General features: G+C 38.0%; 1 long non-coding RNA gene across 1 annotated transcript; it reads right to left on the reverse strand.

Moving 5' to 3' along the window:
- Nucleotides 1-7020: 7020 nt before the first annotated feature.
- LOC121665328 lies at nt 7021-34730 on the reverse strand. The gene is made up of 3 exons (XR_006016336.1): nt 34619-34730; nt 24749-24837; nt 7021-7159 (listed from the first exon to the last, which is right to left on the reverse strand). It is a non-coding gene; the product is annotated as an uncharacterized LOC121665328 (long non-coding RNA).
- Between the last annotated feature and the right edge of the window lie 37359 nt (nt 34731-72089).

Raw genomic sequence — 72089 nt, forward strand, 5'->3', positions numbered from 1 at the left:
TAGCCTGATGCCTGTTTAACATATGGCCCTGTACCTCTGAGGGAGGATGAGCCAAAGAAGAGGCTGGAAGAATTAAGCCAAAAGATCTGAAGCTGATTGATTGTGTACAAATAAACCACCCAAAAACCTATAACCTGGCTATTGAGAAAGTTACAGATTCTGGTAATAGTACAAAAATCTGAAAGAGGTGAAATATCTCTGTTCCTTTTGAAAATAAATCTTGGTCTAACGTGTTCAGTGTGGTAGTGCCAAGCTGAAATTCGCTCTTATTCTCCCATTTCCAGAACCATAATTACCAACATACCTCCTAGTAAAGCATGTTCCAGCCTTCTACTGCAGCACAACTTCCCTGAAATCACTTTCTCATTTCATTACTGCCCCTACCATTCATTTCTAATGGTTTGTGGCCTCTTTCTCCACATATATCCTTAGCCCTGCCTTTATTTTCTGCCTTAAAAATATCACTTTCGTTTCTACTGAAGGGCTGAGATTATACTTGGCTGTTGTAAACAGTCAGTTTAGAAGAGAGTAAAGCTTGTTTGCTCAAATATTTTCCCATATTTCACTGTATCCCATGGATTTTAGGATGAACAGATTGTATAACAACCCACATCTGCTCAACAGGTCTGCCAGCCTAAAGCTGAACAGCTCCTAACCCCTCAAACCATCCTGTCCCTGTCTCCCTTCCTATTTTTAGACTGAGCTAAGAAGGCTTTGTTTATCTCTTGTCACTTCGACTGGATCATCTGAAGATGATTCTGCTTAGTCTAATTAGGCCTTTTCTCCTTCTCCCCATAAAGGGGGGAGTGAGAGCAAAGGGGGGTGACTCAAAAGGGCAGAACCCTTCAGCCATCACAGAGATATCCAGGTGACACAAGGCAGGGACTTCCACTGAGAGTCACATGTGAAGAGGTTTGTCAGCTGAAGGCACTCGGGATCTGTCACCCCATCCGTGCCCTGTCCTTGAGAAAACACACTGTGGGGACAAGCTGGACTGAATTTCTTATTGATCATTAATAGGTAGCAAGAATTATTGCAGGTTAAAGAGAGTAGGGAGATATGAGATAAAATGGAAAGTGAAGCAAAACCAGAAAAACTTAACATCTGTTCAAAGGTGTGGGGATATTTACAGATCTTAATGTAAATATGCACTCTAAAGCCAGCTTTCATTGTCATAAATTGTCGTATTTTCCCCAGAGATGCTGCACTACTGAAGAAGGAAGCAGCAGATCTTTATGAAGCTGGATGACATAGCAACAGCTAGCTCCCAATTAAGAGTGGAAGGGAATCTCTCCATCAGGCGCTCCAGCCATTAAGATGCAGTTCACACCATGCACGTCTCTGAGAAGTTTGCAGTCTGTGAAAGCGAAGGTGAAGGTCAAGGAGTAAACCACAGAAACCTTGGCTACCTGCAGAGTCTGCAATCAAGATGTGTGCAGTTGATACATTCTCATATTATTCCCTGAAATGATGTCTTTTCTTCCCATAAATGTGGTCACTGCATTGCTGATCACCAAGGCTTTGTAGTACAGCGTTGTGAGGTGATTTATAAAACTCATGTTTTCAAGGCAGCTCATCAGGGAATTGAAGCAGCTAAGATGTTGATAATCACTAGACCTGAAGCAGATCTGACAGCCAAAATTCCAGTCTTTCTCAAAAAACCTTTTGCTCAGAGGTATTTGCTGTAAACAACTTTGGTTCATCTGTAGTCAAAAGCAGTGCTGGGTATTTCTTGTCTGGATATCACCTTCCCTTGCAAAGCCCCCTGCCCATCATGCCCTTCTGTCTTTCAGGCAGGGCTAGAAATAATTCTTTCCTGCCCAATAAATTACCAACAATATTTCCCATTTAAAAATGAGTCAGTCACAACATGATTTTCATGAACATTGAGCAGAAAATTCTTTTTTCTGCTAGAAGTTTTTTCCTTATACAACGCCTTGTTTTGGCACATAGACATCCTCACTCCCATTAAATATCAAACATTTCAAATAATCATCTGAGCACTATTCTTTATTTGAACGGAGCTTTGATCTTGAAGAACTAAATAACTCAGATGACTCGTATGAGACTGCTAATTCCAGCCACACAATAACAAGGAAACCTTTTCTGGTGAGGGCAGCTCACACAAAGTTTTGAGAGAGCAGCTTCCCCCACTGGAGGTCACAGACACACAGAGTGGATCATTGACAGAAGAGGGGCAAACAAAACTGCCTCCCAGGAAAGACCAAGCAATAGGCAAAACTAAAGGAATGCATGCAGGAATAAATAAAACAAACTGTCTTCATGCCTGGGGTCAGACTGGGACTGGCAGGAGAAGTGCAGCAGCTCCAGGTGTGCTCAGGAGGTGAACACAGGCTTGAAGTCCACAACCAACCACATTCAATCAAACCCTAAGCATTTCTTTTCTCTCAAACCGTCTTATTTTTCAGAAGGACTCAGCTTTTCATTCACTGGAGCTGCTGGGTGGTATTCCCTTCCAGGACCTGGACATCTGGTTTCTACTCAGAAGCTTTTTGCTAAATAATTCCACTGATTTCAGCAAGCCCGAGGCAAAGCAGGAGTAAACAAACCAGAAAATCACCATGTAGAGAGTCTGGTTCTACAGCACTTCAGTCACAGCAAAAACATTCCTGTCCTGGACCTCTGCACAGAGGGAAATCAGCTCCCATTATCACTGCCTTTGTTTGTTGGCTTATGCCACTGGTTTGCAATTCTGCAAGTCAGACTGGTTTTGATACTGGTCCAGCTCCTTTCACAATCTTCATTTTCAACCTGTCTCTTCACAGAAGGGCTGGGAGGGAGGGCAGGAGGTTCTTTTTATTCTTCGTGCTGCCTTGCTTCTGCCTGTCTTGTTACCACTAATGATCTTAAACACTTTTCCCAGCATTTCATCAGTATAGCATTTAATTGGGTAATCACCTGCTGAAGTAAAAATAATGTTTCTAGGCAGTCCATCTGCCTTTGCAACACAGGGAAAAACAGGTTTGAGCAGGTAGGTGCAAATGCAGGCCTTGTATTTTGATGATCAACTGGTTTGAATGGGACTTGAGGGAAGAGATTCGCTTCAAAATAAACCTTCCCTCTCTGCTACCTGTTCTGTTATAGATCAGAGAGGAATTTGGGGGCTACATCCTGAGTAACAGATTAAAAACCTTTCTTTATGTTTCCATTCTTTTGTTCCAGCAAGCACCAATGTCCAATGCAGACTGGGAACATTTGGTGACTCTGTACAGCCCTTTCTCATCTTCAGCTGAACATGGCAACTTGGAATCACTTGGTATCACAGCAAAGGCAGCCTAAACAAAACAGGCAAAAAATCATTCTGGATTTTTGCAGCCAGACAGAGGGCCTTTAAAACCTAAAAGAATTTTTCAAAAACCTTAAATAAGGTTTGTGCACATGACAACATCTGAATTCCCAAAATAACTACTTTATACTAGACTATAAATACAGGTTTAGCACGAGGTGAAAGAGAAGCTTCCCTTGTGTGCCACTAAACTGGTAAAAAGAAAGGACAAACCAATTAGGGGGATTAAAAATTGACGGAGAAACTCTGTAACATTCCACAGGAGCCCCTGGTATTTGATAAATTCATAAGCTCCTTGAAAAGAATGAAGAATAAGGTGACAAAATTTGCTTAAAGCAGAAAACAGCAGAGACTTCTTCAGCATGGGTAAGAACAGAGTTGAGGGGACATAGGATGACTGACTATAGACTGATAATTCACCATGCCTTGCAGCATAAGATCCATAGGGATGAGAGCATGTGGCAGCAGCTTGAACATAAAGAGCAAAGATGTAAATCAAACTTGTCCTTCAAAATTCAGAATTAAAATGATGGAATACCTTCCAAAAGGACAGGTTGGATGTTAATATGCAGAGAGATTAAAAACCTCTTAGACAAATGGAAGAGAACTCCCTCAAGTGCTATTAAGCAAAATGGTGTGAATATAATATTCTGGTGAAGAACACCACAGACAGAAATATGAAGAGCCATACCTAGAGAAATATCTCTATGTTTGCTCTGCTCTAACACTTTTTTCTGCAAGCATTTGCTACTGCCTGTTGTGTCTGTTGATTTCTCCAGGGTCATCTGGACTCTTGGACTGAGCTGTTGCAGACAGCACTTTGGTCTCAGAGCCCTCTGCCCTGTGCATGCAGTTAAAAGAGTTTCACCTTGGAGCACACAGACGTCGAACGGAGCAGTTTTCCATCTTCCCTTGCAGCCACTCTACTCAAAGAGGGACCCTAAAGCTACTGATCTTCTGTTGTGCATGGAATGAAAATCAGACAAGAGAGAAGAAAGGAGAAATCTAATGATAGTCAAGGGATACTGTGTAAGCCTTTCCAAAGGTGGAGAAAAAGCAACAAGCATCACATAAATAAAGAAAATAAAGACCTGAAGCCATAAAATGAACAAAAGAACAAACCCTCCATCCAACCAACCAAAAAACAAGCTAGCCTTTCCCCAAAACACTTATCTGTTGGGTATAAAGAAACCTATTTCTTAAAGAAGGATTTTAAAAGCAGCCTAAGTCTGGGCTGTATTTCCACCATTCCTTGATTAAGAGCAGCACTTAAGGATAACAAGCAGGCTTGTGTTGTACATGGCCTTGTAAATAAAGTATGAGGGAGATAAACGAACTTTTACAACTTTTCTGGGAAAGCTGGGAAATTAATGGAAACCACCTTAGCCCTAAGATAGTTTCTCCCAAATAACAGAGAAAATCAATTTACATAAAAGCCCCGACTGCTATTGTTAGCCTACTTCCAGAGCTCCTGCTTCCTTGTTTAAAGTTAGCCTGCACCTCCAAACCACACTGCAATTTCTATAGATGGATTCTTTCCTCACTTTCCAGCACCATTAAGACCCTCCAGGATGTGTTTTACCATCCTGCTCATCCAAACCTCCCACAGCAGCCTCATACATCACCCCACACCTCGAGGCGTGTGTTAATTGACCAATAAAACACACCTGTAGCATATCAATGTTCTAATAAAACACTCCACATATTCTGTAAATTTTGTGCTATCAGTTCTCCATCAATTATTTATTAAGAGCCAGCATAATAATTATCTGCTGGGCAAGGTGCAATAACATGAGGACAAAACAGTGCAAAATACATTTTATCACCTCCTCACTACAGTTCCAGTCTTTGTGGCACACTGCATATTTATAAGTGCTTGAAGTGAGGTAAGATTGAACTCTTCAGCTCTAAATCTTCATACTTGATTCACCAAGAGATTGCTTTGTTGAAATTAACAAAATACAGGGCTTCTTATAGTATTTACTTGCATCAGGTTCTCTTAGTCCTAACATTAGTGATCCCCTTCTGCATAGAATCCATAGCTTCATCCTTTGTGAGTCCTCCTTAGCTGACTCTGTATTAGTGTTAGTGAACAGAAATATTTCCACGAAAAAGACGCTGTAAGGTCCTTTCAGGACTAAATTTTTTTTAAACTTTCAGTAGAGAATATTTAGAGTATCTCCAGATACAATTAGCACATATCTAAAATGAGGGTGCAGAATTAAGAGCCAGCGTGGACTTCAGTGACCTTGTCAGTTTTCAAGAGGTGCCCTATTTAGGTTGAAAATACTTTGGATTTTTTAATAAATATTATGGTTAAATCCAGATATGGCGACAGCCAAATAGAAAACAGATAAAGGCTTGAAATAATCACTAAAACATAACTCTTAAACAATTCCTGATTCTTTTCTCCAAGGGGAAGTTAAAATTCATACTGCTACAGTTTGCAGACTTAGATGATTAAAACACAGCAGATCCCTTTCTTTCCTCCGTGTTCTTATTTATTGCTGCCTTTACAAGATAAATGTTTCATGAAGTTGAAAAGAATTAAAATCAAGACTTACAGAAGTGACTGAAATGAAAGGAGAATCAGCAAATGCATGAGTATAAGTTTAAAGATTATTCTGTTGCCTCTTGCTCAAGAGACAGTTCTTATGTTGATGACAAATGAAGGATACAGGAAAAAAGAAAGAGCTTAAGGTAAGTAGAAGTTAAATGGGAGAAAATGATCATCACTGTTACTCTCAATTCTTTGTAGACATCCACCTGAAAGCTCTCACTAGCTCTAAGAACAGGTGAAAATCCTGGTATACATAGCTCTTCATGGAAAAGAGAACGCTCATCTCCATCACCTTCAATCTGCCACACATTGTTTGTGCCACTAAAGTGTGTCTTAAAACAAAATACAGGAATGGCAGCAGTGCAAATATAAGACAAATAAAAGCTTTTATTTTCTACTGACTATTCAGATGTACCTTTAGGGTCACGTTTCTGCCTGTAATTTACTCAATGCTTCGGTTCTGTGTAATGGTGTCCTGGGGTGGCTGTAGGATACTGTATCCCCATCGTCTGCCCTATTGCAGACATGAATCCTGTGCCTTTCTGTGTCATTAGGCTGGGTCTGAGAGAAAGGGAGAAAAAAAAAGCTGAGTGGTTTGTGCTCAAGGGCACACACACTGCCCTGTGTTCCTGGCTGCTGCAGAGCAGAGGAAAGCACCTTCCTGCTTCTCCCAGCTCTCGATTCCTTTCCTCAGGAGAGAGACGGAGAATTCAACTCCTTTGCTTTTCAGCTAGTCCATGAGCTGAGGTAAGAAAGTTTTTTTCCTGTGACTTTGGCTTGTTTTTCTTTTTTTCTGGACTGTTCAGCACCACCAGAACATCACTGGGAGGCCCTACACCTTTCCCTGGAGGGGCCCACACCAAACTCCAGCTCTGGAGAGGAGAGAGCCACGTCCACAAGGGCTTTGAATTTTACCAGGTTCCCTCCACAGCGAGAGGTTTTATTATTTAACATTATTCTTTTTTTTCCCCGTGCCTGCATGCACTCTGCTTGTTAAATAAATAACTTTTCTTTTTCACTTTCTTCCAAGGAAAAATTCTTTCCGAACCTGGTGGGGGAGGGGGGGCTGAAATCTGCCTTCTATCAGAGGAAGTTCATTTCGGACGTTCCTCTGAATTTGTCTCAAACTGGGACAGATGGAAATTACCTTTGTTGAAATTTTGCATCTGCAAACATTTACCCTGCTCACGTGGATCACTCAGAGCCGAGAAACTTCAAGTGAAGGGAGAAAGTTACACTCAGCACCGCACACAAGGTTCAGCCTTGGCCTCTTCAGATATATCTGTAAGAGACTGAGAGAATTTATCCCACAGCAGAAATTGTATTATGTCATGAAGTACTAAACAAACTGTTTCTTCTTGTACAAGAGAGGTTATAAACCATACTCTCTGCCTAAATATTAATCAGTTTGGGGTTGCACATGTAAATTATCCCCCCAGATGTCTCCAGGAAGCAGAGATGCTCGAGAAGGCAAAGCTTCCTCACGTACAAATAAGAAGGAGCAGGACGATCTGCAAAACCTCATAGATATTTTAATTTGGTGTTGGTGCAGAATGCTCAAATAGGCAGGAAAAACCTTCCACGATGACAATATTCAGAGTGTTTTCTGAAATGTCAGAAACAAACATTAAATATATCAACAATATTTCAATGTAACTATGCAAAACTGGCAGAGCATTCAAAGAATGCCTCGAGAGGAAGGAAACCAAATGTTCTACTTTCATCAAAACAAGACAATAACTCATTTCAAAAGTGTAATTTCGAGGAGATGCAACAAATGCTCAGAAAACAGTATTATGGGTTTAGTAAAATATGTGAGATATTTTCTGCAAAATCTAAAAATTATAATTTCCTCAGTAAGGGATCAAATTACCATTCTCATTCAGAGTAATAACAAAGAGCTTCAATATTACATGTCAAAACAAACTTACTTTGCACATTCAACCTAATTTTATTTCCCTGTTTGTTTGGATTTTTCCCTTGAATATTGAAAATGCACCTTGGAAACTTGTCACTTTTTATACTGAGTACAAAATAAAGAATTCAAAACAAACCCAGTCCCACTGTGAGTTTTGGCATTACACACTGGGTCTAAAATTATTAAAGAGGTAACAATAGTGTAATTATTAGTTATATTTTGGAATAATATTTTAATAATATCATTCAGCAGGTTATAGGTTAGAGCTTTATTGTGAGAAATAATCCTGAAGAGCAGATTATGGCTGCTAATTTGAGTGTCACCTGAAATGGAAAAAAAATATTTCCTCATATCTTCCTGATTTGCTATTTTTCTATGTCTTTAGGTCAAACTGGAAAAAAACCCTAACTTTTCATTAATTTTGTAGCTTGTAAGTAATGAAGGTTTATATGGAAATGGAAACTGAGCAGACCAGAACTGCCTCTTTTGTGGCATTTCAATCTGGCCTGAAAATAAAGATTTTAGGTGTGAAGCTCTTCAGAGAACTTGCCCATTACAGCATTTATTTTCATATTAATATTTTTAACTTCATACTTTCAATGTGCCAAGAATAGCCATTTTAACTGAAAATAAATATTGACCTAAATCATAAGATATGGGTTTCCAGATCCACAGTCCTATTTACCCTATCAAACAGAGAGCAATCACTCTGCAAATTAATTTATAGGTAAAATAATTATGCTGCCCTATATCTTTCATAAAGGTCCTAATTCAAAGAATTTTGCATTTTCCTTCTATTTAAGAAGTTATTTGTGAACAACAGTTAATTATTAACAAGGAACGGTTATATTTACTTAAAAAGCCTCTCAGCAAGCATCTAAACCAGGATCAAAGTGAGGTGAGGAAATAGAACTCTTAAATCAACAACTGCAAAATAATTTGTTCATTTTCATGTTATGTGAAAGAAGAAGCGTGGAAGTGCAAGATTTGAGTCAGTTTTCTGGTGTCCAAAGTTCAGCAAGTATGGCCTATTTACAGACATTTTTGTCTCTCTCAAATGTAGGTTTTTCTCTTTTTTCCCCTTTTTTTTTAATATTATATCTGTGCAAGGTCCTCATATTGTTTGAATCAAATACTTGTTTCCCCCCTCACACCTTAGTTTTGTTTTGTTTTTTTTTTTTTTTTTTTTTTCTTTTGCCTTATAATGAAGTGTTTTGATCCATCAGAAACAAAAATCCCAGGACAGATTATAATGGAACAAGATATTTATTTGCTCTGACTTGGCATTAAGTGAAGCATGTGAAATTAAATCCTGCATTAACATGAGAGCAATACACGCCTCAGCATGGATTTAAACACAGTGGATCTTGTATTTCTTTTGTTGCCAAATCCTTTTAAAATGGTATTTTAGGACAGCAAATATTTAATAGGATAAAATGCTACAAAAGAAACAACATTTAAAATAAGAATAATGAAACTCTAGGGAAAAATCTCTGCACCACACAAAGCTATTTGACTTCTGGCTAATATTTATCTATTATTTCCATGGGCTGTAGAAAGAACCAAGTTATGAATTAGTAACAAGATGATTATTTCCACATAAAACACGTCTAGGAAGCTGGAAAAGCACAAAACCTTTTCTGCATTCTGCCTGAGTCAATATTCCTTTTTTTCACACATTTCAAGAGCATTTCAATGGTAATGGACATAAGTACAACACTGGACTGAGCACCAAAACCAACAACGAGCAAACTCCTAGGAAAAAATGCACAGCAATACCCATTCAAATTCATCAGCACTTCTGTTCCTATCGAAAACTTCTGAAATATTGATTAATTCTTTCTGTTTGCTCTTTCATATCCCAAAAACAGAGCTCTTTCCCCTTGACAACTGACCATGCTTTAGTGCTGAGTTGCCACGCTCTGGAGGGGAAGAGCTTTGCCTCTGGCAAGAACCCTTCAAAGAGTATTTGACCCCCACCTGAGTAACCCCTGTGGGCAGGATGACAAGGAGCTCCCATTTCACACAGCTCTCTTGACGTACATACATACATACATGTACAAGCACAAAATGCGTCTATAAATCTGAATTAACACTGGGAAGAGCAGCTATGAGTGCTGACATCTGACTGGAGCTATCTGGATGTTAAGAATCTGCTCTGAGTTAGTCGTGATCAGAGGAGAGAAAAAAGCACGTGGAAATAATGTCTGAGGTAAAATGAACCCCGCCAGGAGGCAGGTGGAGCTCATGTGGTGCCATGGGGAAGTCCAGATGATTAACTCAGACAGACACCTCACCTTGAGATGGGCTAAGAACCCAGCTGAAATGAAAGCCAAAGCTGCTACCCCCAATATCATTCTAAAATTAACATGTATCTTCTGATTAAACTCAAGATTAACTTGTATTTTTCATTTAAAATTCAATTTAAAACTCAACAGCTTTATTATTCTAGAATGATAAATCAGTTATTTTAGTTATTCAGTTTGATGCCAATTCTACTTCCTATCCAGCAAGAAATTGTGGAATATATGTTATTAGTACTTGTATTGCTCTGCTGCAATCCTGCTGGCTGTAACCTTAAAAGGATAGTTCTGTGCAGGACATGGCCTCAGTAGGAGCTGGGAATGACAAATTAAATATCATGCTTTAGGAAGCCAGAGGTAGGATTCACATTTGTAGAAAGACTAAAATAGATTAAAACAGTGCAGTTAAAAGTGAGAAGTGCACTAATAATCAGCTACTCATTTTTCAGAGGAAAAACAAATAGGAAAGAAACACCTCAGCTGTTAAACAGCAAATAAGACTGTGTGGAGAAAAAGCAAAAATTGAGTGCAGGGGCAGTGGTTACGGTACAGTCACAGTTCTGACTCCATCACCTGGTCCCTGGGTTCAGCCAGGCAGAGCTGTATGAGGTCCAGCCCCCAGTGCTGGAAGGAGCAGAGAGGGGACAGGCAGCACTTGGCCTTACCAAGGCAGCACAGCCTCAGAACGCAGCAAACTCTTCATGCATGTCAGTGGAACAGACAAAATGATGAGTTTTGTCTCTGAATCAATTCGTATGTGCAACAAACCACACACAATCTCAGAGAAAATAATCTGGTTTCAGATGCCTCCACAAAAGCTGAATCTGCCAGAAGAGTGCTGTGCTGGAGGTCTGTTGGTGGCTTCACTAAGCTGTGTTTATGTTGACAGGTCACAGTCTATTGCTTGATATTTTTTCCTGATTAAAAATGTTTTGTCATGAAAACATCTCTATGAATTATATTCTCTCAGTCACAAAGTTAAAAACCCCCTCTTAAATAGCATTCCCATTGTCTTTCCTGGACGGGATGCAATGCCACCCTACCAAACATAGGCACAGGTGTAAGGAGGGACTTTAATCCATGGCTCTTCTGTCTGGTCTTGCCAGGAAGCTTTGGAATCAAATTCCAACTTTCCTCTATTAAAGCTCAAAGGAGAAAATACAACTAAAAACACTAAACCAGTATGATGGAGTGAATAAGGCACATTTTCCTGAGCTGGCACAGTGGCACACTCCTTCAGAGCAGGCTGTGGAATTCTGGAATCCCCTCACTGCCTCCCGAGAAAGAACCCAGAGTTGTAAGAATCAGCTGTGCCTTAATCTTTCCTTTTCTTATATTTCCTTCCTGTGAGCAAACGGAGAGTGGGATTTTCTTTCTGCATTCATGTATTGGTAAAACCTATATTTAAAACGGATTTTGAGGATTTCTGCTCAGTGCAATTGGCTATAATTCAGCACACCCTTAAATCTGAGACAACTTCTCCAGAGTTCAGTCAATAAAACAGCTCCTGGCGAGCAGCAGAAAGCTGCATTCCCAGCTCAGTGAGCTGTCAGTAAGAAATGGAGGTTATTAGATGCCTGTGTTATTAGAGATTACACAAGTGGCAGAGAAAATGACATCCAATTCATGTTGCTCCTCAACTCTGATATTCCCCTCTCTGCAGTCCTTGTGAACACGTACAGATAAAAATTCAGTTGGCTTGGAAGACAAAATAAGGATTGTATGTGACCAATATTAATGAAACCTAAGAAAATTATGAGACCAGAAACCTATTTCCCAAGACTTCAATATGATTCTTTAATATCGCATTTCATTTTTAATATAGCACTTACATTATTCTGAATGAGATTACTGCATCATATCTGCTTTTAAGGCTTCCAAAAGCAAAAAGACAGAAAAGCCATTTTTCCCGTGTGCTCTGCTTTTGGGATGTAGAAACACTTACTGAGAAAAAAAAAAAAAAAAGAGATTTCTTTGTCTTCCCGTGTGGTGAGACCTCCATAGTCACCTAGATTCCTTTTTGAAGACAGTAGGTAGATGGACTATTCACAAAATTTAATGAAAACACATGGTTAAAAAGGAAAATCAGGAATTCCTGAGCCGCCTTCTGGCCAGTGCCCTTCTCCCATCTTATTTCTCTGAAGTATCATTCCTTGGAAACCTCATCAAAACTTTATATACTATATATACCTCTTGCAGAAAGAGGCAAAAACCAATCCAAACCCCACCTAAAACACACACAACCTTTTTGTGTGTGCATTTTATTCATTAATTTGTGGGATCCACTGCTGCAGTGTTCTAGGCCACGTGGTAAGTGGATTTTTAAAAGCAAACATTTACACTGAGGGCAGGCGTGATGCTGAAAGTTAGAAAGAACAATTCCAGGAATGTTTTCTTTGGGAACTTCTAAATTCAAAACCTGAAGCTCTAACTGAGCTTCCTGATGCAAGAACTTGCACCCAGGTGTAAACCTGAATGTTGTTTTCCAAGTTACGAGCTAAATTCAAGTGTGGGGAGGAGAGGAAAGGGAATTTTCTCTTCAAATGTAGTACCTGCTACATAACTCCAGCATTTCCTTCATCTGAAACAGATGAGTTTGATAATGATAAAGTAAACTGAACTGAATGTGCTATGGAATTAATAACACCTGATCTCTAAAAAAAGGGGGTTTACGGGATTATGATTCCTAGATGTAAATATCTGTTAAAAAAAACCAAACATACAAAAAAACCCCTAAAACAAACAAACAAACAAAAACCCAGCAGATGCTGCTATCAAAAAAGAATAATTTGGCTGTTTCACGTGACATCAATCAAAGCACTTTTTTAAACATGCCCAAAGTAACCAGTGCTCATACATTACAAGCTGATACCAGGGGAGTGCACGGTGAATGTGTAAAAGATGATAAACTGTGAAGGAAAGGTTCAGTTCTGGCCTTTCCTGCATGCCTTTGGAAACGAACAAAACACCAGAAATAATTGATATACTCCCTTCTATGAGTGTAGTGGGGGCTGGGGCACTACTCTTGTTTTTGCCTCGCTCCCCCAGCCTGTGGCTTTGACAAAACTGTGAACACTTTGATATTAGAAAACCAGGTAGACATAAAACATCATAGAGGAAAAATAAAAATCTGATGAAAAGGAAATAAAATAAGTAACTCAATCTGCCTAGGGAAAATTATTGAATTAACATACATATATAAAGAATTCAAATCATGAGTAACTGTGTTTTTGCTTATTTTTGGAACCTTTCATCCTATTATAAATATGGCTATGCTTAATTAAGTTTGAAAGCACACTTATAAGGAGAAGATGAAAAAACTGCAGTTATCACCCATAATAAATTATTTTAGATGCCTAAAAAGCCTGTAGGACCAATACAAAATTATGGTATCAGAAATTTTTGAGCAATGACTTACAAACAGAAAGTGAAGAGTTATACAGTAATAATCAAAAAACATTGTAAAGGGCATAATGCATACAATAAAAAATAAATGAGAAACATATATTTGTGGGAGAAAAATACTCTGGAAAGAGAATAAACTGAAGGAAAGTTTTATCTTTTCCAAGCTAAATATAATTTTTGTTCTCTGAAAGAATAGCATAACAATAGTTAGAGACCACCACGTTCCTGAGGCCAGATTGTACCTGATATTAACATAAGTGTACCCTCTACAATCCAAATCCAGCAAAGATCTAAATCTGTTCCTCAGCCTCAGTGACAAGTGAGTTTCTACTTCATTCGAGCTTATATATCAGCATTAGGCGTAGACACAAAATTAACTTATATGTTTGGTCACTTAGAAAACAGGTCAAACCTTCTTTATGTAACCTGCACAGATGAAAAAAAAAAAGAGACCAAACCAGTAAACCCCAATAAAAGTGGTTTCAAACCAACTGGGTACTTATTAATTAAATTATTGAAATTATTATTAATTACTTGTTATTATTAACAGACGCAGTGAACTGGCAACAGATGGTGTGATAGAGTGAAAAAGAGATTAATTTCATACATTCACTTTTGGCAGTCCTGCTGCCCAACCAGACCATCTGTGGCACATTAGGAATGTTCGAAGCTGCACCATACATATTGCAAAGATGATACAAATTACTGGACTCTTTGCTTCTCCGGTCCAAAACCCATTCATCCCTCGTGATGGCAGAATTTTAAACAAAGAAGTTTTTATCATATACATGCTGCCCTCTGCTCTGCCATTGTTTCCACGGCACTGCAGAGATTCTCCAGGATCTCTGCGGGATTTCAGCTGAGCTGCACTTTGCAGTGTGTGAGTGACCTCAAGTTCTTGCTCACAGCACATTCTCCACTGCCAACAGGAGTTTAAATTTCCAAGTTGGGAATCATCTTTACTTTCCTTTTTCCAAGTGAGAATTCCTAATCTGTTTGCAGAAAACTGATAAGGGGATGAATGTCATTGTCCCTGATGGTTCTTACAATTTTGGTTCATGACAGCATTTAACAACTGGACATTTGGTTCTTTTTCCTTCTGCTTTGGGTTTTTTCTATCATATTTTTAAATGATTTCATAAAAACTGACATTTAATCCAGCCAATCCATCTCCATAACCCTCTTCACCTTTGCTACAAATATATGTATATCACACAGAGATGAAATCCTTTACTTAACACATTTTCGATGTTAAAAATTTAATTTTAATGGACATATACACACCAGTAAAACAGGGTTTGGAACACAGAAATATGCTCAGAAATCTAGATTTCCATAGAATGGGTTCATCGATGTAATGTGATCATTTTAGGGGAAATTTTAATTGACTGGGTAAAAGACTAATGACATCTGTTTCCAGTGAAATAGTCAAGGTTTTTTAGTGCAAGTCTGTTTTCTAAATTGTCCTAGATAGTTTGTCCTAGATAACAGACACAAATCCATCTGCCATGGCCATCAGAGGACCTAAAATTGCAACTTGTAAAAACAAGGAATGAGGAGCTGGATTTCAGTGACCCAAAATGTGCGAGTCACAAACACATAAAGATATTCTGCTGCTCCTCCTCAGCGTTCCATCCAGGAAGGGAGGAAGGAATGGGCTAACAGAACATGTGATTGTTTTGTGAGTCTGGAATTTATTGCTGCATTTCTCACGTGACTTTTAGAAATGCTTTCACAGAAGTAAAGAGATGTCCAAGCGGCAGTGCAGACTACTCAGTCTTTCTAAACAACAGATGAAAAATGCCTTATGTCACTTTTTTCACTGTCTCCCTCCAGTCTCTTCCCTTTACACCATATTTTTCTTCCATCATTTTTTACTCCTCCCTCTTCTCAGTTCAGTTCTAGAGGATCTAGAGGCAAAGCAGCTCTCACAAGACCTCTGTGAACTCCTTACTAGAACGGCCTTATAGACAATTACCTGAGACAAGGTCGTTGTGTGAGCCTGAAAGGACCATGTGTTCCATCTTTCCCACCTCAGCAGCGGGTGTAGGAAGTGGATTTAACACAGAAACTACTCTCATCTGCTTTGTTCTTTTCCCTCTGCTTCATGCACATTTAGCTTGGCAGCAAAAGGCTTCAAATCAAAGAAACCCCAGTCTTTCTCTTATTTCTCCATTGGAAGAGTCAATTCTACAACCATCCCTACTGTCAAAGTGGGACAAAGGAAGAGAATTAAGGAAAGCTTTGTACTTAGTCCATATAAAAGCTTGCATTAGTTGAAGGGAGATGCTATTAAAGTGTAAATTCTGTTACAAAAGTCCTAAGATTTTAGCAGCTTTGGTTTTATTTATCTTTAATAAAATAATATATTTTACACAAACATATTTGCCATGAAAATATAGTGGTTAAATGGTTTATCAGAATCTCTAATTTTGCCTATTATGTTAGAATTAACAGATTTTTAAGAAAGTGTTTTTATTTGTTCTCAGTTTATAAGGCAGCACATAGAATTCCAGTGGTACATCTCTCTGTTCTCTTTTATTACTGTTAAGGAAAACCTGAAAATATAAGAGCCAAGAAAACAATTGAAAGAAAAAAAGGTTTTCATTTTCTCCACGCTATTTCTTGGTATTAAATAGGAATCAAACTGAAAAATACAAGAATTTAACAAGGTATTAATTTCAAATATACTGGACAGTGAATTTTATTTAAAACAGTGAAATGCCTAAGCTGAATATAGGAGATTGATTGAGCTCTTTCCAGGAGGCATTTGAGTTCTCAGGTAAATTCTCTCTGTTTCTTTAGGAAAGGAGCCCCCCAAAAGCTCTGGTTATGAGAAGGTGACTGCTCTTGCAGTCTGATCCCCCTTTTATTTTCTGAGTATTTCCAAGAAAAAGGCATTTTTCCTGAATTTCCTACTGTGACAGGTACATATGGTACATATAAGCAAATACATGTTGAAGTTTATTGAGAGCTGTGTCCTAGAAAAACAATTCTGCCATGAAAGCAAAATATTTTTCATCCACGTTGTTTAGGAGAATCAAAACAAAATCTCATGCAATGGAATTTTAGGGCCAAACCTAATTTCTCTTTGGATCTAAACCAAAAATATAGTCTAAGCTTTTGCTCTTTTCATTAAACTTTAGAACAAGACTGTTTTGCAGGTTAAAGTTAATTGCAAAATTCTTTGAAATGAAACAGCAATACCCAACTAAAAGCTCAATTCTTTCACTGTGTGCTTTCAATTTCCTTCCTCCTTCATTTCTGACTGAACCCATGTCTTGAATTTAGTTTGAACTCACAGATTCTTTTGATTCTCTTGAAACTTCGTTTTGTTTGCAAATGAGTTGCTCAAGCAAATTGTATGCCCCAAGTATAAAATGTATTCACTTACAGACTGCACTTCCTACCAAGCAATTAACTCTTTGCTCAGGGGAGCATGATGGCTTTCAGCTCTCTCGGTAGCACCTTCTTTTTAGCTGCTCATCTCAGGAGCCCAGCAACCTCTGAAAGGCACAGTGACACCATCTATCAGCCACTCCCACCTCCTCCTCCTTCCAATCTTCCTCCACGTGTTCTTTTCATGCTTTGGAGCATCTCTGATTCACACAGTAATGTCTGCTTGACCTTGACTCTGTACATTAGATTTTCATCCCTTGTCTTGATTCCTCAACATCCTTTCTCAGGTCATTTCAGCTGTGCTTTCTGTTCTGTGCAGTGCCAGGACATGCAAATGCTTGATTGGTTTGGCACCATAATTGTGTAAGGTGGTTGCTCTTCAGTGACTGACAAAGAGGGAACAAATATCTCAGGGATAGGGTGGAAGCATTCAGAACTCCAGAGTTCCTGGAAACAGCCACAGTAAGGCCAAACAGTAAAATTTAATTCCCAGACATGTAGATATTTCACAGATAACCACAAGGACAATTTGCCTTCCCAAAGTCAGGAAGTCACATTACTTACAGCCTTTTTGACTGCTAGTTCCAGCCCTAATACTACAGTATTAGTAAACCAGGAGTATTTCATTGGTATAAAAGTAGTTCACAAACAGCTAGAGATTAGCTCATTTTCTCAACAATCTTTTTTAAATTCCTGCTTCTAACTGGCTGGGAGACTGCCACACAAGCAACAAGCACCTGCATTAATTCTTAGAATCAAAGAAGTGAAGCAATAAATATGCAGCAACAAAAACTGCTTGGTCAAAATCTGAGATCACAAACTTTGGGAGACCTTTTTGTACTTTCCCTGCATAGTTGGCTCCCTCCACAGCACAAAAAGGTGACACCATATCACTGTCCCTTTCCTACCCAGTCACTGGCCTTTAATGTGGCATTTCACAGTGCTTTCCCCCAATAACATCACTGTTTCTTAGTTTATAACCCCAAATATCTGTAATTTGTCAGTAATTCTACACTACCTGTTTGCAAGATTTGTTTTCTATTTTCCATATATGTTTAGTGACCAAAAAGATACCAGGTTGGCCACCAAGATACTCAGAGCCCACTGTGCCAGCCAGTCACAAAATAATGTTTTGGTGGTTTATTAGTTTATTCCCTAAATCAAAACTTATTTTCATTATCATACAAAGTTTCTGTTCCATATTGGTTCTGCAGCCATCAAGGAAACCAAATCTAAGCTAAATGAGTAATTGGATTTGACACAGCTGTCCTAATCCATTATATTGACATCAGTATTTTAGGGAAGAGATGCTTGTTAGGACAGTGAGTGACCTGAGCAGAATGTCTCCCTTAGATAATTAAATTTTGCCCATATAGATGATGTGAACCTGGGCAGGGTGTTTTCATGTTCCATCCTAAGGCAGCTGAGTACCTTGGTTGTATATTGTAACTATTCTTGCACAGATGAATAAGGATTTCATAATTCGATTTATAATGGAGGAAATCAGTCTGGTGTTAGAGACACTCACTGGTACTGCAGGATGTTATTGCTAAGGCAAGCCTGATAATTTTGCAGCACTACCAGTTGGGAAAGTATTTTCAATAAATATTTTAAAGTATTAAGTGTTATTCTAATGGACATAGAAGGGCCAAAGAGATCTCACCATCTCCTGTAAACCTTTCCAAATCTGCCCTCCCTTTTCCTCCCTCTAAGGTTGGTTTTACTGCTTAGGGGGACACAAGGTGATGCGTGAGCTGGACTGAGAGCAGGGTCTGGGAGATCAGACAAAGTTTGAGACAGGGAGTTTGCAGGGCCTTTAGTCAGTGCCCAGACTATCCGGCTGATTAAGTTTTGGTTTTTTTGAGAGAGATTGGATGGGTTTTTCACAGAGGAAATTTATTCAGTAAACTCTAACAGCCCCCTTGCAGAACCTGTCAAGTTCTCCTCTTATTCTTAGCAAAAAGTTCACTGCCATACATTCCACTTATAATTCTTCCCACATGCTCGTATACATTCTTTATCTCCCTTAAAATTCCTCACTTTCTTTCAGTTATTTCTTTATCACTCTAATTTCTACCTTAAATTTTAGAGCACAGACCTGGTTAGGCACATGGATATTCACTTAGCCTAAAACTAAGGAAATAAAAGTTCCAAAGACAGAAATGGATTTTATACCTATGGTTCTTCCAACTTTGAAATAGCTTCTAAAAAAAACCCTTAGAGCCATGATTAGAGAAGCGACTATGGAAAAAGTTTGTTAATTCAAGGGAAATCAAAATAATTTCAAAAGAAAGGTGTACACCAATTGATTTCTCATATTTTGAGCATAGAGCTCATTATTGGCCCTGCTGTACAACCCTGTTCTACAGTGATTTGCGGGATATAAAATCAGGAATTCTGTTTCTGTCTCTAGCATCCGCTGCCTGCATGGTCCCATACAAACAGCACAACCCCTTTGGCACATGAAAGCAAAACTGTACATTATGTGCACCTGAAAAGAAACAGCGGCTTAGTGGGATCTTTGCTGTTTATATAAGCATCTAAAAGAGAGAGGCAACACTCAGATTTTATTCCTTTTCTCATATATGCTGTTCTCCCTCATCAAACACTTCAAAAAACTGAAACTTTCTGTCTTCTAATGTAAATGGCTCCTACTGGGAAGCTACTTTTTCTAAATGTGTTCAAAACAGATCATTAGCAAGTTTGCAAAGGAAAACCTATGTAAAGTTTCAAGATTTTATTTCCCAAGAAAATATATTTTACTCTCTCATTCTCAATTGATATTTAAAAAAGAGCCTTTTTTTTTTTCATTCCACTTCCCTCCCCACAAAATAAATGTAATAAAAAAAAGAGAGAACAGTCAAGATCACAGAACAAACATATTCGTATCCTCAACTCAGACTAGAGACATCCTCCCTTGACTTCTAGTGTGGGACAGAGTTTTCCTGGAGTTAAATCCTAGACAGGCTACACCACAACCCTCCTGAGCTGGACCCTGACAACTGCAGGGCTTGAACATTCTAAATTTGTTACTTCAGAACACCAGCAAAATGGCAAAAGATGAATATTGACAACTGTAAACTGCAGGGCATGTGCCATTAACATTGCTTGGCTGTTTGATAGAAATGGCCAGGGGCACATTTTGTAGAAAAATAAACCTTTGCATCTTTTGGCACTTTTCCTGTTCTTTCCTATTTAGTACAAATTGACTTATTCCCTTGGTACACAAAAGGAATATTTTTTTGCATAATAAAAAAAACCCACTTGCATATTTCCTGTTGCTGGTTTGTGTGGGGTTTTTGTGTGTTTGTTTTTTAATGGTTTGGGGTTTTGTTTCATTCTCCCCCCCCCCACTAACAAAAAAGAATAACCTTAAATCAATCATAAATAAACCAGTGAAATGCAGGAAAATGTCCTATTCCCTTTCACTCCTGATTTTGGTAACATGAAGTTTAAGGCTAGGGCTGTTTTGGTGAAGTTAGAGTGAAAGTTATCCTGGTCTTCTTTAAAGCACAAAATAAATGAAGTTGCTATCAGTTTTAGAGTTGTACACAGACATTTATTTGATTCACACATCTAAGGTAGTCTTTTCTTGTGACAGATGGATTCAAACTCTAAACTTTCTATTATTCTGAGATGGCCCTTGCTATTGTGCAGCAGGCTGCACTTACAGCATCTATTACCACAAGATGCCTTTAACAAAATACATCCATCAAGAAAAAAGGGGCAGATCTGCACCAAAGGATTTCCAGGATGAGAATACAAGAGGCACCAGTATTCCAACAAGATTTGTTAGGTTCCTTGAAATATTTTTCTCTTCTTAAATATCTGTTTTTTATAAACCGGCTTTGCATTTTCATAGGTACTTCCACATCCCTTTGTAAAAACATGTCCTCTGATCTTACAATTATCTACCAAGTAGCTGATAATTTAAATGATAACTTTACAGATATTCTAATTCTTTAACCCCTTCTGACAGTCACAGAATCACAGAACGGTTCGTGAAGGGATCTGAAAGCCCATCCAGTCCCACCCCCCTGCCATGGGCAGGGACACCTTCCACTGTCCCAGGCTGCTCCAAGCCCTGTCCAGCCTGGCCCTGGGCACTGCCAGGGATCCAGGGGCAGCCACAGCTGCTCTGGCAGCCTGTGCCAGGGCCCCCCCACCCTCACAGGGAAAATTTTTTTTTCCAAATCAAATCTAAACCTCCTCTTTCTCAGTTTGACATCCAACGAGACAGCAGTGCAGAGACTGAAGGCTATGGATTAAGTTTTCTGTTGTACCTTTGCCACTCATGGTCTGCAAAGATACTGACTGGTGCAGTATTTACCTCCTCAGTTAATCCTGCTTCTCTTGGGAGTTTGTGTAGGAGTTACATGATCTGGCAGTTATATAATCTGGCAGCTACATTAACAAGTAAATAAGATGCTATACCCAGTTTAGTGCAAGAAAAAGTTTTTCACTTCCAAGTATCAAGATGGTCAGAACTGATTTACAGGAGGAATCAGGGTGGTTTGAAAGCCACAAAGTAAAACAAGGGAAGATAAAAAGTAGCCCATCCTCACTGGATTCCCTTATTTCACAGTGAGTCACCTGTGTCTCTCTGTTTCTGACCAATTTGATTCCTTCCTCATTTTTATACCTGTAACAACATTCTTTATCTTGCATCTTTGTCTGTCAAAGGCCAACCCCCAAACTAGATATTGTTTCCTTATCTCAGAAGCTCACCTCCCTGATATGCAACAGAGGAGGGGAAACAACATATTGTGTCACAGCCTGGCACTGAGCACTGCTCTCTTCAAAAGGAGCTGTCCAAGCTTGCTGTTTTTGCAAGTGTCTGCTCCAACCAGATATAAAAACGCAGACTGAAGTATGATATGAATATTAAAGTGACATAACCTTTACCTGGTTAATGCCATTATTTATTAAACTTTGGCAGACAAATTGATGCCAGGTTCAGGGATTGCTCGGACCAATCTGAGTGATACTCAGAGGCCAACAGAATCCAGTGAGGCTCAAGCTGTGTTGAGAAAATGGATGTCCAAGCATTCAGATGCACTGTGTGTGTCCAGGAAGACATAATGAAGAACTCCAGATAAGGCTCATCGGCACGGTAGCTCCCAAGAATGTTTTTCCTTTGTTTCCATAAGTCACCCTCACAGACAGAGGAAATGGGATACATTAGACAAGTCAGAAAAAGAGGTAGTAACTGAAATTTTGGTTAAGATCTGAGTCTACCATAGAAAAGCAACGTGGAAGTCTATGCTACACCCAGGAAAGAAACAAAAACAAGTTTCTGGCTTTTCAGATCCCAGTTCTCAAAGTTACAGTCAAGCCTTTCCCATGTTTTGCCCATCTGTCTAATGGGCTCTAAGCCTAGCCAGCACTGGAATGGAGTCAGTGTCATTATCCCCTTGCTGTAATTGGCATGGCAGGATGGAGCAGCATGTACAGCCTTCTCCTGGTGGGAGAGAAAGAGGGAAGCGAAGCCGAAGCAAGTGAGCCAGATGTCACAGAGACCCTAAGAAGTGTGCTGGCATCCAGAGGAGGAGTGAGCAAGCTGTCTGCTTTTGCTACACAGAAGCTGTTTCTCCCTGTCCTCCACTGGCTTTGTTTTTCCCAATGCCCGTGACTTTGTTCTTCTTGTTGGTTTTGTACTTCTGACCAAAGCCAGTGTATTTTCATAAGTGTGAGCATGAAACATTCCACTGGTGATGTCCCTTTCCCTTTTCATGTGCTAGACACTGATGTTAGCAGGAGATTGTGAGGGAACAAGATGGTTTAAATAGCAATACAGGAGCATGAAAGAAAGAACAGGGTTTAATAAAAAATGAACGACCACTTTTGTTTTGACAGCTTCTTCATCTCTGTCAGGCTTTCTTTGTTTTATGTCTCTAAGAAAGCCAGATCCCACTATAGCTGTAAGAGAAAACAATTCATACTTGGTCTTTAGACCAAAGAAACTGGTCCAAGAAGCACGAGGAAGAGATTATTTCAGTTTTGTGGGATGTAGTACAATAGGCCCTGATCTACAGTAGAACTTTGAAGGTTGAGTGTCCATGCTTGAATCAAACCATTTCCTAAGTTGGATGAATCTTGGGGCTGCAGTGTGCCTTGATCTGCGGCAACCACCTGGCTAAACCCACAGCTCTCCCAGACCTACTGCTGGTTTTTATCCTCCTCCCACTCCTTGATGCTGTCTAGGTAGGTCAGACTGCTTCCAGGAGCCCAGCCAGCATGGAGATGTAGGACACCACTAGAGCAGATCTGAGCTGACCTTAAAACAAACCCAACAAAACCCCCAAACAAAACAAAAGAAGAAATTTTATTGCAATTTCCTTGATAGTTCTGTATGAAACAGTGCTTTTGGTTTCTTCCTCTTTCAGATTTCAGTTCTAGTGTGTAACACCGAGAGTCTGTTTCAGATCTCAGCAGAAGTGTGACATCCACAAGCATTTAAACAATCCCAGAGTCCTCAGTCCAGAATTTACAGTGTTTCCATCAGCGTTTCTCCAGAATCAAAGGTGAAAGAGAATTAAATATGTTCCAGATGGAGTGGACTTTAGCTAAAGAGGAAAAGTCAGAAGCTTAAACCATATGATAGACCTAGAGGCAATTCCAAAGCTGCCAGGAGCTGCCTTTGGAGTCTGCCAAGGAGACAGATGCTCATGCCAACAGTGCAGAGATTGGCATCATTTATATCACATCGGCTCTCCTGCTGTCACAGTGCCACAGAGCAAAGCACCAAGTCAGACAGTTAATATTTAGAAAAGAGCAGTCACACTGCATACATTTAGATCATATATCCAGGAACAGTTTTCATATTCTATTTACCCTTTTGGATCTTAAGAATGAAAGCATGATCTTATCTTGTGCTCCTATAAAGCTCTTAATGAAAGCTTCATGTGCACAGCAAAGCAGAAAGTAAAACTAAACCTTCAGATTTTATACCTGTGCAAAACTTTGGGATGAGTAGTGATTATGTAAATGATATTAATGTGAAAATTAGATCTTCCACTTATAAATGAATTATTCACAGGAATGTGTTGGGGTTTTTTCCTCCTTGTTTTCACTTTACAAAATCTGAATAAAAAGGGCAAAACTGAAGAGTTATAAACGCACAATACTTACCTAAAAGCTGCTGTTCTTTTAGTGGATTCACACATTGTTCCTAACTTCATGCTCTGCCACTTGGAACATCTTTCTGTCTGAGAATGAGTTCTGCTCTGTGTGGAGCATCCAGTCTAACCTTAGGCATCCAGCAGCATACAACCGTACAGATGTATTACAGCAAATATTCACATTACACGCTGTGGCATGGCATTCGAACAAGTGCAAACTCTTGCATGGAATTTTGGACACAAACTGGTTCAAGCTTGCCTTGTTCAGAGATCACTGTGCTGAGACTTCAGGTTTGATCACGCCGTCTGTTGAGAGCTCCCAGTTTCATGGGTTTCTCTGAATATACCTAATCATCATCTAAATCCAGCTTTAGAGCAAAAGTTCTAAACAAAGTGGGGTGCAAATGCATGAAAATCATTGTCCTGGCACACAGTAAAACAGTGACTTCAAAAAAAGAGCACTGCAGCTCTGAAATACTTCCCTATCAGAAGGATTAACTTTGTTCTCTACAGAGACCACACCATAAAATGTGTTAAAATCTACCTCTCCCTGATTGAGAGCCCGAATAAACATTGACAATTATTTAACAGATGTTTAGGCAGCATGTTTACATATCCTGGGGACTGTGCCATCCAAATATTGTGATTTCATTAAGGAGCTTTGCCCTCAAGAAGCTCAGGGATTGAGACTTCTGAGGGCCCCAGAGCAACGTGATAATATTCCTGCCGTGTTACCTGGGTTTCACAAGGGGTTGATCTCAGGCAACCTTGCAGATGGTTTACAACTGCACAAGTCCTCAGCAACATGGCAAAGCAGTATGGTCCTGAGGAAAAAACATAAAAACAAATGTATCAGCTCTCTGTCAGACACTGCACAAACAGCAACAGCACAGGGTTGTTTATATGAGGACTTTCTGATGCATTTCCTTGGCTTTTTTTTCCCTAACCACCAAACACTCATTAGAAATCCTGTGTTCTCCATGCATCAGAAAAATCAGCATCTTCACACCAATGTGTTCTTGCTGAATGCTGGCATTCCCTTCACATGCCATGGAAAAATACAGGTTTGCTGCCAAGTTCTCCATCTCTTCCTGAGGAACTAACTGAAGCTAACCTGCTAACTTCCTAAAAAGCTCTAGCGAAGCATCTGCATCCCGCTTCCCTCATGGCCACACATTTTGCTCTTAAATCCCTGTACACTCTTGAGAGTCCTTTGATAGCATTTAAAATATGCATTTCAGTTCCTCAGGCAGATCAGCACAAGCTCTCAGAGTGAACTGTGACTGCAGAGCTGCGTGGCTGTGCAAGCTGGAGCCCAGATAAGGCCTTCCCAGGGTTTATCAACACTTGGGAGAGGCAAAGGAGTGGTTTCAAGAACTGCACTCAAGAATTGGGGAGGTCAGATAATCTTGAGCAAGGTATGTTTGGGATTAATATTTTTGGGATGAATAGCTCTCCTCATCTGCCAGCACAGATCTCACTTCAGACACAATATACGTCTCACTTTATATTAAAATATATATTCACTCAGTCTCAGCACTCAGATTTTTTCCCCTCGAGATATTCTTTACAGCATATGCACCATTCTGAATGCAAAAAGTATTTAAATCAAATATATATTTTGCGAACACTGTAAATGTATAAAATCTGGTTTTAATTACATATACATAACATACTTGAAAAGAATGTAACATTATATTTGCTTAATCCAATCAATTTATATTCAGCTCCTTTAATGCGGCAGAAGTTATAAATGAGTGGATTTAATCTCTCCAGAATGCACATTATCATTCTTTACAAATGGTACTGTCCTTAAAAACCACAATATTTTCTCCAGTACTAAATATGAAACTAATAGTTCTCTTTGCTAAAATTAACATCTGTTTTCTTCATGAAAGCAAACTAAAAAGCTTATTTGTGTTTCAGGAATTGTGTCTTTCTGCTCTCAATCACACCAGTGAAAGGAGACATTTGGCTGTCGCTTCAACTTTCTTATGTCTCACATCTAATTCTAAATTTTTCACCATTTGAAAAGTACAAGTACTACAAAAAAAAAAAAAAAAAACAAAACCAAAAACCACCAAGCAAGTGAAAAGCAGAGAGGATGCTATCCGTAATACCTGTGGTGTGGAACAGATCAGTGTCATGGAAATAAAGAAAAAAAAAAGATACTAAAAAGGCAATTCAGGTACTTCTGGGGTTTTTTCTGATTGCAAGGCTAAGAAAACATTAAATAAGACTGATTTAAATATAAAACAATACTTTTTTTTTCATTTTTCCTGTGGAACTAATTGCCATGTGGGCTAGAAATAAAAGTACGTGTGTGTTGAAACTGGATAGAAAACAATCAGAATGGAATGAATTACAAAGGTGTAAATTGATAGAAACTTCTGCAAAAAGATGTGACCCATCAGTCGCTGATCACAAAAGATTCCCATAAGTGCTATAGAGTATATTTATTCTGAAATACATAGAACTGGTCACTGCCAGACAAAGCACTGAAAGAGAAGCACTGCTGGTGGATGATTATGTTAATTTAAACTGATTTTGGGGTGGTAAGTGGAAGAAGAGTCAGTGAAAGTCACAACACCCTTTTTTCCATAAAGTCACAAATAATTTTCCTTTTGTCAATAGGTGACCCAGAGTATTTACAGTCCTTAAACAGCCCCACATTTCAGTCTGATCTGTAATTGACGATATCAAAAGAGGGAGTTTAAGGGAGGGGTTTGCCCAGTTTCGTTATTGAACCCTTTATCAGAGCAGCTTTATTCCCAAGTCTGCACTCCATGCACAAATTTTAGCTTTGCAATCACGACCTGGGTCATTGCTGGGGCAGGAAAAACATCTCCAGTGCTGTGACACGGCCTCTCCTCTCCTCTCAGTCAGCACCACAGGAGCACCCGGGCAAGGCTGCTTGGCTCCAGGGACTGGGACCTCCTTGCTCCTCTGCTCATCTCTCTGAGCAGGTATTGAGCACTCTGGGCAGACAGGCACTTGTGGAGAGTTCTTAATGAATGTCCACAGATAGGGCCCCGAGGTCACTCCAATCCAAGAGGTAAACAAGTCCAGAAAGTGAATTAAACATTATAGCCATTCCTACCTTCCTTCTTCTTCCCATTATCGCACAGATAAACAAGAGCAAAAACCTCTGACTGAGGCAGAGCCAAAGTTCCCTGAGATCATTCTCCTTTCTCCACGAGCAGCCACAAAGGGATGTCCTGTGATGAGGGGGAGCCAGGCCAAGCACACACAGCCCTTCCCTTCCAGGCACTCTTGGCCCCCAACCATTTCCAGCTCAGGAACTGGCTTGGCTCCACATTGTCTCTGATAACTGTCCCAGGACTTCCCGGGCATGACCTTGCCTGGCTGCTTCTGAGGCACTACAAACGTAGCCAGGAACTAGAAATGACAGCTTTTGTAGCTTCTGAGATTACAGCTATAAAGCATTTGAGTGTGAGTAAATCCTTGCCAAACTCTGACCCCTACCTAAGCAACAAGCATAAATAAGGTAGGTCCTGCTAGTCGGAAAAGTCTAAGTCTGGTGTTTCCTTATTTCATGTTCTCATTGCTCCTTGCACTGCACCTGAAGAACTGTGTCCTCAGGCAGACCAAGAGCCCTCATTCTGTTATATATAAATCAGAACAAACCAGATTTCCCAGATCTGCTTTTGTGCAATTATGATGCAGGACCTCTAAATTACAGACAATTTTCTCAAGTCTTAGGTTGCTGCTGCTCAATAAGAGGTTTAAACAGCATAACAGTGCACATGTAGTATAAATAAGTTACCATATTTAGAAGACGAAAGCCTTTGAGGAGATAATAGTTTAAAATACATATTTGAGGAAGATATTTACTACAACAACAAAGAACTTGTAGCTTGTTATTACTGGTGTGGGAGGTAATTAGAATTGAAGGGTATTTCTGCTGTTTTACTGAGGATAGTAAATTCTACACAAAGCTACAAAGTTTCAGTTGCCAAACTATTTGTACAACAAGATAATTTTTTAGGAATTCCTAGGAGGCAAAAAAAGAAAAAAACAAACAAAAAAAAAAAAAAAAAACAAAAACAAAAAAAAAAAAAAGAAAGGAGCTCAGACTGTCTAATCAAAATATGAGACTCCCAGCAGGAGAAGAAAACTTCAACCTTCCAGATATAAAACATATTACAAAGCATTCACACTTGAGCAATTGATAGGATGGTTTAGAGAGACAGCCATGCAGTCAGCACAATGGGTAACCCTGGGGAAAAGAAGTATATGAAATTTCTGTCCCTTGAGGTATTCATTTGCTGAGGCTGGAGGAGCAAAGATCCAGAGCTTCTGACCATTAAGACTTCCAAAAAAAAAATATTAGTTCATACAAAGAAAAGGTTTTAGTCAGTATTTCCTTATGAATTTTCAAAAGGAAAAATCTCATTTTTAATAATAGAACATACCAAGTTATTTTAATCGAGGTGTTACTGCACTCTGTTAGAAATCATGACTGATCTTTTCATTTGTAAAGTACAACATGGTTTTTCAGCAGATATTGGCAATTCTTTCGGGCCCAATGCAAAGACAAAAGCTTTTCTGTTGCCTCCACAGGTTTTGTATTAGGCCTTTAGTAAACTGAAATGAAACAAAATCCCAGAACACTCACACACGTTGCCATTTATCAAACAGCCAACAAAAACTGCAGCAGCAATCTGAGTCCCAGGCTTTCTGTCATTTCCAGAGAAATAACTTGCAAGTGGAATGCAGGATCAAATTCAAACACTCATTGTACAATAGAGGGAAGAAATATGACATAGCACTGGGCATGCTATGAGCAATAGGAATATTAACTGTGGTCAGACAGGGAAAGTGTGTAGCTCTCTTTCTATATAAAACCCTCAAGTGAACCAAAATACTTTCTGATGTCAGATGCTGGCAGCTGTATGACTGAAGTAGCTTTTTTTTCTTAATCTCAAGGTCAGCCAATACATTTTAAAATTTAAATAAAAATTCCCTTTTGCCAAAAAAGTTAAACCTCCTTATTCTAATTATTGGAGATATTCTCCTTCCATGCTGATGCACACATCATTCCCACTTCACTCCTGTAGGATTCTTGTCACCCACCTTTGATGGAAGAAAGGGAAGGAATGTAAGAATTTAAGAACAGATGCAAACCACAAGCAGGTCCCTGTGGGAAAGTCTGAACACTTGAAGAAAGAAATATGCAGAGACATGCAAATTTTCTCCGTTTGAAGAAGAATTTAGGATTTAGGAATGAAGACCAGATGCTACTCAGTCAGGATTCCTAAACTTTCATTAGGAGTTAAAACTTTGAAAAGAACCCTGTTTCAACTTTTAATTAGGGATGGTTCCACTGGTCCCCTGTATTTGAAACTCATTAGATAAATTATTTAATAGTGCCCAAAGACAGAAAATGAAAGATTATTGTTATTACAGCAACTGGCACAGAAAAAGGGATACACATACCCACATCAGCCAGTCTGGATCGGGGTCAAATCACTGAAGTTGTACTCAATATTATTGGGAAGTATATAATAGAGTAGTAAATACCTGCCCTAAAACAAAGATTTTCCTTACCTAGGTTTTCAACCCTTTTAAAATTATATTGCTTAAAAGCATCAGGCTATTTGGATTCTCACAAGAGCAAAAATCTCTTCATCTAGGATAGTTTAAAGAAGATGATAAAAAGTTCTTAATAGTTTTTGTCTGCTCATATCTTCATTTTTACTCTAATAAAATATTTAACCAAAGAAATTCAATAACTCCACATAGTACACGCCCTAGAGAAATCACTGGAAACAAATATCACTTCATTTCTGTTGTACAGTATTTGTAAGATTAATTAAGATTAAAATTTAGGATGAAATGCTTCCAGCTAGTTTATTTTTCTCCCCACATACTATGATTTCTACATTATGATTAAAGTCCTTTTGCCATCCTTTAAAGCTGAAGCCTGGGAGAAGCTATTCTCTGACTCTGAGTTTATGAATCCAAAATAATGAAATCATGTCTTTTCTTGTTTTAAAGCCTGCTTGATCTCTGAGGATGGGAAAGGAAAATCAGTGGGCCTTTACTGTACAGCTTTCAAAAGAAGACACAGAAAGTGAGAGATCAGATGCTTGATAACTGGAGGATTGCCAGGGAAGCATCCATATGGCTCTCCAGATAATGTATGAGTGCCATGGAAGTTTTTCTTTGATTGGAAAGCCGACAGTTTCAGATGCTGCCCTCGCTCCCTGGAACTTGCATTAATAAGACTGAAATCAGAACAAGTTTCCTGTGCAAAACACATCCTCATTTGGCCACGAGATCACAACCTTCATCAGCGTTTTCCAGGCTCTTCACAAGTCAAGAAATTCATCTTGCTGTAGGAATAAGCTGTCCCTGGAAAGGCCACAGCACGGAAGCAAGGAAGGTTTGACTCTGCTAAATGTGATGGAAATATGTTCAGGTTTAAGCACTGGTTCTACAGCGAGGTGTTTGTTTCCTGCAGCTGTTTGCAGCACGGGCCAATATCAATTTATTTTAGGAGTCCCTTGGGTCTTAAATGACAGATCAAATGCATTGTTCAATTTTGCAAGTGAAAACGGGCCCAGTCTGACCCTATTTTGTTTGTGTCACAAGAGCATGAGGGATGTCAGTGGGATTTGGGAGTGTTTATATCCCTGGAAATCCCCGTGCAGGAACTTCAGGTGAAAGGAGGAATATGTTTGAGGAAGGTGAGGGGATCTTGGCATTACTGTTCATCCTGATGGTGGGATCAAATCTGTTTGTGGATATCTTTTAAGAGCTCTAATGTCCAAGCTGTTAGCTTGCTTCGACATTGGGCTTCGGTGAGATTGTTTTACAGCTGCTCAGGAGGGCAAAGAGCTGATTTCCCACATCTTAAAAACTCCTAATTTCCGGAATGAACATACTATTTACTAGATAACACTTTCATGCCTGCATTTTTAAGCTGAATACCATTTTTTACTACCCAGACCTCTATCCATACATACAGATGTCCCAGAAGTAGAGACAGTAGCAAAGATTATTTGCATTTCAGGCATTTTTTTGAGATTATAGGAGTAAGAATGCAATACCTTATTCCAAACAAAGAGTTTAAATGTGATTAAGTGGAAAATTAATGAATATAGCAGCATCCAGGTGACATATTGACTTAAAATTCAGCCCTTTTAGAGATCATGTTTGAAAAATTAAATCTCTGCTACCTCTAGCTGACTAAGTTTATGATTTTTCTTTGGTCTATGCTTTAGATTCAGATGGTGTATCAAATACAATTCATCTTTTTTAAAAATCCAATCATTTTTGTTAGAAACAAATCCAATTTTTTTATTAATCTCTCAAATATGTCAAATGGATTTTTAATTGAGAAGTAATTGCATTTTGCCTTATACAGTCATTGCTGATTTCATAAGCTTATCATCAATCCTGTGGTGATTTCTCACCTGATAAAGAAATAACGTTATCTAATTAATCACATTTTGTAATAACAAATCTCCTAGTTAGAGGTACAACGATTAGATTTGGGAAATGCCAGGAAAACAAGAAAATTATTCCCCAAGGTAGAGGGATTGTAGGTTCTACTTGAAAGGAAGACACACAGTTTGCAAAGTTGATTAATTAGTTTTAAGAGGATCTCAAAAAGCTCAGTACTTTGAAGTCTGCAATCAGTTTGGAAAGAAAAATATATCTGTGCTACAAAGATACCTTGTACCAACTTTCAAAATATTATCTGTGGCAAAACACAGCATTTGCTTTGCTATATGAAAAACCTGTTTTCACTTTTGGAGACACAGTATGATAAATTTTGGCAAGCTGAGTGATTTCCTGTCTCTGATGCATTTGGCAAGGCAGAAATGCTAAATAAGAAGCTTGCCTTGAATTTACATCCTCCCTCCACACAGTTTCAGCTGCAGCAGCTGAGAGTAAAGGAGATGCTGGTTCAAGTGAGAAGTCTTTTTGGACAAGAGTCTGCAATGAATCACACTTAAAATACGTGGTCACTCTCCACCATGTGCATATTTTTATCGTTCCTATTAGACAGCCAAAAAATTTTAAAAATCTCTATAGAGCTCATTTTGAGACCTGTGGCAGAGATGAATAGAGAGTTGAAATGAATGATTTGAAGCTGACAACCTCAGCAAACTGCGCTTCAGAGCAACTGTGAGCAACACAGCTGTGGCATCATGCTGAAAATATCCCCCCATCTGAACATATGTACAAACCTCGAGGAGGAACGATGTCCTGGGGGGAAAAGACAGGAAAAGAACACTGAATTCTGACAGGGTATCTGAAAAGTCTTTTCAGTATAGAAGATCAAGAATCCTCCTCTAAAGAAGCAAAAATAGAGTCACAGACAGAGTAGAGGCTGATTTCACGAAGCTGTTTTGAACTTCTATTTCCCCTTTCTAAGGGTACAATTTGAATAAAAACAACTTTTCTGCCTAAATCAATCAAATAAAATACTAAATGTACACGAAGAAGATTTCAAATGAGTATCTAGAAGAGCAATAAAACTTTATGGATCAATAGTCTTCTATCATTTGCCTATTGGAAAAGGTCTTTGATAAAAGGACTCCTTATTTTGCCCAGCAGCTGCCCTGTGAGTTGAGTTGTTCAGCAGTAACCACATGAAAAGAAAATGAGATTGCAACTTATTTTTACTTGTTTAGTACCTTTTCAAAGATCTACCCTTCTCCCTAATATGACATCTAGTTAATTGAAGAATAATAAGCAGCAGCCTGAATTCCTTAGACTATTATTAATTTTGTTTTTCTCTGCTGCTATTTGGAAATCTGCCTTTTCTCACTTCCAGAATTCTCCAAATTTTTTTTACTTCTTCAACTCTTTCAATGCAAGGCACATCAGCCCATCTTGACAAGCTGACCTTCCCTCAGAATGCAGGACCCTGCTCTTAGGGGATACAGCAAGGCTGTACCATTTATGTGCTGTACCTCTGGAATTTCATAGCCTACAAAACTTTCCTTGCCTGCTCTCAGGATTAAGCCCTCCTTAGCAGGAATTGCACAGATCTTCCTCATACACCACCATCAAAATGTCCACTACTGAAAACAATTTTCATCATCAGCCAAATGTCAATCAATAGGAAATGGACATAATAGATAATTCCAGTTATAGAAGTTCTAGAGTCAGCACGGCCCTCGATTCCAAAACTGCCTTTGGGTACTTTGTTTCTACACTAATGAAGCTCTCAAACCAATAATTTCATCCAAGAACTCATCATGTTTTTCCAAAATCCATTTCTGACTGTTTAATCCTAAACATATTTTTCTTTCAACCTCTTCCATTTCGAGGGCAAACTCCTTAGCGAGATCATAGAATTGTTTATAGTTCTAATGTTAATTAATTCAATAGATTGTCAAATACACATGCAAAGTAAAATTCTTCCCTTAAATGAAGTCTGGGACTTTGTAGCTCACCACTGAGTGGAGGCCAAGACTGTCAGTCACAAAACTCCTTCTGGCCTCTCTTCTATGCCTAGAAGAATTCTCCCAAGGCAGAATAAATGTTGCCATTAACACTCCCAGGCAGGTGCCCATGGATTTGAGAGGCTCCATAACTATCTTATATTACAAAGCCTCACAAGGTTTCTTCTTTGTCCTCTGAAATTTACTCTTTCTTTAAACTAAAGATAGACTTGTCATTATAAAACATCTTCCTCTTACCCCTCCAAGTCATTCCTTAGTCTACAAGACACTATTAAAAATCTGTGCAATTTGAAATATGACAGCAGCTTTCATATTTTGGAGGAAAAACAAGAAAAATAATTTTTATAGAAATTCTTCAAAATACTAAATTTGCTTTTTATACATTATAACTTGACTGGATTTAAAGTCCTAATATATCAATTCTCTAAACAAAGCTGGCCTTAAATAAAACTTTTCCTCTGCTTTGCAACACAGTTTTAAAGAAAATCATCTTTTCACTACTTGTCACAGGGAGGGTTTATCTGTGAAATATTTATTCCTTTTCTTCCTGATTATTTCACTATCCCTAAAAAGAAGTATTCATGCAACATTATTTCAGTTAATGTAATCTGCAAATTCCTGCTATATTTCATTCCACCAAGTAAACATTCCTTGACTTTCCCTCTCGTGTCACACACTCCAGCAGCTGTGCCCTTGATGAATCTGGATATAAATTACTTATGATATGTTAGCATTCATCATATCTGCTAATTTTAAACTTTCTCTTCTCAATTCAAACAACTCTGCATTCAGCTATTCCTGATACCCATTTATTGGCAAATACAGTAGTCCCTGGCAGCTGGCAGTAGGAATTATACCTATTTATCCTGGGAATGGAAGAGTGGTTGAAAAGCAGACAGAGATGACAGAGGTGACTGTGAGAACTGTAATAAGGGCTCGAATTTCTGGACAATTAATCAATTTATGTTGCTGTTAGGCAGCAGAGTCTTAATAAATGTATTTTTCTAAACTTAGAAAAATAAAAGGCAGCTCTCAGGTTCTCCATACACACAGCTAATCCTGGTGCTCCTGCTGTTTAACAGCCAGGCTTGTGCTTTAAATGCTCTTCTCAATGACCTCCCACCCTCTCTGCTACTACAGTCACAGGCACTGCACTCACCCCTCAGCTGAAACGATTGAACATCAGGTGTGAGGTCCTGGCTGAAAACAGAAGGGAATCATCTCCATCCAGGATTGCCAGTCTGCTCCAAGTTCTCCTGGGTGCCAACACCTGTTTTAATAATAAATAGAGAACATTTCTTGTTTACTAAATGTTTAATATGGACTGACTGCTCAAAGGTGCTACCTCGTAAAACCATCTGCTTTCACAAATATCAGGGTTTAAAAAAATACTTATTTTAATATTTGGGTAAGGATATAATGAAAGTTCCTGAGCTTGGCCACAGATGCACCTGCAAAAGTTCATGAAAGTATTGAAGGTTCCAAATTCATTTCTTTTACTGGCATGGCAGAGAGTTATGATGGCACAGGGTAGGAAGGCTTGCTTATGTGGATTTGGGGCTTTCCCCATATTCAGTGAAGGGGCAGAGAAGTTCTGGAGATGCAAGTTATTATTTTCTAGATCTGCAGCAATTAAACTAAGATCAACTGGACCAAAATTGAGGTTTTATGGCTCCATTTTGCTTCCGAAATGAAAGTTTTCTGCAAGGAATTGGCCAGAATGATTGTTGGGAGTTTTTTAAAATAAAAAACCAAAATGTTTCTAAAGACTATCAGCCCTCTTCAATACACTTCTCTACACCTTATTCTACTATTCTTACTACTTATGAGTTTGTACATGCAAAACATTTCACTGTTCAAAATGGAAATTAACTATATCTATGAGGGAAAAAAAAATATTACTGATTAGTGTGCTGGAAATACTGAAATTTTAGAATCAACAATCTACTACTCAAGCTGAGGTATAGTGCAGAAACATAAAAAGGGTTTTTATTTTTTTCTTTTTATTCTATCCTACCAGAAGCAGTGAAAATGAGCTGCATCATATACTAGGGCCTGCAATCGCCCTGCAGCTGCCACAGATATATAAATATAAAAATATATTTATATATAGATATATAGATATATAAATATATAAATAATATATAAATATATAGATATACAGATATATAAATATATAGATATATAAATATATAAATATAAATATATGTATATATATAGGTCCAAAGAAAAAGTTCCAGCTGTAAAAATAGTTTGTTATTACACCTCATCCACAAAAAACCCAACAAAAACCCACTTAATTTCTGAATGCTGGCTCTTTCTTGATGAGTGCTAAATCTGAATATAACAAACAGGCCTCGTAACTGCCACAATTTTGTTCCAATAAATCCAACTCAGGGCAAAGGCTCCTGGCATATGTTAATGCAGAGTGTTGCAGGCAGATGTAAGCATGCTCTGAGCCTGAAAAGAAGCCTCTGTGACTGCAGTGGCATGATGTGGTGCCTACATTAATAAACCCTGCTGAGAGGCAGCTTTATTTGTGCAGACTTGCTGCTGTGCTAACACACTTGCAGTTTTCTCTCAGCTCAGAGCTCACACAGAATAATCCCAGCTGTATGGCATAAACACACCACTGGTTTAAATTCACAAAGAAAAAAAAAACCAAAAAGCTCCACGTTTTTATATCCATGATGTACTAGAACCTGTAATCAGCTTGGAGAAGTTGTATAATTCCACCGAGCAAGTGCTAGAAATGGAATCATTTTGGTACTTTAGAAAACGTATCGACCTGAGATACCCAACCATAGCAAAGCAGATCTGTCTCCAGCCTTTATCTTGCTGCATTTTATCTGAGTATTATTATCTTCCTAATTATTAAAAAACAACCCAGTTTTCATTTTAGCATAATATTGAGAATGAGGCATAGTTAAATATTCTGATAGACCACATCAAATGTATTTCATAATTAGCGCTGATCACTTTTCCAAACTTGCAGTAGATGTTGTTCTTAGGAAGTTGGCTCATTGCAATCAGAAATTGTTATGCATATCCACAGAGAAGCACATCCTCATTTAGATAATGATTTAAGAAAGATCTACTTTATTTTGACCAGAAAACAACCCCACTAAGCAAATCCCAAACCTCACCAGATTGCACTTCCTTCTCTCCATAGCCCAGCTTCAAATTTTCACCCATTATGTGATTTACATTCTAGAAGAGGGATAAGCCAGCTCACTCTTGCCTCCAAACTGCCCAATAGGATGGTTTGGGGCTTGTTTCCTTTGTACAATAACTTGTTTCATGCGATCAGGACTCTCTTAACACTCTCTTGCAAGCAGAGGCCTTGCAATATGGCAAAATTATGGATTGCATGGAAGTAAAACAAACCCGAACCCACACAATGTCCAAAACCCACAGAAGGGAGGCTCTTAGCTCTCTCTGTAATATTTTCACTCTGAATTAATAGCCTCCCTAGAGAAAGAAATGCTAATCCAGCCATAAGATAGAATTTAACGTGTGGAAAACATGTTATGGATTGATTTACTCAATCATTCATTGTGTGCTAATTAAAACCAGGTTTTCCTGTTTAATTATTGGTCTCCAATGACAATAGATGAAGACAAGGCTGTTTCTCCAGGAGCTGACGTTCTTTTGGCAGCACTGAAAGCTGCCATAGACCCCGTGCTTTCGATTTTCCTTCAAAATTATGCTGGAAGAAGCACTTCTGCAATGCCTTGGGAAAAAATAAAATAAAAGTAGTGAACATCTGCTGATATTGATTGTGAGAATCTGAAACTTTATGAAACCATAGATGGGATGCATTTGACAAGCATTTTTCTGGAACATTTTCAGACTTAAGCAAACAACATCTGTTAATATTGATTTTTGGGTTACACTGAAACTTTCAGAAGAATTACAATCAGTGGGTGATTGAAAAGTGTTGTGATATATGTTAGAAGATCAAACAGGAAACAAAGGTTTAAAGGGTCTGCTTCTCTTTGGCTTCATTAATAATCTATGATCCCTCCCCTTTAGAAGAAAATAAAAAGAATAAAGGCGAGGAAAAAACATTTGCTTTATTTCACACACTGAAAGATCAGAGAAGAAAATTAACATTTATGAAAGTTGGTGAGAATGTCTGAGGCAAAGTGTTTCAGTTCTACAGTTGGCACAAACCTTTCCAAAGCTACATTGTAATAAAAATAACTGAATAAGTCCATGGAAGAGAAATCACCGTGACAGATTAAGAAGTCTGTTTAAAAAAAAGAAAACAACTTTAAAAAAAATAAACAAATATTTCCCTGGTAGTCTACAGTTAAGCTTTTGAAACACTAATAAACCAAAGTTTTACATGCACAAATTGTAACAAGAAGGTTTTGAATTCCCTTTGCTGGTGAACATTCCAGATGTGGTTTATTGATGCCAAAGGTGTTTTTGTGCTTGAACTTTATCATTTTCCTGTTCAAAGGGCATTTTCCTTAAAAAGTGGACTTTTAGAAACATAATCAATTTATTCAACATTCTTTGATATGGTAAATGATCCATTACAATTAAAGTGCTCACTGAAATATCAAATTTTTTTTTTCTTATCTTACTTTTATAGTTCTTAACAAACTCCAGTTCTGCAGCAACTGGGCAGTCAAGTATGTTGCATTTTATGTGATATTAGAATATACAAAACACTGTGGCACAGAAAATATTATGGGAAATAGATCCATTGAGTACAAATTAATAAAAAAGAACATGGGTTTGAAGAAACTCTTTTCTGATGCATCTGGGCTTGGCAGTAATTAAATAGAATTAAATCTCCTTCCAATGACTAAGGAAAGAATCACGTGGAACAATGGATTCTGCTGCCTTCCTCCTACATCTGTCCCAGTCCCAGATTAGACCTGGGTATGAGCAGATAAAGATATTAATGAATCAGCTTCAGCCAGAGGTCATACAACTCACGTCTGCTTTCAGGCTCTGGCAAAAGGCATCTCAACACCTGCCTGAAAAAATAAGTCATTTATTCACAGAAAACATTTCAGGGGACAGAGTATTCTATTTTTTAAATGTGCTCTTTCAGATTTATGCTGCTTCTCTGTCCTACAGAAATTCTGTTTGTACTTGAGGGATTTCTTGAAGTCAAATCCCAAGCATATGGAGGGAGCAGTCGGTTCTATTTATCTTTCACACCGTATGAAGCACCACCAGCCAGTCCAGTGTCTTGCTGGTGAATCTAAGCAAGACATGGGGAATGTTGGTAGTCAGGAAGAATCACTTGACAGCCCCATGTGCTTCCTTCAGTGGAGAACATCTGTTTGTAAACCACCAAACTACCAGGAAAAAATTCAGGATTTCTTGTTGTTGATATTTTCCATGATTCTTGGACTATTCTGTGTGTGCATACATATATATATATATAGATACACACATATATGAACAGACACTCTCTGTGTATTCAAATATGTCCATCTTGTCCCAATCAGACTTTTCCAAGTCCTGAACATTTTATTACATGTAATTTATAACACCTTCATTGTTTAGAACTTAATTTTCCCCAGACAGGACCTAATGTAAAACAAGGTTCATCAACCCTTTGTGTGTTACCAAAGAGGCTCATACCAGGAGTGACAGAGAATTACAGGAGGACGGAAAATTGAAATTTGTATTTTATGGGGAAACCTTCATTGCCTCCCCTAAAGACATTTGAAAGGGCTAATTTGTGTAAAAAAATTCAGAACTAAGGTCTGGCATTGAATGCTGGAAGATTCTGAGGAAACGGAGGCAAGGAACATCTAAGAGACATAAAAAAGAAGTGGAAGTTCCTAAATATTTGTGGAAAGGCTTCCATGGTTCACAGTTCAGAGCAGCTCTGGCCATAGCCCAGGGCGTTTCTGAGGATCTGAACCAGAGTCAACACAGTGCCCACCATCCTTCTGCTCTTCCAACAAGACATCAATCTGGGACCAAAGAGAATTCCTATTTTATAAGCCTAACTTAACAATGCAGCTCTTGCACAAGTTAAGTGCTTTCATGTGGAGTGTGTTGTAATAAAACACGAGACACACAAAAAGAAAAAGCACATTCCCTCACGACTGCATTTTGCCCCCTGCTCACTGTTCAGTGAGAACACAACAAGGCCAGGAATATTCCAAAGACAGAAAAAACAGGAAGAAGATTCCCACCCACTGGCTAAAGCACAATGCACAGCAATGCCCTCTAAATATTATATATATTTTACATATGTAGATATATATATGTATATGCTCACGTTTCTATACACCCCATATGAACCTACATATATATATATAAAGCCCTATAAATATATGCACACACATTTTCAGACAGGAAGAACATACCATGCTGTGGAACGAAAATAAAATGAGAGAATCAAGTAAACACTCTGTGAGGTGACACTTTGTGCCTCCCTCTCATCCTTGGTTCCAAGCACAGTGACCTATTGGTCCAGACACCATAAAAATTGAAGGATACAGCCATGGAACACAAAAACATTCCCTGTTTGATCTTCTGCTTCTAATGCATGGGATTCATGCATTTTAAAAAGCAGAATTAATACTAATCACTGTGGCAGAACTGGGGCTGCCTTTTTGAGCTAAAGTTCACACGATTCAAAGCTGACCTTCAGAATTTCACATTCTGCCTTTCCACTGTGGATCTGATCTCAAGGAAAGGACATCTTTCCTTAGTAGAAAACTTAATCAAACCGAAGCCAAGAAGAATGCTTGTTTACTTAAACTGCTGCAAGATTTTTAATTACATTTGTTTAGCCTTTTATGGAAATGAATGGAACAATGTAGTCTAAAAAAATAGGACTTCAAACTGTTTTGTGCACTTTGTATTAAAGGGCTTCCTCTTTGGCTCAAGAACTGTTGGAAGCCTTACTTCATAAGGCTTCTTAGAGAGTAATTAAAATACTTCTTGTCACTACTTTTATCTTTCCTAACTGCTCAAAGTGATTAAATAAAGACACTGAGTAGTTGGTACAAACATTTTTAACGTCAGCACAGGGAATGTTCAGCCATGTGCCTTTTCCAAAAGCCATGCACAAACGCCTTTTTTCCTCAGACAGGCTAAAAAGCTGTTCAGAGCAAAGTGTTTTGCATTTTTTCCCCCTTACATTATTATTTTAAAACACTAAGTTACATAACCATTCTGAGCTGTCCACACAGAGATGTATTTTAAGAGCTTTACCAATCATTAGTTATAACTAATGTCTTATACCAAAATTCATACATTGCTTGACCTGCTCTCAAATTTGTACAAAATTGGCCAGCCCCTGAAAAGTTATGTTTTTTTGACACCAACCAGTGTTTAGCTGGGTAGGGAGGAGTGTGTAATTGAATTTGTCCCATAATAACTTAATGTTTTGCCTTATATTCTTTTAATGAAGAAACAAGTAACATCAGATTGCCATTTATTTACTGAGTGCCCAAGCACCCAGAGTAAAATCAATGGGGTAAGAAGGAAAGATTGATCTTCTTTAAGGAGGGAAGTTAGTTGTAATTCCTATTGCCCATTAAGGATTAATTCTGGGATTCCCATTTTCCTTAAAAAGCCCCAAAAACTTACAGAGCTCTGAACCTTATGGCCTCGACAAAATGTGAATCTTCATTCCAAACACTTTTCTAGAAGAGCTTAATAACTGCTGAGGTTGAAACATTTAATGATGGGGTTATCAATATTGGTTAGGGGATAAACTAAAGGGAAAATTACCGGTGGTAGAAAAGGTCAAGAAACTCCTTCAGGTGTTGTGGAATGAAGAACTTTATTTTATTATAAGCTTGTTTTAGTTGAATTTATTAGATTATATAGTACAATCAAAGAGAAGGTAAAAGCATTATCTAAATTACTACTGCTGCCATCTTTTAATCAAAGATTTTCGCTTACTCACCTGAAACTTCAGGCTTTCAGTCAGAGAATATTTGAATTAGTGAGTTTGTCCTACCTGGCATGAAGACAAATGCTGGTAACTCAGTCCTTCCCCTGGTCCTTCGCATGGCTCTACCCAAAAGTTAAGCAGGAGAAATGCAAGTGGCATTTAGATTCCTGCTGAGGGCACTGTGTTATCTGTCACCGAGATTAATGCAGCCTGCACGAGACATTGTGGTGGCTGGCACCTGAGATTTATAGAGTGTGTTTAATGAAGATATACACTGGGTTTAAATGTTCCTGGACACTGCTTCCCCTGCTCCTCTCTCTGTTTTCCCAGAAAGTACAGTTTGACAATTATTTGGAACAGATACATCTATCAGAAAAAAAAATTTTAAAAATTAAAAAATGAGCCACATGCCTTTCTGCCTATTCCAAATATTTTCCATGAATGCTGACATCTGCATGCAAGTATAGGTACCCACAGTATTGTTTTGAATTCCACAGAATCTCCCTCCATATTCTCTTCAAGGAATATTGTAAAAATCCTCACTGATTAAGCTCAGCAAGACCCTGCTTTCAATTGGGAGATGTCTGGCAGTTTGCAGCAAGGGGACTCTGTAACCTCACAGTTATTTGATCATTTCCCTGCAGCTTCTTGGTGTCACCGGGCAGAGTTCTACTGAGCTGTGTCAAAAATAGCCTGGAGATGTCCCATCAAACAGTCTGAAGTAACAAATTCCCACTGGCAAGTATCTGGGTGTTTCATGGACTCAAAAAAACCATGGAATAGCTTGTACCTTGAGTTCAGCATACGTGGAAAAGGTAAAGGTATAAAGAGTCTGTGTGTGAGATGTGCTCTGCCTAAGAAAGCCTCAAGATCTCAAGGTGCTAAATAATAAAACACTGCTCATTAATATCCCTTGATAAATGTGCGAAATAATTCCCATCAAATGGAAAAAAATTCCCCTCAGAAGCGCTGCAAGCCATTGCTTCAAGTTCGCTGCAATTTCAGGCATGTGCCACCTGACACATTCATTTCTTCTTCCACTTTGCATAAGAACAAGAAATAAAATCTTTTTAAAAACCTCTAAAAATCAACAGAGAAGTGGGTTAATCCACTGATGTGTCTCTATTGCAGCTCTGGAAGGCAGTGTCTTTATATTCAAACTTTGGAAAAGTACAGCAAGAATGAACTCCATATACTAGAAATTAAATAAAAGAATAATACTTTGCTATTCTTTAACTGCTGCTGAATAAAATTCTCAGAAGGCCTTATGAATACTATTTGTGTCTTACAATATCCTTGATTTCTCTCATTTTTCTGCTGAATGTGAAATAAAGAGGCCAAACGTTATTGTCCAGAGTTTTACGTTTAAGTACTTCCTAAGTGACTTGGGTTTTAAAAATGTTGAACTGCAAAGGGATGCTGAGCACAGGTCTGGGCAGTTTAACTTAATTTTACGTTATTCAAACAGTTTTCAAGTCATTAAATCATATTTTTTAACAAGCTCATTGTGGTTTCCCAGTTCTTCTCAATACACCCATTCTTCTCTCTAAATACAGGTTTCCTTTCTCCACTCAAGATGTCTTTGTTCAACATTTCACCAAAGTGTGATTTTGCCAAAACCAAAGAAACTGATTTCATCAAATATTTTTCTAGTCAGGTCTGGTTTGTGCTACTACATGTTTCTTTCATAACTGTTCATCCAGTGTTATTGTCATGTCCAACAATGCTCAGATAAGCCTATTTCTCCTAAAGCATTTTCTCACTAAAACACCCCTATCTAAGAAGACTTGGTGTTGGAAACTCCTTTTGAGTATAATTGTCATTTAATTGTTTAATGTGGTAATTTTACCATCCCCGTTCCAAACCCTCTCAGCGCCCATCACCAAGTGATTTTTATTTTGAAAACTGAGGCATCAGATCAACTTTCAATGGATTCTTTTATCCTTTTTCTCTTCCTGATTATCCTTGACTGCTGAACTTGGATATTTTTGTTGGTAACTAAGCATTTGCAAAGGACAAATCACTTAGGAAATGTAAAGAGATGATAAACAAGGGGCAGTGTCAATTTTAACAGAAAAAAAGAAGCAAATGCAATTGACCAAATACAGAGCAGCTCCAACAAAAGCTTTTTGTTATACCTGGGTGACACGTGAAGAACATTTGATCAGCTGTCAGAAATGGGCTTTAAGATTTAAATCCTGTATCTTTTTTGACCGCTATAAAATCTTCCAGGCTGGTTTTTCTTTTCTTTTCTAAGAGATGAGCACAGAATAAATATCTTTCAAAGACCTTTGAAAAAAACCACCCTTGCAGAAAACAGCAAATTGTGTCCTCTCCAGCCTAGAATCTTCTTAAAGCCTTTCCTGTTGCTTTTGTGCTTGAAGGGAGTTATGGTCATTTCTATAAAGGAGAATGAAAATTAATGTTCTTATTAAACTATATTGAACTTGCCTAATAAACAATTTATTTTATTCACCGCTATGAAAATGACAACATTTTGTTCAGTGTAGCATAACTGAAAAACTGTTCCACCAGGTTTTTTAATTTTTGTTTTTTGGATAATTAACATGGAATCCTATTTACCTTTAACTTGTCAATGCTCCTCTCTTTAGTGAAGCTACTACTTTCAAATATCAGGAACATTTTTATCAAAACATATAGACATTGTGAAAAAAATAAAGACTGGTATATTTTGAGGATGATATCAATCAGCAAAAATTCCTTATTCCTTCTCTGAAATTTAGAATTAAATTTACCTGCCTATCACTGGTTAATTTTTGTTTTATTTACTAACAGCAATGTTATTTTCTAGAATCTGACGTATTTTATTTTTAATGTAGGTGGTAAAACGGGTGTGTTACTTTGCATTAGGTATGCATGATGCATTTGGCTCACTTGTCTAAGCTGTGCTTTGGTTCAGTTTATTTTTTTAATGTAAAATGGCATTTTGAAGACTAATAAATGTGATCAAATTTGAGGTGCTTAATCACATTTAAAAATCCCTCAGTGCCATATTAACATCTTAGTAATTCATAAAATACTTTTTAGGTTTTAGGAAAGCAATTGCATTTTAATCAAGGGTTGAATAAAGCTAAAAGAGATGGAGGGGAAGAGATTCCCTTCTTCACAGATCTCTCAAGATGCACTTTTTCTCTTCCAGTTTGAACTTCCCACCTCTTAGGTTTTTTCTACTCAAGACTTGTTTCTCATGCCATAGTACCAGGATTAGTTAAATCTGGAAGATTCTCACTCATTAAAACTGTCTGAATGTGTGTGTGTCAGATGAGGGCAGATGAGAAGGAAACTAAGATCAGAGAAAAATTTTATGGGATTTGTGGTTTGAAGTCTTTGTTATAATACTTTATATTACATCATTATTTTATATTTTCCTTTATATTGCTTTAACTCCTGCCATTGCCAAAAGTCCACAATTGGTGAGGAAAGCCTACTGGCCAAATCATTCATTATCTACCAAACCTAGCAATTAACAGGAATAATTAATTCCCTGCTGAATGCTTTAAGTAGGAGGGGAACATATGGAGCTGGTATTTCCTATTTCAAATATTGATCCACTCACTGAGCCTATAACTATAAGCAAATAGTTATGCAGAAACCATAAGCATTATCTATATTTCAGCTGTAATTCCCCCAGAAAATGCAGTGCATGTTCCCTTGCAGAAAGGCAAGAACATAATCAGACATAGAAGTCAAGCTCGTGTGTCATTGATGCAAAGCAATGAGACTTTAGAGAAAACAAACCTGAGGAATTATCAAGACTGCTCTTTATGTTTTCCTGCAGGGTATTTCATGTCAGCCATGAGTTCTTATTAAAAATCACTTTTAAAATTATGATATTTGAGTACTCACTTATAATTTATCATCTTGTTCACGGAGATGCATGATTAATGAAAGGAAATTGAAAGGTAATTGAAAAGTACTAATAAAATTTTATATATTGGATCTGTTATTTTTAATTTTCCAAAGGATCATCAGAAAGCCCCTTATCACTTAAACGGAGTCTCTTTAAATGACCACAAGATGAATGTTATGGGCTCCAACCTCTATTAGAGATTTCAAAAGGAGAAGGGCCTTACATACGTACAAGTCCTATCAAGTATCTTTCTGCTGCTGTCTTTTGCCCAAGAGAGCCTTTTATTTTATCTCAGTCTTTCTCTCAATGCAAGATTAAAACCCAAAGAACCTTTTTATGTGAACTGCAATACCTGGCTCATTTAGCATGAAAAACCAAAAGGATTTGGAAGTAGCTCTGTTTATCTAAACTGGAAGGAAATTAACTTTTTAGTTAGTGTGCATTTGTACCAGTTAATTTTATTCAGACAAATCAATCCTGTCTCACATTCCTGTGGAATTCTTTGTGCAGACCATGCAGAGGTGGAGGTGATGCATGAAAACAGAAGAGGTGCTAGGCTGTGTTTGCTCCCCTGTATCAAACAGGGCCCAGCAAGAGGAACTGCTTTATTTCCAACCAGAGCATCCTGAAGGGCTGGAACAAGCCTTTGAAGATGCTACAAAAATAACAGTCCTGTGTTTTTAATTTCTCAACAGTTGCTCCCTTTAGAAATACCTGAACTTCCATAAATGACAAATAATGGCTGAGGAGAACAAGCAGAGATGAGCAGCTGGTTTGTTGATGTTCAAAGCTGGCTCCAAAGCAGCTCTGTAACAAAGGGAAAGGAATCCAGAACAAAGTGTGACACATGGGTTCAACTGGCAAAACACACATCAAAGCATGCCCTGGCTCCAAAAATGAGCTGTTTCATTGGCAGCTTCAAGGGCAGCAACCATTTGCACACTGAGCCATCAGCTGAGTTATCCATGGTTGATCAAAGGCGTCGGAATGGTCAGGATTATGTGTTATGTATCAGTTAATTACATGTTAATGCTCGAGTCTGAGTCAGAAACGCTCCTTGTTTGCTCACAGGAACAACTTTCCTTGATCTGTGTTTTCAGAGATCTTTGCCTGTAATTGCCACGCCAATGACTTTGGTGGACAGACACAGTTCTGATGCAAGAGCAAATCTGTTCTAATTAGGGCTACAGGAGGGAGCAGCAGTATGTAGTCACTGTCTTTTTCTCCCCTTTCTTTATATACACATTCTATAATTATACAGATGCTGGGCAAGAATAGTTCAACGAGCATTGATAAATCCTTCCGTTTATTCCAGCTGAATTATTTCCATTTTAATTTTAGTATCACCATGTGTGAAGTCTCAATAGCTGAAAAAACTTTTCTGAAACCTTATTTGTCCCGTGGTTCTTCTAAAATCTGAGGTCGATATTTAGAATTAGCTTCATATTTACAGGGTTTGAAATGTGCTTTTGTGACTTGTGCAATCAAGATGCAATTTCACACAAGCTACTGCAAACTAATAATGAGGTTCTCAGTGATGTGAAGATTCAACTGTCAGTTCAAAGCTTTCATTTCTGAGCTGTTCCATTCATTAGAAAAAAGAACATTTGGAACAATGTTTGTAAGCAGAATGATGAAGTATCCTGAGGGAGCTGAGCAGAAGCAGTTAACAAGGAAGCCATCTACAGAAGGACCTGCGCCGTTCGCGATGAAGGCACAGCAACGCCGATCTCTAATACATTTTTACTTCCTCAATTAACATCATGCAGCTCCACACAGCTTATTATCATTAGGTTTCAAAGCACTTTACAATGTCTACTATCATCAGCCATCAAAAACACAAATCTAATTGTTCATTAGTGGTGGCTGTTGTGTTTATGCAGTGCCTTGGCAGTGGAATTTTTTCCACATCGTACTTGTGGCTACATTCATCCCACTTAATGACACCATTTCCAGGCAATAAAATACCGTCCTGTGTATTGTTATAATAATCCAGGGAATGCTTCTGGCATAGACCAATTTGCATTGTCCCAAATAATTCTTGAACCCAGGAGCTGAAGTCTTCCAGTGACGACTCCTCAAAGGCCATTCAGGTGAAGCCACCCTGTTTGGGCAGGTAGGGGACTTGATCACAGACTCACAGGATAAATTAGATTGGAAAAGGTCTCTGTGATCATCAAATCCAACCTGTGCACAGGATTGATCTGTGACAACTGGCCTCAGCATCTGGGAATGAAAACTTCACACTGTCTTTTTCACTAGCCTGATAACACCTATTTAAAAATTGAAAAAAAAATATTTAGTCCTTTTTTATAGATATTGTTCTTTCTATAAAAGTTTTGGTTAAAGGATAATTTGCTCACTACTATTAATCAGGTCTCCTTTATTTTCCTCTTCCAAATGAAATGTTAGATGAAAATGAGGTTTCAAGAAAATGAGGTTTCAAGAGCATGTCCTGAAGAAATTTGTGTAGAACATTGTTTTGCAGTGCTGTAGTTTTTCCAGGCACACCTCGTTTGTCAGAATTTTTCATGATTTAGGAAGTTACAAAGAGCTGAGTGAGTATTTACAGAGTTTAACAAACACTGAGTTCTTCTAGGTGGGCAGAGGGAGCTCAGTCCATCACCCTTTTCACATCCCAGGTTCCAGGTTGCATAACCCAAGAGATTCTTACAGAAATTGGGTTACAGAACCTTCCCACATGAATCTCAACCCCCCCCCAGTTCTCATTGCCTCATCCTTTATTTTATACAAAGCAAAACACCAGATGTCTCTCACTGAATTAATCTTACTGATTTAAAAAAATCTGTGGAAAGAGGGAGCACAAGTGGCTGATTTTATTATATTTAAGGTACCAAGATAAATTCTCTTGTTTGCTGAGTACCCTAACTACTGAACAGTTTGATGAGAAGAATATCACTTTCTGCCCCTTTTACATCCTTTGATTTTCTTACAAATGCTCAGAAGTAAAACAATCCACTACATGGCTAATGAAACATTTGCTAATTAAAAAAAAAAAAAAAAAAAAAAAAGGCATTAAAAGAAAATTTAGGAAGCAAAATCAAACTGAAAATGTAATGTCAGTTGACGTAATTTTTCTCCCAAAGGCCCTTTTCTTCTTCTTACTCTTCAACACTCTGAAGTGACAGAATTAGACTCCCTTTCAAAATAGTATTAAAGACAGAAGTTTTAAGACAAACGGATCTCTAACAATAATTTAAACTTCTAGAACAACACAATGAGAAATCCTGAATAAGAATAAAATCATAAAAAGCACCTGTGGATTTATTTTCTTTTTTCGGTTTCAAGCACCATTTTTACTTTGCAGCATTGATTCTCAAAATAACTCCTGCTAACATGTGGTTCTGAGTTGAATGAACTCAGATCATCTGCTTTGATTTAAATATTGATTCTTTGTAATGTATGAGAACAGCTGCCTTTTTGAATTCCTTTCCATCCTCCTTATTACTAAAAACATCATCATTTTATCTCTGGGATTTTGGTGCTTAAATAGCATTTCAACTATACCATCTAATGAACTCAGCCAGAAAAGCTTCATCCGCTGACATCTGAGGAAAATACAATCCACATTTCCAAACACTGACTTAACAAAACATGTCATCAGGAAGTTACTTCATATTATTTTAGAGGAAATTGCCTATCTCTTAACCTGGAGCCAGAGAGTACAGTTACATTGATAAAGGACTTGAATAGGTGATAAAAAGTTCACCTAAATAGAAAAATGCTTTAAAACAAGCTGGAAAGCACAATTATTTCCCATTACACTCCAAGAAAGAGCTGATACCTTCAATGGATTAAGAGACAGAATCAGCCTCCCTAGCTGCACTTTGGCTCCCCAGAAAACAGTGAATTATGTGGATAATACTGGAACATCCACTTTTCAGTTCAGATTTAAATCTTTTGTAAAGGAATCATTTAAGCTCCCCTGGTGTCCAAGAGTTCCAGAGCTCAGAGAATCACAAACACCTTCCTTCATATGAAAACTGGAGCTCCAGTTCTTTCTCCTCTCTTACAGAGAAAGGCTTGATGGCTCTTCAACAGGTCTGCTGAGATATGTCCCATGTATGATGATATATAAAATAAAATAATATTTAAAAAATAATAATTTTTAAAAATCCTATATATTCTATTTTCTCTGAGAAAAAGAGCAGTGGGTCAGAGATGTCTTTGTCTTCTCTTCATCTACCTCAAAATAAAACTCTAAATATTGTGTAATGTGTATGACTTCCATATAAATCAGCAAGATGACAGAAAGACAAGGGTCCTTGACGCTGCTGTCTTCCCAAGAGTGCCACCTCAAGCCACTGAATTCACTTGGCTCGTTCTGATACAAACCTGAGAGGTTTTCTTTCAAAGTAAAGAAAAGGTCTGAGTGACTTTCCCTTGTCCTCTCTCCAGCCACACCTTTGGCTGTACCTGTGGAACTTTACCTCAGTAAAATACTCCAGAGGCAGGATACAAGTGGAAAATGCTGTTGTTACATCAATATAGAACTCAGGGGAAATGTTGCTCTCTGATGTGTATTCCTTCTTCTAACATGCACCACTCTAGAGGAAACTGAGTTACATTGAAAATTCTAGTTATTTCAGAGTAAAAATATTCAAATAGGCAATTTCCACTGAAGTTACTATAGAAACGGTGAGTGGGGAAATTAATTCTAGCTCTCTAACAAGAGTCAAGAATAACCACTTTCCATTACATATGCATAACCATAAAGCTACGTTAGCTCATATAAAATAATAATTATGAAAATTATTTTTTCATGAACTGGATTTTTATTTTTAAAAGAACCATGAGCAAGCAAGATGAACCAAACTTTGAAAAATACTCCGAGCAGTGAACCAGTTATCTCACTGAAAAACTTTGAAAAATGTAGAGGTCTGGAAAAATCTCAGCCTGACAGCACTTTTTTGGCAGTACCTCTGATTTTTTCGTTTCTCTTGTGCCTACAGATCCCAGAAAACTTCAAGGGTAGATAATCTATACATTCCTACATGTGCCACACACATCTCAATGCACACACGAGTGCCATTTCCAGAGACTTGGGTAAGCAAGGAATGCATCATCAAACTCTCAGCTGGCAAATATTTTGTCAGGTGAGATCAAGGAGCACTGGAGTGCCCCGTGCAGATTTATGAAGCTTCAGCTGGGTACAGCCCCAGTGGCTGCACCACAGCCAGGGGGCTTCGTAGGATGTGGGATGTTTAGAGCAAACCTTGTGGTTTTATTTTCCTTTCATTTTTACTTTGCTGCCTGAGTGCTTTCTCTCTGAAACAAGGAAAAGGCATCCACAGGAACTGTCTGCAAATCCTTGCAGCTTAATTGCTTTCATCTGGGGACTTGTTATTGTTAAATTTAATAGACATTGGGGTGTTCTCTACTGAGACCTTTAATGTGTTCAGGGCTTTAGAGATCTCTGAAAAAAAATTGAACTTATGGAGAGAAAGTCAACGGTCCACTGACTAAGGAAAATCATGCACCTGCTAAAGAACATCTTTCTTTCAATATTACACCATGGTATTTGGGTCCTAAAGGACCAGGCATGACAGGGCTAATTTAAACCTTTTAGTCTTGCTGTGGTTATAAGATGATGTCCAGCATGAATGTACCTATTATTCCTTGGGAAGTGACAGAGAGGAACACTTTCTTTTCAGAGTTATGTATTTCTAAAGAACAGACACAGAGTTCATTATTAAAAGTGTGGGGGTTTCATAAAAAGGAAATACTTCATGCAGGCAGGCACACAGCTGAGATTCCTGTTTGCCTTTATGGTATCAATGATTTTTTTATGCATGTGAAGTTATGTCAGGATGTGTTGTCAGATTTCATCCTTTATAATCTGGAGTTCAACACACGTCTTGGTTTTCTGGTATCTTAATCTGCCCCAAATCAACCAATAAATATTAAAAAACTAAACCCTGGTGTTTCAAGATTAACAGATTGATTTCCAACCTAATGAAATGAGGTCAACAAGTTCAGTTATGGAGTTTTAAAAGTTTTTCCATAGCAAAGGTTTTGAGTTTTAGACAATACTGTAATATTCTGCAATAAACTTCTCTGCCTGACAGGAATTACTAAATGGATCATGCTGGGCTCTGTAGTAAACAAAAAAAAAAAAAAAACAAAACACAAAAATATTCCTTTTTTTTGTCCTTTTAGCCAAATAATTGCCTTGTTTACATAGTTGAATGCATCTAGGATTTAAAAGGTTAAACCAAAAAGCAACCACTAGCACAAGGAGAAAACCTGGGTGTGGAATGAAGAGATGGTTTTCAGATGAGAGGAAGAAGCAGATGGAAAGCTGATGAGGCAAGGAAATGGCAACCTGGGACTTTATTAAGCCATCCAGGTGGCAAAGCAAAGTGGGCTTAATTCAGCAAGATACTGAGAAATTCTTGAGATTGAGCTCCTTGACAGTCCCTCCAGATGAAATATTACAGCAGACAATTAATTTGTACACCGATTTTTGACAATAGCTTGCCAGGGGAAATATCGTACAAGAACTTTTTGAGAAGCTGGATTTCTTTAGAGTGCACTGGTGACAGCTTTTGAAAACTCCATGGGAAGGAGGCTTGGGTTTGACACTTCAGAGAGTTAATCTGAATTATATTTTAATAGCCCTGATGTGTAAATATCATAATATCTCCTTCCAGAAGGGAAAATAATTTATAAGACTAAAGTTCTGATAAAGCTCCCAGACTGTCTTAGATGATACAGAGAAAATAAAGATGTTGAGGACCTTTTCACCCAGAAAGAAAAGGCATTAGTGTGAAATACTCTGGATTCCAAGGACTGTCATCTTTAGAGAAAACAAGATTTTATCAGACTGGTGCTGTCTCAAAAATCTCTGAACTCCCACATACAACAGCTGTCAATGCTCAACCATTTTCCGTGACCTATCCCAACTTTCCTCATCTGCTTTTGCCCTCCCGCACCTTTAAAAGCGAGATTGTGACCTCTCTGTACTTACAGACCACGGGAAGAGTGGTTTGGACTTTTTTTAACTTTTATCCTCATGGCTACTGGTAAGGTCACACAAGTTCAGAGAGTCCTAAGTGTGCCATAAAACTGACTATGCAGAGAGTGTCAATCTCTGCATGCAGGATGATCTTATCTGTACAGCAACAGGGGACACATGAGTGAAAGGCCTCATTTGGAAGGCTATAAAGAAATGTGAATGCTGTGGAAAAACCAAGCACAAGGAAATGCTTTGGAATGCTAATGAGAATGAAAATAGTTTAGATATGATTAAAATAATAATAATAATAATAATAAAAAGTATGATATAGGAAATAAAAAAGAAGATTTGGACAAATGACTTGTATTTTTGTGATCAGGTTCCTAACTTGCCACCTATGGGAAAACCATGTAAAACCCAAAAGAACACTAATTTTTAGATATTTTGTGAAAATTTCAAGTTCTACTGAAGCCAATGAGTGCTGAAGGTACCGAGAGACACTTTCTAAAACTGAGAGGGTTAAAGGAAAGTGGAAGAAGACTGGAGTCCATTCTGTCAGCTCTTTGGCCCCTGGTGACAGCCTTCCCACTGAGACACCACGATTTTTGCTTAGTTGTATTTCTAAAGTAACAGGAACCTGAACTTTTTTTTTTGTTTTTGTGGCAGCATGAATTTTTCTTTTCTAATTTTCCCTTTCTTCTTAACACATACTGAACAAGGAATCTGGCTCTGGGATAAACATCTCTTGGGGAATACGTATTCATTAGTAGCTTAACTGCAATGCTAGCACAGTAGAAACAGCTGCATTTCAGCTCTCCCTCAAGAATTGTGTTGTCTTTTGTCCTAGGAGGCAAGAAAATACAGAGAAAAACAAGTGAGAAGTGTTAGAGAAAGGTTCTAGCAAAATTGCTTGCAAATGGAGAAGATTTCTGTCAAAAATGACCACTGTGAAATACATATTTAAAATATGACTCAGTCCTTAAAAAGAATAAACATCAATTTGCCAGTTGTCATGTGTTTTAGAACCATTTGTGCCATTTATTCTAAAGCAGCATCACATTTATTTTCCTGACCTGCTGTGAGAAAGGGTTTGAGATGTTACTGCCACAGTTGAAATATGTTGCTGTATTCAGGGAAGATATTCAGCACTGTGCTGCACATAATAAGCTTCACCACTCATCTGACAATTAGTCATGTTGACACATTTTTATAAATTAGACCGAGCGATCATTTTCAGATGAGACATTTTCCCTGCAGAAGGAATCCTTCAGCTTTGCAGGGCGCACTCAAAGTCAGGCATTTACCACAATGGCAAGCAATCTCTGTTATGGAAAAGAGAAAGGTGCCTTTCGAACATGCCAAGAGGAAAATGAAATGTGAACTAAATTTATGGTGGCAACAAAAAACCATTTTCTTCAAGTGAAGAGACGTTTCACATAGCCTAACACTTCTTCTGGGCTAATTGTTCAAGTTCTATATATCAGAGTATAACCAGAGGTAAAACAAAGCAAAACAAATTCCACTAATGAGTATGGTCCAGATTCTCAGAGGGCACAAACCAGCTTAGTTACACCAAATGCCAGAGCCGAGCAGCTATTTCGGAGATGCAGCTGGTACTGCAGAGCCTGAGAAAGAGCTAGAAAGTGACAGAATAATATTTCTCCTTCTGCACGTCTGTTTTGACTGATGGATTTCTGATGGATTCCCCTTAAATATGAAATACTGTGCTAGGTACATATTTTTAACTGCCTGGTAGTTAATTTTACAGGTTTGAGCTGAAGATCCGGAGCTCTTCAGTGAAGGATATAACTACTGCTAAGTAATCTGGCTGGTTAATTATTCCTCTCCTAAACACTGATAAATACAAGCTTGAGAAAGCACCACAGGCATCTTTTTAAGCAAATGCTTTCCATATTTATGTATTTATATACCCAATGTGACAGAAACTACAAATTACTGAAGAACACCATGTTAGGTACAGCACTATATTTTCTGTGTGGACAGAATACAATCCCTACACCCTGAAAACATTTAAAAATGACGCATTCTCACATCTGGAGACTTTGTATTTGTGAAGGTCAAGGCACAGATGTTTCACTCATATGTTCCGCAGCACAAAGCTGTCACACCTGTCAGCAGTGCAGAGAGCTGTGTTCCTATTCCAGAGTGGATCCCAGCAGGTCCCTTTTGCCGAGGGCTGTCTGTCTTCAAGTCTCCCCCACCACACAGAAATGTTCCAAAAAAGCTCTGGCTGTACTCTAGCAAGTGGTGATGGTGATGGATTCAGTCTCACCAGCCCGCTTCATTCTGCCCTGACCTTGCGGTTTGCTGGGAGAGCGCCACAGAAATCACTGCAGAAACCTTTTCATCAGCACCCAGGCTTCCCTGTGCATTATGCCAGGCAGAGTGGAGCACTGACAGCAGGAAGCTCCGCCTCACTTCAGGTTACACACTTAATTTGCATCGCGATTTGTTTAATGACATTAACGACAGCTGAGCGCTCAGGCTTGACTGCAGTGTCACCTGGGTTTAAATTTTCTTGTAAAACTTGCAAATACTTGTTATTAACTTCTAATCTTTTGTTCTAACTCTTACAGCCCATCCCAGAATAATGAATTCTGCTCCCCAGGCAGCCCTCCTAGCCAGTTTTATAAGTCTATCAACATGCCCAAGTATATTCAAACAGCCTGGAGTGTGACAAACTATGCAAAATGATCAAAGAACTTCAAAGTGTCATAGCACCTCACAAGGCAGATCTGTGCAAAGGTATCAATTCTTACTTTGCAAATATTTGCAAGTAAAAAAAGAGATTTCCATGAATTTGTCAAAAGGCAAAAAATGTCACTTCTCCCAGTAAATGCAATTTTTCATTATGACAGCAGTAAAAATATAGAGTAGTGTATATGTACTCTGGGCTCTGCATACCTTGTAAAAATGAATGAGATCATTAAAGCAAAATCACAGGAAAATAATTACGGAAATAACACTATTTTACTGAGGTTTTTGGGTTTTTTTACTTTTATCACACACTTTTTGATATCCTTGGATATCAACTGATAGACGTTGATCACTACTGCTACAATTTAGGAAAGAGTCCTCTATAATGTTCCATACATTTTAGCAACATGGCTTCTAAGCTGGGGAGGTTATACTATTTGTAATATTCTGTGGTAATTCTCTTAGTCTTTATTGTTGTTGTTCTTGAACTGAAGGCTCTTTTTTTTTTTTTTTTTTTAATTTAAGCTTATTTTTATCTCTCTAGTTCACTATCTGTGAAGAAATTAAAGGAAATAATTTTGAAAGCTTCATAAGATGCACTTTGTAAAAAAAAGCATTTAGTGCTTAAGCAGAAATACAACTTTTATCAAAACTTTAGTGCAGAAAAACTAGAACTGTTACACAGAATTACTCCCTTAAAATTTTCTTACATGCTCATACTTCTCTAAGTATCAGAGCCACTGTAACACAGAAAACCAAACACTTGCTCAGGTCCTCAGCCTTCTGAAAAAATCAGTATGCACAGTATTTGATGTTCAAAGGTTTGCTCACGTTTGTTGCCAATAATTCTTTGAATACTACTCTGTCTTTATATGTTTGTGTACATCCTGGACCCCTGAATTAAATATTTTCAGACTATTTTCCATGCAGACACACTGTTCCTCTGAGAGACCAGGAGCAGAATGACTGGGGGCTTATTCGCTGAGGGAATCTTACCTGCATGAAAGAGCAGCATTTTTTTCCTTTCTATTTTCCATTTAAAACAAAGCTCAACATGCATAATGAAGATGTCAAGTTTCTGACAGATTGGAAAGAACACAGGGAGCAGTCCTGTGAGCCCCAGAGGTAAGCAGAACAATTTCATAGGAGATTTCAATTTGGATGTGCATTGTGAGTCATTTCAACACTGAGAAAGATTTAATGTCAACATCAGTGGATTCAGTACTGACATCATCTCAGAATTTCACCTGTTCTCCCTTGGGAAGAGCAACTCAGCCTCTAAGTTTACTCCAGACTGATTTTTATTACATGAAGGCAGTCATTGAATAATTGTCAATATAATTAGAAAAAGCCCCCACGTTATTCCACACGGTGGATTTCAGGCCAATTCACTGAAGAGAAGAAAGGCGACGTTAGCTAAAAATTCCTCTGGCTACACATCTCTGCCAGGAATTCTCACTCTAATAAAGAAATCAGTTCTAAAGATTTTTTTTGTTCTCTCATCTTTCCAGCCTTTGCCTTTTCTCTTGTGACTCCCTTAGATTTACTGGTCATCATTCTCACCACTCCTCCTTTATATCAATCTGTCTTCAGCTTCTGATTTTCCACCCCGTATTCCTCCAGTTTTAAACAAAATCACCTCCCCCAAATTACCTTGCATTCAAGAAGCTGCTCCATTCCAGGAGAAGTGATGATGTGCTATTGATGCCTTTTCCTGGTCTTAAAATCAAGAGTCAAACACGGTTAGAAGGGAAAAGGGATTTTACCTTGGTATTTATTTTAAGGATCCTTAGGTGCACATGCCCAGGTCAAATGCACCTCAATGCACACCGCAGTGCACACCCTCAAAAGATCTGGTATATCATTAGAGGTGTTACTAATTAGCAGATCTATCAAAGATTCCCCAATGAGAGCCTCGAATAAGCCCCCCCTCCCCAAGGAGCCCTCCCCTGGATGGTTCTATCTTAGTTTACAGAATGTGTTCTGGAGAGGACCTTGGGGTCTGGGGCACACTGATCCCTGGCTACAAAGCTTCTAAAATATTGAGTCTCTCAGCTTGAAAACCAAGTCCAAGAATGGAGGCAAAAAGCACTAAGAATACAGAAGTTGTAAAAAGCTATAAAAGGGGTATAAAGAAAAGGCAAAAAATCATCATGGCATCACTATGAGTGTAAAAGTGCTACTTTTTCCTCTAGGCCCAGCAGTCCTGGGGCAGTTGCCAGAATTATAGTGGCTTTCAAGTGGAGTTTACAAAACACACCAATGTCTGAAAAGCTTTAGATTTTCCTTTAAATCATTCTATCCTTATTATCATCACCACTACCATCACCACTATTTATGATTAATTCAGCAAGCCTTCAGAATTGCTTTGATTAGCAATGATCTGCTTGCCATGGAACCTGAAATCTCAGCTACAAAAAGACAATTCATACCTGAAAAAACATCTGGTGTGTCCTTATTTAAGTCCAAATAGGATATGCAAACTAACCATCCACATAGCTTGTGGATTTTTCCTATATCACCTCACCAGCTAAATAACTAGGGACCTAAAATATACCAAGAACACCCAAAAAACCCAACCAAATAAAACAAAACAAAAAAAGTTATGATCTGCTCTTTGTTTAGAGGCAAATAGATATGGAAATTGCCAAGTAATACTTGTCTTTCAAAAAAAGGAGTTGGTGCTAAACTTATTTTTCCATAATTTAATAGAATACTGGTGGTTGCTAATAGGAGGATCTTCTGTATTTGCACGCTCATACTGCATGGATGTGCTTAGACCCTGGACACACAGTGAAGATTGCTTTATTAAGCCTGGGAAATTTGGTTTCAAGAGTGCCAGTGAGTACATCATCTCCGAGAATGTGCTATACATTTGTGATATGTTTAAATCCATTTGGTTTGATTCCCTTCTCACTTCTTAATTCCCTTCTCACTTCTTAATTCCCTTCTCACTTCTTAATTCCAATGGTTCTTGAGCTGCTACCCTGATGTACATCAGCTCCACTTTAAGTGAAGACAAGTCTAGTTCTAGCAAGTACTCATGGTACTTTAGCTTTCACTTTCTGTCTGCATTCATGCAGGTAAAATTTACTTTTCAGAGCAAATTTGAAGTCAACTGAAAGGCCACTAGCTTGGCTCATGTGAATTCAATTTAGAATTCAACTGAATATTCACCAGCTCTATGTTTTTGTTGTTGGTATTTATTCAGCCCTGGAAAACAGTAAACACAAAATGAACAGCTGATATGAATAGCCTGAATCTGTGGAGATCTGAAGAGTCCAGTCATTTGGGGGTGTAAATCAGCCTGGTGGCTCTGCTGGAGCCAGTGGTCACACACCAGGGGCTGAAGGCACCGAGCAATTCCTACATCAGGTCTGATTCCTTGCATGTTAATGTATAAGTGCAGATGATTTTATGATTGTTATTATTGCTCTTCATATTATTAACCAAACAGTTCAAAATTACTGTATTCAGTTTGAATTGCTTCTCACAAAATCACTAACAGAAATCCTTTCTGAGCATGCAAGAGGCACTTCAGTATTTCATGAAGTGTTAAATTGGCAAAACAACAACACGAGTTCATTACTGCAGATTCTTTCCAGATGGAACGATAAATGTTCTGTACTTCACTGAGCACCCGTGGTACAAAGCAAGAGTTGAGTATTCTGACCACTTTTTGAGGAATAATATTTCTCCAAGTGATCATTTATCTTTGCAAGAAAGACACTAATTGAAAACAGAGCAGGAAAAGGAAGAGTCCAGAACACCTCTGATTTATTTGCACCTGGTTTTCAGCTCCCAAGCTGAAGCTTTTCTCCACTTCTCCACCTCTGAACACAACACAGGGAGGCTGGGCCCAAGGCGTTCTCAACACCCCTGAGCACAGGTGCTGACAGCCCATGAAGGGAATGGCAGCACCCAAAAACTTTAGGACCAATTGTCCTTTATAAATGCAATGGAATTTCCAAATGATAAAACCAAGGGAATACTATTCTTGGAAATTGTAACCAATGGTTGCATATGCAATGACAAAATGAAAGTGATTCTAAGTTTTACAGCTGTGTTCAAGAGAAACTACTAAATGCTCTTAATTATTTTTCCCCCAACTATGGCAGTTCTCATTTTTTTATTTAATCTTTTTATTTACATATTTTTAGAATATAAAAATATGTTTATTTGGTTATTGCAAGACATGAGTTTAGTTCAGTCTCACCCCAATGTAAATCAAGAATAATTCCAGTGGTGTAAACCAAACAGGAACAGCACACACATATAAATATTTAAGATTTAATCAGTTGTATAATGTTTAAAATATAATCAGTTCTACCCGTCCTTTTTTTGCCTAAAGGAAAAGTCGCACCAAAAGTTTCAAATGCATTTAAAGAGGATATTGATATATTTTTGTCTTCACTTTGAATAGGCTTTGCTCCAAAGCAGAATCATTTCATTAATCTGTATCATTTCATCTGTGGATTTGCTTTGTTTCCACTGTTGTACTGGGAATTCCAATCAAAATCTTCATCCAGTCCACCTGAGCTGTTCTTTAAACAAATAAATTAGATTTACTTTTCCCTTTGAACACATCAGAAGGTTGATAACACTTTTTTCTAGTTAGAAATTATTATTTTTAATAATATTTTCAAACATCTAAAAGAGGTTGCTCCTTTTTCTTGGAAGTTTAGGTCTAAAAATAAATAAGGAAATAATGATAGAGCAAACTAACAACAACACATTCTTCTGCTTCAGAAAGGCTGTGATATCTTCAAAGGAGCATCCAACAGGAAATTATGTTCACTGGTCACCAGAGTTTTTTTGAACAATCAAACTCCCTTGGAAAATGTTAATCCCACATTCTTCCTCATGTCCATAATCCCACAGTTCACTTCCATGTCAGGAAGCTCATCTCACTCCTTCATGCAATGAACTACCCATATTTCACAAACACATCAATTTCTCTTTTGTTGAGTCTCTGCTTGTGCATTTCACAGCTCAAAATGGAAATTTCCTTAAATTCCAATCAAGAAACTCATGGCAGTTAAATGATATTTGCCCCAATTAAAAAATAAGCACTACTTACAATGAATGAGATTAACTTTGTGGGAAAAGTGCCTTTTATACATTTACTTTAGCTTTTGTATTGAAATTAAAAAATAAGAGAAGCTCTTAAAATGCTTTATTGAGTAACTTTTAGCAATTAAAATGAGGTCTGTAGTCGAATCTTGTGCTGGTACAGGAGGTACAGCTTTCCCCTCCCACTAGCTCTACTCATACAGTTTTGAAATGGCTGTAATGGCACTATAAAACTTGGCTATGTTGATAAGGCACTTTAGTAATAGTCTTTCATCCCAAAGAAATGCTGAAAACTTTATTGCTCTTGACAGAGCTGATAGACAGGGAGTAAAATCCCATTTTTGTGATATCTTCAGGATGAATTCTGAAACCATAGTGTTGTCGAGGATCCTACATAACCCAATACTCTGGCATTAAATAGGGCAAGAGCAGAAACAAACTCCACAGTGGTAATAAACTCCCATAAATATCCGCACCTCTACTCCTTGGGCATCCCACCACAATTCTTCTCAAACTCAGAACCAATGAATCCGTCATCAGGTTAGCATAAAGAGTTGATTTATATGAACACATAAATTTCCATAAGTCACAGTCTAGAGGTTACAGTTAAACTCTCCAAAAGCAGAAATGCTCCGAGTCCTCAGACTCCTTTGAAAATACCACCTGTAGTAGCTGAGACCTATCTGTGTATCTGAAAGCACAGATACTGATCTGAATGAACATCCCTCATATAAACATACTAGCATGTTAGGAAGGAAATTAAATATATCCCTTTAAAGGCATACTCTTCAGAAAATTCACATATTTAACACCATTCCTTCAGAATATGAGGACCAAAAAAAGAAAATACTATAGGTTTGTTCAATTTTATTTGTATGGATGTTTGTACTTATCTCTGTGTTCATTAAGTATCACACAGATAAAGCAATATACCTACATATTAAGGTAGAATGGCCCAGCAGCCTGAACATGTGCTTTAAAACTGTTACCTCCAGTAGATCAACTGCTTTATTTATGGATTTTGTGTCAGGATTTACACCAGCCTCGCTGGAGAAGTTCCTTAACCCATTTGCCTACATCTCTCTAACAGCAATAATGTCAAGCTACCTCTTTCTTCTGGAGTCTGATAAAGAGGAATGAGTTACTGTTTTGAAAAGGCTCCAAGGAGAAAACTATTCCACAGTCATTAAACTGTGCTCTCAGAGATAATCAAACTCCAGAGGGAATGATGGCAAAACTATCTTTTTTCTGCCCTGTATCTGTGTGTTAAGTCAGGTTTCTGGCTTTTTTATACCAACTAAAAACTATCTTTTTTAGCAGAGCCTGACACAACTGGGCAGATTACCCAATAAACACACACCAGAACACCAACAGAGAGGAACAATTCCTCCATGATGCTGCATTTTTGCAAGTGGTAGGAAAGAACAGTGTATTTTTCAGATCTATACACCAGGGCAATTCCCACCATGGGGTAAGTTCATGCCTATAAAACCTGGGAGCACAAAGTCCACTGATGCTGTTTGGAAATTAGTATTCCCCTGCAGTATTAATGACTGTATATTAGATTCTCTTATGAAATCACCTCCACTCTATCACCTTACAGCATAAATGCAGCACAGGGTTCCCTTCGAGGATCTTTGTCACTGAAGAACACAAAAACCTCACCCAGAGAACAATCTCAGACAAAGCTTGGTTTGCAGCTGAAACAAAGAGCCAAAACAAAGACAAAAGGGGGTAATCACAGAAGAGGCTCTATGCTGTGACCCCTCAAGGGTGTGGTCCCCACAGGACCCAGCGGTGGCCCAGCACTGCCCACCCTCGACACAGGGCAGGGCTGTCCCTCAGGGGCACACAGGGATCAGCTCCTCCAGCCAAAGGGCCACTCCAAAAGGAAAAGTCATTCACCAGGCAGCCTCCATGGAACCCTCCCAGTCCCCAGGAGCACCTCCGACCAGCAACCCTCGACTCTGCAGGAAGCCACACCTGGGGTTTGGGTGGGGCCTCGTTTAAGCCAGGTTGGGTCACAGCCCATGGCCACACCTGGGGGTGGTCCAGAAACTTCTCTGGGAGGAGGTCTCTCCTTGGTGGGGAGCCCTGTCCAGGGGCCAAGGGGCTCAGCCCTTCTCACTCCTGGGGATCAGTGGGATGGGGAAGGGCTGTGTGTTCCCCACAGTCCTCACCCTTTTATTTTGTGGACCAAGGAAAAAAATCATCCTCCTGCATTGTGTCTGTTCATATGCAAGGGAATAGAATAAAGGTAAGGAAAAGCTTGGAGATCCACCATATGTGATGACAGGTTAGGGAAGAAAGTTCCAGAAGGCAGAAGTGCTTCTGTTTGGGAGCACTTGGAAAGACTCTCTGCATGTGAGAGTGGATTTGAAGAGAAATGAAACACCAATATATTCCTCACTACTGTTACAGCTCGCAGGAGAGGCAGAAGGGGTGCAGTGATTTCTGTGGTGTTTCTTCCTTTCCTTCCACTGGTGGAACACCAGCAGGCCTAGGACTGAAGGCAGCATCTTAAAAATGACAACCTGCATTCTCTCACACCTATCAAATAAGCAATACACCTAAAAATGAGCTTTATAGGTGAAAGCTTTTATTTTCAAATGCTAATATTTTGCTTTATAGTTACCATCATTCAAATTGATTATTTTGAATAATTTCAATAAACTACTTTCAATAAGTGTTTTTAATAAATAGTCACATTTCATACATTTTCTTCAGTCTTATAAAATGTTTTCTTTAAAGTAGGCTATAAAGATATCTGGTCTTTAAAATCAAATAAATGATTTCCCAGGATTTGGCCTACTTGAAACCCATTCCCCAGTCTCACAAACACAGCAGGAACTGTCTTTGTACACCTGCACTGCCTGCAGACACCCAGAGTGCATTCAGAATCTTTGTGAGACACCTTGAAATGGTTATAGAGATGCAGGTTATTGCATGACCTTATTTTGCATACCAGTAAATATGAATTTATCTCAGGTTTCCTAGTAGACATATCTTACCATTGTATAGTTCTTGAAATGTTTGAAATCCCTTTATGCTCTTTCAGATTGCTCTCAACAAGTTGACAAGCCTGAATGCTTTCTAAGCCACTGTAAAGAGACTGACAACCAACACAATCTGAAGGCAGATAAAAGGGGATTTTTGATGGGCCTGAAACTTATGAGCAAGGCAGAGAATAAATCAGTTTCTTGTAAGTTACTTTCTTAAAGGAAAAAAATATCTGGAGTGTATTTCATCTAGGAGCTGTCAAAATAATAGCTCGGTGATGTGAATTCAGAACATGAAAGTGCTCGATTAGCAATCAACAAGAGACAAGAGATACACCAATCTTTTCTAGTAGAGCTTTCTTATCAGACACATTTGTTTTACTTCATGAGATTGTTCCAAATGCATAAAATTTACATACATATGGCTGCATTGTTAATTCCTACTATGATACTGTTTTGAAGCGTTTTCATTTTCTGCTTAGGAAAGGAGCTTCCCAGCTGAGAAATGTAAGTGAGGGATGTTAGGTGGTTCTCTGATCACATCAGTACAGTTATACAAAATATGGCTTCCTTTCTGTCCTCATAATAATGAGAAATTATAGGAATTGCAGACATTACATACTGTAACTACAGATTAGGAAGAGTAAATAACAGATACTGATAGCACGAGTAAACTTTTACAGTAGTCACCTAATTATTTTCTTAAATTCCATTGTCAGATATCTGATTGTGGACTTTCTTTGTGAAACGCAAAGTTTTTTTCCTCTTTTCTCCTTTCTTACAATTTAGCATACAAAATAATGCTAGAAAAAGCAACTGTGAAGTACCTACTCAGATGTGAGTTTCCTAAGCAAATATTTCTTGTCATAGCTTCCAGATATCTGTCTTGAAGGAACAAAATTACAGCTAATAGTTATGTTTATCTAAAGTAAAGGTTCTGGGCAAGAATAAAAGTATTTTCACTCAACAAGACTAGGGAGAAAACATTCTTCATTCCTTATCGAGGTGAAATTACACTGCCCCAAATTAAATTCAGGATCAGAAGAATCCTAGAATTATCAAAACCATGAGCTGTCTTTTATTTTCACAGTGAAATTAATCAGAACTTATTTTCACAGTGACACCAATCAGAGCAATTATTTTCCCGCACTGGAGCAGAATTTGGCTTCTTAGAAAATGCCAAAGTGATGCCTCCTTCTTTTATGATCAAAAGCTGTAATTATTATCAGGTAAATCTGAGATTCAGACCTGCTCAAATACTGAAATTCTCTCTGGAAGTCTGCTGAGAAAATGAAGAGACATCATTTAAGGTCCCTGCATATGAAAAAACTGTGAGTAGATACTTATGGGCAGCACCAGCTTTTCTGGGTAACCTGTGCCAGGGCCTCACCACCCTCACAGAAAATTTCTTCCTTATATCCAACCTAAATTTACCTTCTTTCACTTTAAAACTGTTGCTCCTTGAGCTGTCACTACAGGCCTTGGCAAAAAGTCTTCGTCCATCTTTTTTTTATAAGCTCCATTTTAAATTGAATGATAAGATTAAGACAAATCAGTGGAACATTCATTTTCCAAGACATAAAAATGAATGAATGGGGCAACAGGAAAAGGTAGGCATGAAGGGAAACTTCTAAGATATTCTAATGGTTCTAATTTTAAAAGCTGCCATCAGATCTTGATGGATTGTGAAAGTGTGTCTCGTTAGATAAATTATAGGCATGACACTTTGGAGATCAAGAACGTACCTTACTTTATTAAATAGTGACTGAGTGCAAGTGCTATGGGCTCAACATTGAAGTGTGCTAATAATAAGTTCAGCTAACTGCCTTCAGAGGGGGTGAGGGTGTGCTGAGCACTGGGAGCTCTACTTTGCAGGTTATCCACAAAGATTTAGTATTTCTTTTAAGGACATTATCTGTATGCCTAATGTTATGTGCCCGTGGTAGCAAAACATACAGCAGAGACACAAAGAGATCAGCAACAGGAGGTTCAGGATGGATATTTATTTAGATATATAAAGATGCTGAATGATTCTGTAAGGAAATTTGTATTGCATACAGCACTTAATGTTCAGCCCTCATGCTGACAATATTAAATGTTACTTATTTTGTCAGAATCATGAAAAAAATAGATCTGCTGTATCCTTAATCTATTCATTGCTTGATGCTGGAGTTTAAAAAGAATTGTTTTGCTCTTCTGTGCAAAAATAAATTATGATTTTCATTACTTTTAGATATATTACTCAGGTTTTATATCTTACTATAAACCTCAAAATGACAATATGTGTCACAAGGCAAAGAAATCTGCCAATCTGTGAATCTTTTCACCACAACCAGAACTGACCAAGGTGCTGGATTCTGTTTTCTCCTCTGCTGAGAATGGGATTACTTAACTTGCACTGTCCACCTTGCACAAAGCTGATACAGAAACTCTGACAAAACTTTCCAAGTTCTCCCCAAAGTGGATTCTTGTCCTGTGTCCTTTATTGACATATTTACTGTTCTTGCCACTCTTGCAGCAAGAGCTGTTTCCAAATACTCTCCACAAAACTCATTTCCCAGCAAATCTAAAATTGCTGCCCTACCACTGCCAGAAATATCCACTCTATACTCAGCCTGCTCTTGTCATTACCAGAAGTTCCAGAGAATGTGTAAGGAAAAGGAGGGGAAGCACAAGCAATAATTCCTCCATGGAACTCTGTGTAGTGGTTACAGGTTTCATTTACTGTTACATGAAATTTACCTGCGTTACCTGGCAGGGATCTCCTTCCCCACACCTGCTCTGCTATTCAAGGAAACAGAAAGATGTAAGCATGAATGTGGATTCAGAGCAAATTATGGCAGGAACTCAACAGTATAACCTAGAGAAAGAAATGGAATCTACAGACAGAAAACCAGGATTGAGATTTTCAGTAAAAATTTTTAAGGTTACATATGTGAGTTTAATTTCACAACAAGCAAGGAAAATACACTAAGCCAGGCACTGCCCTAAACACCAACCTGAATCAATTGGTTCCTCTCTAGCTGGAGGGCTGACTTTACTTGTGATTGCCCTTAATTTTTATAAAATAACACATTTTAGTTTTGGCTGGTTGAAGTTCAGAATCAGTATTGTAGTAAAACTGAAAAAAGGATGTTCAGTTCTATTTGCAGGGCACCACTGGGTAAGACAGGGGGTTAAGTCCCTTTCAAAAATAAATGCACAGCAAAGCCTCTTCTATTTTTCTTTCCTACAGCATTCAGAAAGGCCATATTCTGAGCTGGATTGTATAAGGCAGGCAGTACTTTACCCTTTTGTGTGTGAGATAGAAAAATTTCTATCCACTCTTTCCCTGAAAATGGGTGAAGATAGAGCAGAGAACGGCTGATAGATTTGATATGCCTCAGTCACTTAGGCTGGACCAACTCCCAAAGGTGACAACTGCATCTCTCAACAAAGGTCTAGCAGAGAGAAAAGACGAGACAGAAACTCTGACAGCTCACACTTCAATGAGAGCTCCCAACAAACTTTAACCCAGACAAAAGGAAGTATCCACAAGAATGTGAGTTTAGACACGGCGGCTGCAGGTTTTACAAGTTAGAGCCTCTCTGCAATTATCCAACACATGAAAGAGTGAGACACCAGTTCTGGTTCATTTCTGGTTTGTCTGAGGTATCCCAGACTGCCCTGATATGAGTGACAGCCAGAAATAACTGGACATATTTTCCTCTTTTTGAAGGAGTCACTGTGAATTCAGGATGTAAATGTGGAATGCCTTGGCTCTCCTGCAGCTGATCTGAGGGAAATACAGCCAAAAGGTTTTCCTAACTTTTCAGTAAAGAATGAAAATAGACATTCTCTTTGGAGATGTTCCTCAGTGAGCATCAATTCTGGATTTGGGTGATAATTTTATCAATCCCATAAGATTTGGAAATGTCTCTGAGGTTTTGAATGTAGCCAGTTCAGCCACTGGACAATTACCTGCAGTTAGAAACATTCCCCAAACTCATCTACAGCATGTGTCTTATGAAAATCAAATTCATTTTCATCACAAGTCTGTAAAAGCAGATGAAGACTTTCACTATCAGTGGTTTTCAGATGATTATTTCACTTTCTTACATACTTTTTTTCTAATTGATCAATTATCAGTGGCAATTTGGTGAGCTTTTATATTTTTTTAAGTATTTGAATTACATTTCTTCCTAATAATACCTCCTTCCAAACAGCCCTTCTACAAAGACAGGAAAGTAAATTACCTAAATACTGCCCATCTATCAACTGGAAATATTAAATAAAAGTGTTGTTTAAATTAATGTGTATCTCATGCACTGCCTCTAAAAATTCTCCATTAAAATATTTTGTGGGAGGGGAGTCAATAAAGGAAGATTTAGATAAATGGTGCCAAAGTCACATCTTTTAATTTAAAAATATAAAAAAAAAAGCATTTTATTTTTAAGAACCGTTGCAGGATATGTGAATTGGCATTCACATAGAAAGGTTTTAGGCTGTTATAAGATGAGCATTCTCTTGACTGACCAAAATTTTATGCATTTCATATATCCTAACACACATCAGGATGCTAATTACTGAGGATTTTCTAACCTCAAATAAGCAAGAGAGCCAAATCATGTGATCTTTGTTTGTACCAAAGGAGCAGATTTGGGTCAACATCTATGACTTTCTAAAAATCCAGATTAAGTGCATAGGAGAGATAGATCTAAAAAAGTCCTGCAGAGAGGAGGGAGAAAGAAACCTCTGCTTCCATGAGACAGTTAAGTTCCTCTGACAAAAAGAGGCAACAGAAGTAACACAACTGCAGCACTAATGGGGGATCACAGAGGGAATTCCATACACAAATACATAAACTCTATATATTCCATATACATAAACTCTCTGCAAAGCTTGAATCACTAACAAAATGTATGTAGATTGTCACTGGAAATGTAGAGATTTCCTCACTGAACAATGTGTGGGTGACATAAAACTCAATTCCTGCATTACCATTAGCCAACAAAATATTTTTCAGGGCTGGAAGAGAAACTGGAAAGCTGTCACATTTCAGGTTTGCTGGGAACAATGTTGATTCAATATTTCTCCAGCACAGTCCTTTGTCTCTCACAAGGGACAGCAGAGCACTGTGTAACACTTTTATTCCTGACAGTTTTTCTTGCAGGTGCATATAGTCAATCTACTGCCATTTCCTCTATTGCTCTCCCCAAAGAATCCACCTTTATTGGCTCTAAAAGCAAGTGACAGATTTCCCCCTAACTGAACAGTCTCAGGCACTTTCTTTATAAACAAGTTATTTTGGGAATGTTTCTGTATGTGATAAACTGGAAAAGGCCATCTAATCTGTGGCAAGGCAGGAACTGCAGTCTCCAGGAGTTTTCCTTGAGGAAGCATTTGGGCCCTGTATATCTTCCTGTCAAGTGGAAAGCTGTGTGTGTGTTGGTACAAGCAGGAGCAAGATGCATGAAGGCTGATAAAAGTTACAGCAGGGGTGAGACATTTCCAGAAATAATCCAAAAGGCTAAACACCAAAGAAAACAAAAATGCCTTCCTGCCCACTGTTGAAAACATTGATTTTCTAACCAATTCCATATATGATCTAATTTTATGTAACTTAATACAAGAAGATACTGTATTCCTTGAGTCCAGTTTCTGGAATATACTGAATACAGCAGACACCGATTCTAAATCTCAAAATAATGCAAATTTTCTACAAATCAAGACATATTTCAAAGCTGGGTAGAATCTGACACAGGGAGAGCTGTTCAGGTGCATCCTGAGCTTTGTGAGTATAGAGCCAGAATTGCAGCACCGAAACCTCAGCTGGGATAAATGAAGCACTGGAACTGCACAGTCATAACATGGTAAAATACAGTCAGCAAACAAAATAAAGACATCCCCAGCTGGAAGCTAAAGTAGTATTGTAGCTGTTATAACTACTGCAACTAGGTTAAAAAATACAAATTATCAGTCCATACTGGTAAAAAAATCAAGTCAACATTCCTCACTAGTGCTCCTTCCCAGAATAAGCTCCAAGGCTCCTTGTAAATGTATTAGCAAAACAAGATTTCCTATAAATGTTTTACTACTAATTCTTCATTCAACAGAAAATCAGACTCTGAAACAAAGCTATCCACCTCAAAATATTTCTAGAGAATAAATATTGGGCTAAAAAATAACAATTAAACTTCTCACTTCATTTGCCAAACATCTGTATATGCAAAATATACTCTAAAATACTGTTACTGTTGGTAAGGTTAAATCAAACAAGCAAAAAGATAACCTAGAATTCTTTGATCTGAAACATGAAGAACCATACAATGTTTGGACATGATAAAAATTTGACATTGTGGATAAGCTTCACATCTTTTATTCTTTTTCATAAAGAAGTGTCAGACAACCATATAAAAATAATAGATCAAATAAACATAGACACTGTTGTACACAGAGCATAAAACCTTAAAAAACACTGAATAATTCAAGAAAACTCCAGCAACACTTGTAATTTACAACCCTTGCAATTTTTCATAAAGCAATACTTTTTCTAATTCTCATCTCTTTTCTCGCCGGTGCCTCGGGAAAGAGAAAGGCAAAAATGGAAACCATAACTACAAATATTAAAGTGTTTGCTTTTAGTATCAGTGTAGTAAATATGCCATTACTCTTAGATGGTAATGCAATATGCAAACACTATTTGTCCCAGATCGCTACAGTAAACAAAATTTTCAGAGACTATAATATTTTTCTCTCCTGCTATTTGCAAGATTACTTTGCAAAAAAAAAAAAAAAAAATTGTAATTTTTGAGTACCTTCCCAGTACAAGGTACTGAAAAAACAGCATCACACACAGAATAAGAATATTTTTCTTCTTCTTGGGAAAGTGCTCAGGTTTTCAGCAATGTCTTCAGCCTGGGTGCAGCTGCCCCTATTAATTCTGGATTAACTTGAGGATCTCCCCATGACATGACACTTGTCCTAAGGAAGCCAAAGATCTGGTGCCAGTGTTACCTCTGCTCTGATCCTGGCATCTGCTGTGGCACTTTAAAACACACAATTTTGCTCTGTCTTGCCCTCTGATTAACAACCCTCTGCCCAAGAGTTTGTGCACAGGGGAAAGAACAGCTCACCAGGAAAATCAGAGACACTTAGAGAGTGACTAAAGTGGGAGTTGTATATTATAACTTGATTTGGAGAAGTAACCACCACACCCTCATCTCCCTTTTGCCTCCTGCACACGTATTTTGTGTGATCATACTTGCACTACTCTTTGCTTGTTTTTAAGATTATTTTGTTTTCCAATTTCTCAGTTTGAGTAATGGCATCCTAAAATGCTTTCCTACCAGTCACCCTTGGAAAAAATTTCCTTCTCTCTATCCCCTCTGGACACACTGCCGCCATAAGCAGACATCCCAACTAACCACAGGGAATTTTCTTGGGTTTACTCATGTACAATAGAGCTACACCTGGTGACTGGGTACACTCAATTTCCGATTATTATACTGTTATTTTCTGACCTAAGAATACAGGTTCAACTTAAAGCACTTATTGCCTGCCCTGGTTTTGTCAGCCTCACAATTAGAATATCATTAATTCCTTTAGTAATGAACCTGTAACAAACTGAAAAGAGTAAATTAAGTGAATATATATTTTATATATATATATTTTTTTTTTTTTTTTTTAATGCATTACTGGTATATGAGTCACCTTGATCTCCTTTGGGATGGAACTCTAATTAACATTGGAACATATTTTGTCTCTAAAATTTCTGTTGATTGCCCAAGAGGCGACAGAACTCATTTTGCCAGATGATGTTAACTTTGATGGTTAAGGTGGTGAGTTACCAGGAGCTGCAGCTTTGTGTTTTGTGCTCAAGGTACTTTCTAACAACCTCAATATTTTAGGAACCATGACATTTACATCTGATGTAAGAGGAATTAACAAAAGGGAAGAGAAATCTTAAATCATTATGTATTAAAATATTAAAAGTGAGGAAAGAACTGTGTTAATACTCTGACAATCACTTGTATTATATATAATAATTTCAGGTAATTAGAAATGCTGCAAAGAAATGAAGTTATTGACATGAGCTGACTGTAAAGTGTCAAAGTGATGCCATGGATGTCTTGGACAATAACTTAGTAGCATTTTTATATCTGTTTTCAGAAGTTTTAATACGTAACAACCATAAAAAGATTTCTTCAAGCTGAAATTTAGCTTGAAACAGGAGTCTACACATAATAATAAATGTGTATTTATGTAACAAATCTCATAATTTAAGATGTTTTAGACCAATGTAGAAAAAAAATTTTAAAAAATAAATTTAAAAAAAACAATAAAAAACAAAACAAAGGAAACTTGATTTTGGACTCAATACCAAAAAATACCCTGCTTTTCAAAATGATAAAAAATATGCCATGAGTTAACAAAGCAATTCTACCATTCCAAACCTGCTTAGCCACTCAACCTGAAGTACAGAATACACACAATATTCATATTTTTGGTTAACTACCCGAACAGCAGACAAGTAGTGGAGCTGCAGATCTTCAAAAACCCCACACCATTAGGTCAAAAACCACCTAAAACAGTGGAAGATTCAACTGACGTTGCTCTTTCTCTTTCTTTCCAATTTACCTCCTCTTTCAAAGGAAACACCAAATTATTTGACAGAATTTTAAGACCTTTGAAGCATTTCCAGCTGTTTTCACTCCTTTCTACTATTTGTGTGGGCAAAATTAAATGCCACGGAAAGATAGATTAATCTTTGCATGTCCAATAAATCATTTCCCTCAATAAATTCATTTCTCTCAATAAAGAAAAGTGTAATTAATGATTCCAGTTTCTCCAATGCAGTTTTTCTGAAAGGCATGTGTTTTATTTAACATGAAACCTTAATGATGATGAGAAATTCTTTAGAGAAATTAAAGCTGGGGGAATATTTCAAAAGCCTCCAGTTGAATTGTAGTTGTTCCTAGAACTGAGCAGGGCAGTCCAGTAAAGCCTATTCCCCTGTCCCCTGTGCCACACCTGTATCAGTTTCTTTTTATGGACTTATCTCCATAAAATCCTAAATTTGGTATCAGCTGATACACACTGAGCTACACAAAGTCTGCAGAG

Source organism: Corvus kubaryi, unplaced genomic scaffold (genome assembly GCF_017639235.1).
Source record: "Corvus kubaryi isolate FWS band 111438036 unplaced genomic scaffold, C.kubaryi_AGA036_p1.0 37322, whole genome shotgun sequence".
In the NCBI taxonomy this organism is placed as follows: Eukaryota; Metazoa; Chordata; class Aves; order Passeriformes; family Corvidae; genus Corvus; species Corvus kubaryi.